At 45.9% G+C, this 71,292-nt stretch overlaps 2 protein-coding genes and 1 long non-coding RNA gene across 7 annotated transcripts; all 3 read left to right on the top strand.

Annotated features, from left to right (window-relative positions):
* Positions 1 to 2,318: 2,318 nt before the first annotated feature.
* On the top strand, positions 2,319 to 5,360 carry LOC127314119 (uncharacterized). 2 transcript variants are annotated; one of them, XR_007859399.1, is made up of 5 exons: positions 2,319 to 3,726; positions 3,809 to 4,141; positions 4,371 to 4,472; positions 4,956 to 4,984; positions 5,160 to 5,360. It is a non-coding gene; the product is annotated as an uncharacterized lncRNA (long non-coding RNA). The 2 variants fall into 2 exon arrangements; XR_007859400.2 differs by lacking the exon at positions 4,956 to 4,984 and having other exon boundaries at positions 2,322 to 3,726.
* A 38,760-nt stretch (positions 5,361 to 44,120) lies between these two features.
* Positions 44,121 to 58,991, top strand: LOC127314116 (protein argonaute 1D). Of its 4 annotated transcripts, XM_051344582.2 has the most exons (23): positions 44,124 to 44,569; positions 44,749 to 45,313; positions 45,401 to 45,609; positions 45,705 to 45,854; positions 45,951 to 46,084; positions 46,589 to 46,698; positions 54,784 to 54,890; positions 55,025 to 55,163; positions 55,305 to 55,421; positions 55,529 to 55,636; positions 55,823 to 55,894; positions 56,018 to 56,140; positions 56,245 to 56,410; positions 56,490 to 56,611; positions 56,697 to 56,834; positions 56,945 to 57,087; positions 57,183 to 57,245; positions 57,592 to 57,655; positions 57,727 to 57,862; positions 57,979 to 58,052; positions 58,136 to 58,230; positions 58,340 to 58,371; positions 58,478 to 58,991. In XM_051344582.2, the coding sequence occupies exons 2-23, from the start codon at positions 44,759 to 44,761 to the stop codon at positions 58,687 to 58,689; spliced, it is 3,069 nt and encodes a 1,022-aa protein (XP_051200542.1). In that variant the 5' UTR covers positions 44,124 to 44,569; positions 44,749 to 44,758; the 3' UTR covers positions 58,690 to 58,991. The 4 variants fall into 4 exon arrangements, with proteins under 4 accessions (XP_051200541.1, XP_051200540.1, XP_051200539.1 ...); XM_051344581.2 differs by having other exon boundaries at positions 44,121 to 44,543; positions 44,749 to 45,609; XM_051344580.2 differs by having other exon boundaries at positions 44,121 to 44,543; positions 44,622 to 45,609.
* An 851-nt stretch (positions 58,992 to 59,842) lies between these two features.
* On the top strand, positions 59,843 to 66,159 carry LOC127312853 (uncharacterized). The gene is made up of 3 exons (XM_051343403.2): positions 59,843 to 61,698; positions 61,780 to 61,966; positions 65,872 to 66,159. Exons 1-3 carry the CDS (start codon positions 60,136 to 60,138, stop codon positions 66,015 to 66,017), a joined length of 1,896 nt encoding a protein of 631 aa, XP_051199363.2. The 5' UTR covers positions 59,843 to 60,135; the 3' UTR covers positions 66,018 to 66,159.
* Positions 66,160 to 71,292: the final 5,133 nt, after the last annotated feature.

Genomic DNA, 71,292 nt, shown 5'->3' with positions numbered 1-71,292 from the left:
TAAAAATAGCAGATAAGATCAAATGGGGAGGTTTATATTCGATGTATGAGATGATCCTTATTGTAATATGGCAACCGGCAGGAGCCTAATGGTTGTCTTTATTATTTCATGACCTACGTGTCAATCACCATGTAATAGCTTTATTTCATTACTATGAGTTAGTAGTTGTAATAGTTGCTATGGATGGTGGACAACGATGAAGCGGCGCCATGGACCTTGACGCCATGCTGGTGATGATGGAGATCATGCTCGTGTGCTTTGGAGATGGAGATCAAAGGCACAAGAAGAAAAGGCCATATCATATCACATTATCCATGCATGTGATGTTTATCCTTTTATGCATCTTATTTTGCTTAGATCGCGATGGTAGCATTATAAGATGATCCCTCACACTAATATCAAGATAATAAAGTGTTCTCCCCTCGTATGCACCGTTGCAAAAGTTCGTCGTTTCAAAGCATCTCGCGATGATCGGATGTGATAGACTCTATGTTTGCATACAACGGGTGTAAGCCATGTTGCACACGCGAAAATACTTGGGTTTGCTTGACGAGCCTAGCATGTACAGACATGGCCTCAAAACACACGAAACCGAAAGGTTGAACACGAGTCATATGGATGATATGATCAACATGTTGATGTTCACCATTGAAACTGCATCATCTCACGTGATGATCGGACTTGGTGTAGTGAATTTGGACCATGTGCCACTAAACGACTATGAGGGATGTTGAATTCAGTGAGAGTTCATTAGTAATTTGATTAAACTTTAACTAATTATCCTAAACATAGTCTAATTTGCATTAATCTTTGTAGAATTGGCATCCGTTATCTACCTTGTGCTAGGCTTATAATTGAGATAGAAAAATTGTTAAATCTGACAAGTAACTTTACGGACTAGTACCATATTTTTAAAGAATCAAGAAATGATTAAGTCCTATTGCAAACTTTCGGCAGCCCTCAAAATGCTTCACGCGATTTAAAATCTAAAAGAGCAATGGTTTCAATTAGTATCTAAAATCATCTTGTCTCCATAAAACTTGATTTTCAAATCCGTTTGAGAAGTTAGGTGATCTAAGGAGCTGAAAAGTTTGTTTTCAGAAATAAGCGAGGTGTGAGATATATGTGATATCTAAGACCTTCTTTTTTGTTTGCTTCTTGGTGGAGGTTACCTCTGATTATCACCATGGTTACTTTTTGCTGGGGGTTACCTCTGATTATCACCCTGGTTACTTCTTGGTCGTCGTTACCTCTGATTCTGACCCTGGTTGCTTCTTGCTTGTGGTAACCTCTGGTTCTCACCCTGGTTGCTTCTTGATGGAGGTTACCTCTGATTATCAACCTGGTTACTTCTTGCTCATGGTAACCTCTGATTATCACCCTGGTTACTTCTTGCTCGTGGTTACCTCTACTTCTGACCCTGGTTGCTTGTTGGTGCCGGTTACCTCTGGTTCTGACCCTGGTTGCTTCTTGGTGCCGGTTACCTCTGGTTGCTTCTTTGTGGATGTTACCTCTGATTATCAACCAGGTTACGTCTTGCTCGTGGTAACCTCTGATTATCATCCTGATTACTTCTTGTTCGTGGTTACCTCTGATTCTGACCCTTTTTGCTTGTTGGCTCCGGTTACCTCTGATTCTGACCCTGGTTGCTTCTTGGTCTTGTTTACCTCTGATTATCACCCTGGTTGCTTCTTGCTCGTGGTTACCTCTGATTCTGACCCTGGTTGCTTGTTGCTCGTGGTAACCTCTGATTCTGACCCTGGTTGCTTGTTGCTGTAGGTTACCTCTGATTCTCACCGTGGTTGCTTCTTGGTGGAGGTTACCTCTAATTCTGACCCTGGTTGCTTCTTGGTGGAGGTTACCTATGATTCTGACCCTGGTTGCTTCTTGGTGGAGGTTGCCTCTAATTATCACCCTGGTTGCGTCTTGCTCGTGGTTACCTCTGATTCTGACCATGGTTGCTTGTTGGTGCCGGTTACCTCTGGTTCATCAGAGGTAACCACGACCAAAAAGCAACCAGGTCAGAATTAGAGGTAACCACGACCAAGAAGCAACCAGGCTCAGAATCAGAGGTAACCACCAGCAAGAAGTAATCAGGGTGATAATCAGAGGTTACCACGAGCAAGACGTAACCCGGTTGATAATCAGAGGTAACATCCACCAAGAAGCAACCAGGGTGAGAACCAGAGGTAACCGGCACCAAGAAGCAACCAGAGTCGGAATCAGAGGTAACCGGCACCAACAAGCAACCTGGGTCAGAATCAGAGGTAACAACGAGCAAGAAGTAACCAGGGTGATAATCAGAGGTTACCACAAGCAATGGCCATTTCGTCTACTTCGTCTCTGTATGTCGCCATGGTGGAATTCCTAGCGTTCCAGGTTCCGGCAACTTGCTGGGTGACCAAGTCGGAATCGCCACAACATATGATGTGCTTGATGCCAATCTCCTTAGCGATGCGAAGTCCATGAAGTAATGCTTCGTATTCTGCCATGTTATTGGTAGCATTGAAGTGAATCTACAAGACGTAGTTGAGTTCTTCTCCTGTTGGTGACTTGAGGATAACACCAGCCCCCAATCGAGCCATTAACTTGTTCGGATCTGTCAAAGTGCATGACCCACACTACCAGTTCTGGGACCAGTGTGTTAGGCGGAGCTTTAGTCCAATCTGCGATGAAATCTGCCAAGAATTGTGAGATGGCGTTGCGCGCTTTGTAGTTGATTTCGAAGGTGGCAAATTCCATGCCTCACTTCGCTACTCTGCCTATGTCATCGTAGTTGTTGATGATGGCGGACAGTGGAGCTTTGCTGACAACTGTGATGGAGTGTTCCTGGAAGTAATGCCTTAGCTTCCGGGAAGCGAGGAAAACTCCATAAGCTAACTTCTGGTAGTGAGGGTAGCGCTGCTTGGATTCCGTCAAGACCTCGCTGATGTAGTAGACTGGTCTTTGGATTCCATACTCGTGCGCTTCTTCCTTGTGTTCTGCCATGATGACGACGCTGATGACCCTGTTTTTTGCCGCCAAGTATAGGAGCATGGGCTCTCGAGCCTCTAGTGTTGCGAGGATGGGGGCGGAAGAGAGAATTCTCTTCAACTCCTGTAAGGCAGAATCAACTTCTTCGTCCCAGACAAATTTGTCTGCTTTCTTTAGGAGCTTGTAGAGAGGCATTGCCTTCTCACCAAGGTGGCTGACAAACCGGCTAACAGCTGCAACGTAGCCCGTGAGCCGTTGTATGTCCTTCAGGCAAGTTGATCTTGAAATGTTGAGGATGACCTTGATTTTTTCTGGGTTGACTACAATTCCATGCTGCGAAACTATGAAGCCAAGGAGTTTTCTGGCTGGCACCCCGAAGACACATTTTGTGGGATTCAGCATCATCTTGTATGTCCGGAGGTTGTCGAAGGTCTCCTATATGTCACTGATGAGGTCATTTCCTTTCCGGCTCACTACAACATGAACACCCATATAACAACGGATCCCTTTCCAACGGTAGCTAAGATACGTTGGATACGAAAAAAACATTCCTCACATATCCCTCCACCCAGATCCAGGACGTCTCTCCTCCTGTCGATGTGGCCATGCCGCCGCCGCTGGGTTAGCACGATTCCGCGATACTGCTGCTGCTGACTCCCCGTTGATGTAGAAAGGAACCGGATTCGTCTGCCATGGTTGGTTTCATCCATGAAAAACTATCAACAGGATTTCGTGATTTCCCTACAGGCTCAGGTATTCTCTCCGGCTATCAAGATCTGTAAAAAAATTCTCAATAATTTTAGCCTCGGTTCACCTGTTCCTCATTTTTCTGCAGATCAGGTGCGATTCTTCCTAGTTTGTTTTGGATTCTGGTGATGCTGGTCGCTCCTAACCTGCCGCCACTATCTCCGGCAGCCCCTCAATCATCTACAAGCCACGCCACCGCGGAATACTCCCTGCCTTTCAAATATTGCTATATGCATATTTTCCCCTCTGTTGAAATTTCTTGGAGTGTGTGGTTCAGCGGTGCGGATTGTCACTTCTGTATTTTTTTGCAGCTTGGTACTGATGTGATTTGGGGCGTACTACGTTTGAAGTTCTGACTGTAATCATAGGCAGCTGCCTGAATCACAGGTGTTCATTGGTCGTATCTCTTAGATGGATCGATGTATGTAATTTCGGTAACCTCTGGTACTAGCTTATGGTCTGACATGATTCCATGATTTGTTGAACCTTAATTAATGATGCTTTTTCTTGTGATTTTCTATCAATATTTATAGTAGCGAAATTCCATATGTAACAGTTCGCATGTGCATCTAAAAGAAATTTACTGAAGTACTTTGCTTGGCTAATTGTGCGGGAGCATAATTTATTCTTGTGGCTTTGTATGTTTTCAGTTTCGGGAAAGATCAAGGCACATGTAGCTACTAGATAGTGCAGAACTGCAGAAATATGGATGAATGTGCAATACCAACACGTGCCAACATGTTTGTACTTATGTAAGTGATACTGACTTCTGCATTTTTTCCCTCATTTATAACTTGCACTATTCATGTACTCCGTTCCATGAAAGATGTCTTAACTTTGTGTAAATTTAGACGTATCTATATAATATTTAGTGTCTAGATACATAGACAAATCTAAGACATATTTCATGAGAGGGAGGGAGTAGTTAGGATAATTTGAAGTGCGGGCTAGCGCACAAGCCTAATTTTGCTGACAGAAATAAAAATAGCTTGTAAATAAAATGTATTCCATACAATACTAGGAGTGGGCTAGCCTGGACATGTACACGTGCTAGGAATAGTTCTGAATCCTAATCAGTTGATGTATTATCAACTTCCGACAGAAAATATTGAACAACACGTGAAAAATCAAAGATGCTAAAATGCTAGAACTAAATTACAAGACAGAAAGACGGGTAAATTGAAAGAACTATTCCATTATTCGATAAATGTACTAATATTTATTTGGTATAATAGGATTCGCTGGGTCAAATATCTAAATCAAGGTATGCATCTGTACAAAGGTTTAATAAAAAAATCTCTTTATTATATTCAGCGCATGTTTGTAATTTATAGAAAAAATACTCACTTCTTTCATTTCAAAGCAGAATAAGGAAAACTTTATAACTTGCTTTCTCTCTTTAAGTGTACACTATTGAGATATCTTTTTTCTGGTTGTAGATTGCCAAGATAAATGGATGAGGCCTTGATGAGATGATGATAGCAAGGATGATGATGTTTCTACTACTGTACTAGATAGTTTTACACTATGTCTTAGAATGTTATTTTCATGGTCAATGTTTACAATGAAACATATATTCTCTGGAACTTGTTCCGTGTAAAACATCAGAGTTGATATAATATATTATGTCTTTCTATTCACTATATAGCAGCTCATCTCCACTATCAAGAATGACCGAATAATCATTTATGGCAATATGTAAAATGTCATTATTTTTCCTTGTAAGGATCTAATGAGACATATGTCCATTTAAACACCATTCATCCAGGGTAGCCACCAACGTATGTGATGTGTTGTTAGGATCTAAATATGTGCGTTGCTATCTTACAACTCTTCTACGCATAGATTACCAACGCATATATATGCATTGTTGTTGACCCTTGCAACGCCACCAACAGAAATGCATTGTAGATCCGTTGGTAAATGCCTTAGCAACGCTTATATAGACATTCGGCAATGCATCGATGCGTTGCTAAAGGGGGTTCATGTTGTAGTGGCTCATCACCGCAATAAGCAATATCGTCCACATATGCATGAACCTTCTGGCCAATCTGGTCATGAAGACAACGCTGCATCGTGCGGTGGTAGGTGGCACCTGCATTTTTCAAACCAAAAGGCATGGTGATGTAGCAGTATGTGCCGTAGGGTGTGATGAACGAGGTCGTCAGTTGGTCAGACTCTCGTATCCTAATCTGATGATACCCAGAATATGCATCTAGAAAACACAGAAGTTCCGACCCAGCCGTCGAGTCAATGACTTGGTCAATGCGAGGTAAAGCGAACGGATCCTTCAGACAAAGCTTGTTCAAGCTGGTGTAATCAATGCACATTCTTAATATTTTGGTGTTCTTTTTGGGTACAAGTACTGGGTTAGCCACCCAGGCAGTATGGATCACATCTTTTACGAATTCGGCTTCTAGGAGCTTAGCTAGTTCCTTTCCTATGGCGTGGCTCTTCTCATCTCCAAACCATCGCAGAGGTTGTTTCACCGGCTTCGCACTAGGGTTTATGTTGAGTGAGTGCTCGGTAAGTTCTCTAGGTACTCCAGTCATGTTAGAAGGCTACCATGCGAAGATAGCTCTATTTTTGCGTAGGAACTCGACGAGTGTGCTTTCCTATTTGGAATCCATGTTAGCTCCAATGGTGGTGGTCTTGGAGGAATCACCTACCACAAGTTCCACTGCCTTGGTAGCGTCTGCAGCTTTGAAGGCGAGCACCGAGGCAGACACCTGCTCTTTGGTTGCTGGCATGCCTGATGGATCCGTCTTGCTCCTTATCTTTTTCAGCTCTTCTCCGTAGAGGACTGACTCAGCGAAGGCGGCTTTGCCCTCTTCACACTCATTAGCCTTCTTGAAGCTACCGCGGATGGTGATGGTACCATTGGGTCCCAGCATCTTCAACTTGTTGTAGATGTAGCATGGCCTTGCATGGAATTTGTGGTAGGCGGGTCTACAAAAGATAACATGATACGAGCTCTTGAAGGGGACAACCTCAAACATGATATTCTCTTCGCGGTAATTGTTTACATCGCCGAAGGCCACGAGAAGTTTGATGCTGCCCAACGAATTGGCTTGCCTGCTGGGTACCACACCATAAAATACAGTGTTGCTGTGTTTGAGCTAAGTTTCCGAAAAGTTCATCTTTTTCAATGTCTCGATATACATGATGTTGAGGCTGCTTCCACCATCCATGAGGCACTTTGTGAATTCGAAGCCATCAATCAAAGGATTCACGACCATAGCATAGCATCCAGGCGGAATCAACTCCAGATGGTCAGATCGGTCCCATCTGATTGGCTTTTCTGATAACTGAACATATTGAGGGACTTTGGGGACGGTGACATTGAGCGCCCGCAATGCGGATCTCTTTGCTTTTGCCATGGGAGTTCCAAGGAAGGTGTGGAATACACCACTTTTCTTGACGTATGGATTTTTGAGTTTTCCCTCAGCGTCAGCTTTCGCTTCCAGCTTGGGTTTATCCTCTTCCATATCACTGGATTCCTTGGACTCCTTTTCTGCCTTGCCTCCCTTTCCGCGTGGTCTATTATTTCTGGCGCGCTTGTATCCAACCTTAGGATCCGCCTTGAGGTCATTGACGAACTTGTAGTTGCGGTTGGTGTGTGTGGACTTTCCATTGGCATCTAAGTGTGCCAGGCAAGGCATGTCCTGGTATTCTTCATACATAGTCGGAGTGGTGCTACGTGCGTGATCTCATCACTGCACTGCTGCCCCCTGCCGGCTCCGTGCTGTACGCCTTGCCCTCTTCCTTGGAAGGTCATGGCGACCATGTCAGAATTTTTCTTCTCCTTAGGCAGATTCTTCCGCTTGTGGTTTTTCATGGACTGGTTGGGGAGCGCGGTGCCCATTAAGGAGCCACGCGCATCATCGTCTGCTGCTGTGAAACTGTTGGCGGTTTGAATCATCCCGTTCAGTGTGAGGGTTCTTGCATCGCGCTCGTGAGTTAAAGTATGTCGGAGTAGCGTTCCCTTGTTGAGTCCGGCGATGAAGGCGAGCATGGTGGTTTCATCATTGATTCCCTCAAAGGAGTTCTTCATGTCCAACCAACAGCCCAAGAAGTCCCTGGAGGTTTCATCCTGCTTCTGTACGTCGCTGCAGGTCACCGGCCGTGTATGGGCGCTTGTATGTTCCCTCAAAGTTCTTGGTGAAGGCGGCTTCCAGGTCAAACTAGCTATGTATGGACTTTTCTGGCAAGTCATGTAGCCATTGTCGTGCTGGTCGCGTAAGGAACAATGGGAGATACCTGACTGCGTTGTTCGGAGTTCCTCCCGCGAACTCCAGAGCGCCGAAGAAATCCTGCAGCCAAGTATGTGGTTTCTCCATACCATTATATGCCTTGATGTTTTCGGGTAGCTTGAGGCCTTTGGGAACGTCTTCCTTGCGAATACGTGGACCAAAACAATTCGGGCCAACATAGAAAGGTCGGCGAGCTGCTTGGACAGTATCAAGGCGGTCACGATGTGTAGGGGGGCTGTGGTGCAATTTGTTGGATCTAGGCAGACCATTGCCCCCGCCTCCACCTTTGCTAGAGGGCGGTGATGGCAGTCCAGGCAGAGGTGGCTTATTCTTGCTGTCTCCGCCTTGGGGCCCGCTGTGGTGGTCATACTTGCTTCCGCCTCGGTTTTGGCTGCCAACTCCATGGCTACGTCTTCCACCTTTATCATGGTGATCTTCATTGCGGCTCCTTCTTCCGCCTTGGTCGTGGCGACCATTGTCCCAGCTACGGCGCGGCTCCACTAGGTCACGGATGTTAATTTCACCTGGATGTCCAGTGTGACCTTTGTGCTTAGGCGGCGGCATCGTGTTGCGGTGACGAGGTGGCACTTCTTCCCGGCGGTAGTTGTCGCGATGCTTGTCGTGAGGGGGTGACTGGGGGCATTTTCCTCTATCCCTATCCTTGGAGTCGGAAGAGATTGGAATGATGCCCTTCCAGTGATGAGCCTCCTCCCTTTGGCGCTCTATTGTGCTAGCTTGGGATTGGTGATCTCGCGGTTCTTGGCGGATTTTTGGGGTGGGTGACTTTTCATTCCTTGCGCTTGACCTGCAGGCTTTCGCATCGGAGGCTAACCTCTGAGAGGTAGTAGCTCTTTCCTGCTGCTCTAGGGCCTTGCCCACGAGGTCATAGACCTGGTCAATTGCTTCAGGAGTTCGGTTCGTCTGGAGTATCTTCTTAGCCACCGCGATGTTGTCCTTGGGCGTTTCCATGACCTCCTTGCCGGATTTATCAATGTACGAGGCGTGGCACACCGGAATTTTAGCCGGAGTCATGGCATCCGGAGTAGCATTGAAGTTTATGTTCCGGGTTACCCTGGGGTCATTGGCAAGCTGGCCTTCTTCTCATTGGAGATCATCCGTTTATACTCGGTTTCGAGTTGTTTGACTCGGTTGAGTGTAGCATCAGCTTCCACCTCCCACTAGTTGAGCTTGGCGCTTGCTTCTGCAATGCATTTGGCCTCCTGAAGGAGCTCCTTCCACATCCCATCAAACTTGGTGACCTCCTTGACGTGGTCTAGCGTAATCGGTGTTGCGAGTAGGGTGCCAAACATTTTATCCTCAGGAGTTTGGAATGGATTTGGAGCTGTTGAAGTTCCCGGCGGAAACTCCTGCTGCAGCTGTGGAGGTGGAATCAGGGGCGGGGGTGGCATGACCCTAGCCGCATCCGCTGGATTCTCGACCTCCTGGCCTGCTCCTGCTTCCGCGTGCGTGCCATCCTTGTTGGCTTCGTGGAGGCCCCCTCCAAGCTCTGTCATAGTCGCAAAGACTTGTTGGGTGGTGGGTGACTGGTCCATGGTTTGCTCCAAAGCGAGTTCAGGATCATATTCTTTTATTGCAGCAGCATATTCTTCCTTGGTCATCGGATCCACCTGACACTTGGTCAAGAGCTTCAAGGATAGATTCATTATTGCCTCCGGCTTCACTGGAGCCGAAAGCTGAACTGTAACCGATGTGACCGACGAAGTGGTACCTCTGCGTCTCAAACGCCTGGTTAACCAAGGCGGATCTGCATCGGTCTTCCACCACTAACTCTTCCTCGAGGGCGATTTGGGTGGGCCTTGATTTTTTCAAATCTAAGGCGGAAAACTCCTGAGAGGATTCCTGCCCAGATCGATCTTCCATGAGCGTATCCAGCTTGCCGATGAAGATGTGAATACCACTGATCAAAAAGATGGTGCAGCGGTTAGGGCGAAGCCTAGCCGGAATCCAGAGCTCGTCGTCAAGGACGATAGGGAGGTTGCCGGCATAGAGGATGCGGCCGACGATGACGGTGTCGCTGATGCCTGCGAAGGAAAATCCCGCCCGGATCCACGCTCCAGGCACCTTTGGCCCCACGGTGGGTGCCAACTGTTGTTGCGTGTTCGACAAGTACGCCATGAGGGGTACCTCAAGGTAGGGAGAAAGAGAGTAGGGCGTAAGGCGTGGAGCCACCGGGACGGGGAGACACAAGTTACCTAGCTTCGGATCTCACAACGGTGGCGAGACCCTACTGCTGCTATAATTCACTATAAGGGCAACAAGTGCATGGTTACAATGATGGGATTGTCTGTTGTAGCGTGCCTTAAGGGCTCCCAGAAACCAGCTTATAAAGGCGCCACGATCTAGGGTTTACATGGAAGAGTTATAGCCGGACACTACTAGTCCTATCTTAACACGGAATACATCTTGTCGTGGACATCAAGTATTCCGCCTGGCATATGTCGGTATGGATCCGCCTAGCGTATCCTGGCTTGACTTTCCACCTTGGTCAATCAACAGCTGGGCCGCCCGATCAGGCCATAGCCTGACCACCATCTGTGGGCCACCCGGGATTGCTGGAATAAGACTACGTCGTGGGTATACCCATTTAGCATATCCCTAACAGTCGGCACGATGCCTCTACATCTACCATCAGGATTTATATTAGAACTTAGTAATTTTTACTTTGTGCCGGCTTTATGTAAGAATATTATATTGTATCTTACACGATGGTTATTCGTTTAAGTCTAAGAACAATGGTTGCTATATTTATATGAATACCATCTTTTATGGCCATGCACCTATTGAGAATGGGTTATTTGTTATGAATCTTGATTGTGATACACACATCCATTATACTGACGCTAAACGTCGAAAGACAAATGATTTGAATACCACATATGTGTATCACTGTCGGCTATGTCATATTGGAAACACATGATGAAGAAACTCCATAATGATTGATTTTTGTTGTCTCTAGATTTTGAATCTTTTGACACTTGCGAAGCATGCCTAATGGGTAAAATGACTAAAACTCCGTTCACGGGATATGTTGAATGAGCGAATGACTTATTGGAAATAATACATATGGATGTATGCGAGCTAATGAGTATACCCGTGTGCGGTGGATTCCTCTACATTATAATCTTCACCGATGATTTGAGTCGATATGGTTATATTTATCTTATGAAGCATAAATCTGAAACATTAGAAAAGTTCAAAGAATTTCAGAATGAAGTAGAGATTCAACGTAACAAGAAAATAAATTCTGATGATCTAATCGTGGAGGAGAATATTTGAGTCACGATTTTAGCGAACATCTGAAGAGTTGCGGAATTGTTCCACAACTTACGCCACTCCGGACACCCCAACATAATGGTGTGTTCGAGTGGCGTAATCGAACCTTGTTTGACATGGTGAGATCGATGATGTCATTAACTAATTTTCCATTATTATTTTGGGGATACGCTTTAGAGACCGCGGCTTTTACACTGAATAGAGCGTCATCTAAATCTGTTTAAATGACATCATATGAGTTATGGAATGGGAAGAAACCCAATTTGTCATTTCTTAAAATTTGGGGATGCGAGGTTTATGTAAAAAAATTACAACCAAACAAGCTCTAACCCAAGTCAGAGAAGTGCGTCTTTGCAGGTTATCCTAGGAAAACCGCTTGGTATTCCTTCTACCATAAAGCCGAAGGTAATGTGTTTGTTGCCAAAACTGGTGTATTTCTCGAGAACGAGTTTCTCGCGAAAGGTTTAAGTGGGCGGATAGTACAACTCGATGAGGTTAGTGAACCTGAGCAAGAAGAGCAAAGTAGCGCAGCACCAGAAAAATGTTCTGGTGGTGGCCATGGCTCCTAAAGCTCCTGCGCCTGTACGTGCTGCAGAAACAGCAATCAAAGTTACTACTGAACCACATCGATCGGGTATAATTCATAATCAAATTGGAAGGTTTGAGGATGAAGTGTTATTGTTAGAGAATGATGAATCGACTACATAAAAAGAAGTTATGATGGGCCCTAACTCCGTTAAATGGCAAGAAGCCATGAAGTTCGAGATAGAATCCATGTACGAGAATCAAGTTTGGAACTTGATAGACCCTCCTGAAGGCATGAAGCCTATCAAATGTAAATGGATTTATAAGAAGAAATAGACGCTGACAGAAATGTTTACGTCTATAAAGGGGTTTCGAAAAATTCAAGGAACTGACTACGATGAGACTTTCTCTCCCGTAGCGATGCTTAAGTTTGTCCGGATTATTCTAGCAATCGCTGCATATTTTAACTATGGGATATGGCAGATGGATGTCAAAATGGCGTTCTTAAACAGAATGCTTACTGATGATGTATACACGATACAACCGGAATGTTTTGTTGATCCAAAGAATGCTGGAAAGGTGAGCAAACTTCAGCGTTCCATTTATGGACTGAAACAAGCATCACAGAGTTGGAATCTTCGCTTTGATTAAGTGGTCAAAGGTTTTGGCTTCATCAAGAACGGCGATTGACGAAGGATTAACTTGTCAATGCCTACAAATTGTAGACTTAGGGTTTCGTAGAAAGTGGAGGGCAAGTAGATCTCGAAGGTTCAGGCGAAAAGGTGCTCAGCTATAAAAACTAGGGTTTGTGTTGACAATAATTTCGATCCCTTCTTCCTCCCTCGGCTCCCATTTATATAGGAGGGAGAGCCGAGAGATTTCGTATCATACAACTTTACAGAGTCCGGGTTTCTCCCGTATTGTTTACATGACCCGTGTTTCCTAATACAACTCTATTTCCTGATCGAGATCTTGGGCTTCTGGGCTTCGAAAGCTTCGGGTCATGGACCTCGCATCCTTGCCATATATCCCGGGTACCTTCTTCGGCATGCCTATTTGGTATGCCTATGTCAGTAGCCCCCCCCCCCCCCCCCCGAGATTTTGCTTGAATCGCAGAGTTGAGTAAAATCTTCATTGTAAAATTAAGTCACATCTTTTCATACCGTAGAGTCGAATATTTTGTCTAACATATATTTTGTACAGGGATATTGGTAGATGGGGCTGGTTCATCTGACGGATCAGGTACCAGTTAACTGCTCTTGTGGCAATCCCACATAAACCTACTTCAAGTTCAAGTCCCTGGACTCGAACTCGGGATACTGGCGTAATCCGACACGCGCCGCTTAAGGACTTATCGTGAATCGAATTCCAGTTATGTTTTATCGAGTAACTAACGCGTCCGCTAGGATTTTTCTTCGTATCTGTTGATACGGATAAAGTGGTAGAGCGCATTCGGGTGCGATGCCACGCCGCGCAGGACAGATCCTAGGGACTTATCTTCATAACATATTACGGCATTTAGAGTTTTTACCGTGGCGGACGCGCTCTGAGAATATATTGTCGAGTGCCTTTATCGGCTGCTGGAATTATGAATTTTTTCGAGTTGTCTGCTGACAATATCTTGATCTCCCGATGGGAGTACATGACGAGTTATGTGTAACTCGAAGATGTACGGTGAAAACTCTTCGTCTGCACTTCTATATTGTCTTGTCATTCTCTTGTTTTTCCTTCACCATATTTCATCGGGTGCGCGACCAGCGCTCCCGATGGGAGTAGCCCCCGAGGCTACAGTCGAGTGTTTGCACTTGGCTGTAGGCTCAACTTTTGCTATCTTTTGACCAACTCTGTATTTTTGTCTTTCGTATTATCCTCTTATCAGAAGTATAAACACCCCGAGCATATGAACAGATGCTTGCATTTGATCATAGGCTCTCGAAACTTCTATCCTTGAGTATCCGATGTTTTATTTGTCGCTATATTTTGTTAAAGCAGTCAAATCTTTATTGTGTGACGTTGCTGCTGACGCTAGCCACGATACCCATCTTGGGAAGCCACGACTTCTGTCACCTCACTGGGTCGTGGGTCCAAAGTTCTGCACCATAAACACGTCGCGCAAGTGGGGGGCACACGTCATCCGTAATTTCTGGCACGCACGCAATAACTCCCGTCCAGTAATTTCAAACTGATAAGACCTTTCTACCCTTTTGGACACGCGTAGGGCTGGAAACACTCCCCCTTTTCATCCAACGGCTTGACGGATCAGCTTCTCGCTATAAATTTACCCCGTCGTCCTCATTCGTTCCCTTCGCCGCGCCGCACATCTGCTCTCTCCCCTTCTCTCTCCGCCATTGCTGTCACTCAAGATCCTTCCGCTCTTGCTTCTTTTCGTCCTGCTCTTCCACCAAATCACCCCCATGGCTGCACACACGAAGCTGCTGAAACACAAGGCTCCGGGCACTGATGCGCCGGCGGAAAAGGCGCAGATCTCTGGCTGGGAACGGTCAAAGATCTCCGTCTAGGACCAGAAGACGCTGAAAAAGCTGGGCCTGCTGAAAAAGCAGGAGTCTTTGAAGTTTCCCGGAGATGAAAGCGTTCCTCATCCTCCTATCAGATTTCGGGTAACATTCATCGATTTCCTTATTCGCGGCCTTTCCACTCCTATCCATGAATTTCTTCGTGGCCTTCTTTTTATCTACGGGATCCAGCTGCATCAGCTGACCCCGAATTCTCTCCTTCATATTTCCATTTTCATTACTCTCTACGAGTGTTTCCTCGGCATCCATCCTCATTGGGGCCTATGGAAACACATTTTTTTATCTCCGGCGCAACAACTCTAGGAACATCATCTACAATGTAGGTGGCGTTTGTATCTACGTCCGTCCCGACGTTGATTACTTCGACGTGAAATTCCCTGACTCTGTCCAAGGGTGGCGCAAGAAATGGCTATACATTCAGGACGAATCTACTCCCTCTCAGGAGTATGGTATCGTGCCATTTGAAGCTGCCGAGGAAATTCAGAGGCGTAGATCCTGGGACACAGAGGCTACTGTCGAAGTATAGGAGGCCACTGAAGCCCTGATGACCCGCATCCATCAGCTCCAAAACACCGACGGAAAAGAACTCTCGGGTGTGCAAATAATCGCTTATTTCATTAGAATTCGGGTGCAGCCACTGCAGGCTCGCAAAAACCCTCTGTGGATGTACTCAGGAGCTAAAGATGTCGACCGTCTTTCCAAGGACCTCTCTGTGAAAGACTTGGAGAGGCTCGTCCGACGTTTTACCTCTTTGAACAAAAACCATCCCGTTCCTTCATCCTGTCGTGTGGAACCATATAGTGCTTCCCACGCTCTTCCCCAAGTAAGTGTTTCTTCGGGTTGAGTTCTCTATTGTTTGTCGACTGCTGCTGATTTTCCTCGTGTGCTCATTTTTTGTCTTCTTTGCTTTGTATTTTGTAGGACCACCAAATTCTCTCTTTTCTTCCCCCACTTCCTGAAGGTGGAGAGGTAGATGGGCGAGTCGTTGTCACTGACGATTCGCAAGAATCTTCTCTTCCTGAGAGTGAAGCTGCAGAATCTCAGAAATCCGCGGGTTCCTCCGAAAAAGAAGCTGGGTCAGAGCAACAATCTGAATCTAGCCACTCCATCTCTCCTCCTCTTGCCACTTCTCCGGGCGCAAGAGGAAGAGAGGCGAAGTTGAAGATTCCGGTGCCTCCAAGCTCACTGAACTAGCTGCCGAAGAATCCTCTCCGGAGGAAGAGGGTGCCTTCAACCCCTTCGATGATGCTGGCTCTGTTAGCTCGTGAGTTGCTTTATTTTTGTTTTTGCCCCTCTTTTTTCTTCGGTATTCTCATATTTTGCCTTACTGTTATATTTACAGGTCTGAAGGAGCGGAGGAAGAAGAACCCGCAGCCCATGGCATGGCTCCTACGAGCACGTCCAATACCATGGTTTTTTCTGAAGAACACCGCACAGCTGCAGAAACTTCGCCTCCCCCACAATAGAACACAGAAGCATCGACTCCTATGCCCAGCCCCCGAGCGCCTCTGCCGAAGAAAGCAAGAGTTGGGGCTGGTAGTACCCAAGAGATTGTCACGGGGAGTACTTCGACTCCTTTGCTGGATGATGTGAGTTCCCTTTTTCCTCGGTTTCCCATTTTGTTTTGCTTGTCTATCTTTCCTTCTTCTGCCGATGTTTTTCACCTTTGTCGGGTTTTCTTCCTCTGACAATGTTGTTTCTATCTTGTTGTTTCTTAACAGCCCTTGATGAAAGAACTCATCAACCTGGGTGACATGGGTATACCCTTCGGGTACCCATTATTAGTATACCTGGCTCGGCTCGGCCCAATATGGAGAAGGCCCAACAAGGCAACCCGAAGAAGTAGTCGACTAGGACTCTTGTAAAACCCTAGGCTGGTTGCATATATAAAGCCAGCCAGGGTACCCAATAGAAGGAGGCGAAGAGAGAGACAGGAGATAGACAACATAGCTCCGCTACGGCGGCACCCTGTAAATATACTCATGATCATATACTAGATTGCTAGCAACACGTAGGGATCCTCCACCGAGGGGACCCGAAGCTGGGTACGTCGTGTGCCTAATCTCGCTCCCGGAATCTCCATCGTCGCCATCTCCCGAAACCCAAGTCTACAATATGTAGGCATTGGCGAGGTGATCCCTTGTCACTGGGCTCCCAATTTATTGGGTTTCGTGATGAAGCCGCCACTTTGAGAGGTAAAACCACACGGTTCCTAACATATTTCCAATTTCTGCCAAGACATTGTTCTCCTTCTATCGAAGATTCTTTGCCTTCTAACCTCTTCCCTTCAGAGGCGCTCCGCCGTGCCGAAGAGCGTGCTGACACGCTGGAAGCCAAGCTTAAATCCAGCGAGACAGCTCATAAAAAAGCCGAAGAAGATGTCGCTGCTGTCGAGGGTCTCCGCCAAAGACTCAAGATTGCCGAAAAAGATGCCTCTGCTATCGAGGGTCTCCGCCAAAGATTCAATATTGCTGAAGATGGTTTAAGCGAGAAAGAGGCCCAGCAAATTGAGCGTGAAAATGCCATAGTAGAGCGCTTCGACACGTAGAACCGGAGATTCACCAGTAAGCTTTTACGTTGCTTGCCTTTTGCTTCTGTATTTGTTTCTCTGATGTTGATGAATTCATGGTTTGCTACAGCACGGCAGATGGGTGAAGAGTATACCTTGCATGAAGAGACCGAGGACCGTCTTCTCGACACTCTTTCGATCCTTGAACTGAACAGCAACTTGGCGCGCACCAACATTTCTGCTGCACGTGGCACGCTGAAACGCATCTTCCCCCATTTCTTTCCCAAGGAAATGCAGCCGGAGATTTTCTCTGAGCTTGTCCAACGCTTCATGGTGAAGGAAGATCTTGCTTTGGCCCATCGTCAGAATAGCCTGAAGATTGGGGTTGAAGGGACCATCGCCTTGGTCGCTGCCAGTGGCCAGGAAGTTGACTGGGTGAAGGCTGGCACTCCCCAAGGACTGAACAAGGAGAAGTGGAGAGCTCTGGTGAGGGACGCCAAGCCTCACTCGAAGAAAATCATCGCCTATCTCGATCCAAAGTCTGCTGCGTCCACCAGCACTGCCAAGACGGAGGTCAAGTAGACCAACCTGTATCTATGTTTTTCTTTTCTTTTGTAGTTGTTGCTTTCTTTTGTGGCTCGTGACAATTCCTATCGGCTCGCTAGGAGTCGCCTTTTGTAAGGATCCTCTTCTATGTAAATGTCTTGGTCATTAATGAAAAAGTGTTCCCTGCCGAATGATTGATGTCGATATTTCTTTCTTCCAGTTGGTTTTTGATAACTATAACGAGGCTGCTGGACCTTCCGACGCTTCAGCCGCCACGTCTCATTCTGCAAAAACTCCTGCCGGCATTTTCTTAGACGATTCGTCATGCGCTGATTCAATCCATCAAGAGTTAGCTGATCTTCCACAGCAACTCCAAGCGATGAAGAAACAGGCCGTGACTTTTATGGATCAATCCCGCAAATCTTTGGATCGCGAACAAGCTGCACTTCAACAGGCACAGGAAGCTCTGAAATTGAAAGAATCTGCTGCTGCCGATGCCTTGCGGGCTATCGCACGCGAAGATTATATGCTTGACCTCATGACTGAGGCAAGTCAGGATATGGCGGGTATGTTACGCTTTTATCCTTTTCCCTAACATTCCTCGTGCTTCTTGTCACACCTTTGTTGTTTCCTTCATTGCATATAGGTTCGTTTCTGGATGCTGTCCCAGAAGAACAATGCGTTAATGCACGAGTCAAAATTCTTCTTCGACTTGCCAAACAGAACAATATTGACTTCTGGGCTAGTGAAGATCGCACTCATCGAATTGTCCGGTTCCATGACCGAGCCGCTCAAGTTCGGCAATTCCGTGATTTCTTCGGTAGTACTCTGGCCATGATATATAACACTTTATTTCCTCGAAACCCTCAGCCTGCGAATCTCACTAAACTGATGAACAAATTCAGAGATGTAGAAAGTATTCACGACTTTGTGAAGGCACAGCTGGTGGCCAGCGCAAAGTTTGCTCTAATTTGGTTGAAGGTCTGTCACTCGAAATTGGACGTCAACAACCTCTTCAACACTTTTGCCCGCAAGACGTCGAAAAGGAGGGTAAACGTTGACAAGCATAATGAAGTTGTATCACCTGTAGCCGAGAAAATGATCAATGAGCTTCTTCGGTACGACGCTGCTTTCTTCACAGATTTTCGGTATGATGACTCGACGCAGATTGTTCGTGCTGCCAGGGAAAACATAACCATAGATAGATTTATGTAGAAACTGTTTTTCTCTTTTCCCGACATATTTGGTTTGAGCCGAATATATCTATAAATCGTATATATTGTAATCGAGACTTGTGTGTAGTCAAGGCGAATTTTTATGTTGTTTGTTTCCTTGAACCCCCGAGTGTTCTCGGTTGGCGTAACTGTATTTGTTATTCGCGAGGTTTATTACGAAACCAAGGCGTGTCTTTTGCGAGTGTTGAATATATTGTAAATTCGTCGGGTGCGAGCTCCCGAGCCTTGTTCTTGTAAAAATCATATGCAATCATGATTTCTATTTCAACCATGCTATATTGCAGCTTCGCAAGCCCGCCTCATTAAAAACCTTCTAGCCCCACTCGGTGCCCTGAAAGGAAAAGAGTGCGCCTGGAAACTTGCGAGCTCTTCAGATACAGTGTGTGTTTACATAGTTGATACTATATTGACTTCTTTCTAAGCGTAGAAGCGTCGTAGCTGCACCACGTTCCACGGGTTTGATTCGTCCTTGCCTGTCTTCTTATTCTTCAATCGATACGCTCCTCCCGGAATAACTTCAGTGACGATATATGGCCCTAGCCATGGAGACTCGAATTTCTCGTGTCCATCTTGGTTCAGTCGTAGAACTAAGTCGCCAACTTCAAAAGATCTGGGTCGCAATCGTCGACTGTGGTAATTTTTCAGATTTAGCTGGTATGCAGTCACCCTTGACAACGCTACGTCTATTGCTTCATCGAGTGCATCGACATCGTCCTCCAGCGCCTTTCTTGCAGTTTCTTCCTCATATTCCACGACTCTGGGAGAGTTGTGTTCTATTTCTATCTGGAGTACTGCCTCAGCTCCATGGACCAAAAAGAACGGTGTTTCTTGCGTCGCTGTGTTTGGCGTTGTTCGTAGACTCCATAACACACTTGGTAACTCATCAACCCAAGTATGTTTTGCTTTTTCGAGAGGTGTCAGCAAGCATTTCTTGATACCGTTGTAGATTAGACCGTTTGCCTTCTCGACTTGTCCGTTGGTTTGCGGGTGCGCTACCGACGCAAACTGTAGCTTGATTCCAACGCCTTCGCAATACTCTTTGAATTCTCGGGATGTAAAGTTGCTGCCGTTGTCCGTAACGATGCTGTGTGGGACGTCGAACCGAAAAATTATCCCCTTAATGAAATTCATCGCCGATGCTGCATCTGCCGAGGTTACTAGTACTGCTTCTATCCATTTGGTGAATTTATCGACAGCTACTAGCAAATATACGTGTCCTCCTGGCCAATACTTGTACAATTTTCCCACCATGTCGAGTCCCCATTGTGCGAAAGGCCAGGACAATGGTATTGGCATTAATTCTGCTGCCGGAGAGTGAGGTTTTGCCGCGAATCTTTGGCAAGCATCGCAAGTGCGCACTATGTCTTTTGCATCTTCTATCGTTGTCAGCCAATAAAATCCTGCTCTGAAAGCTTTGGCTGCTATTGCTCGACTGCTTGAGTGATGGCCACATACTCCTTCGTGTATATGTTTCAGTATAGCTCAGCCTTCTTCGGGTGTAACACACCTTTGCAGCACACCAGATATGCTTCGTTTGTAGAGTTCTCCTTTCACCACGGTGAAGGCTTTGGATCGTTGAATAACTCGCCTTGCCTCAACCGGGTCCTCAGGGATTTCCTTCCTTGTAATGTATGACACATATGCCTGCATCCAAGGGATTTCGACCATCATGACTTCCTCTGGTTCTTCCTCATCATCTGATATGGTCCTCTGAGGCTGCGGAAGCCCCGGAGTCTTTCGTGACCTTCTCTTTTTTCTTCGGTTGCTTTGGTGCTTTCTTCGGCTTGGTTGATCTTTCACTGATTTCCTCCCAAAAGACTCCAGGTGGGATAGGGAGGCACTGCGACCCGATGTTTGCCAAAACGTCGGCTTCGTCATTGCTGAGCCTGCTCACATGATTTACCTCGCAGCCATCAAATTGTTTTTCGAGTTCGTTGTATACCTCCTTATACGCCATCATGCTGTCATTGATTGCGTCGCACTTGTTCATCACCTGTTGAGCCACTAGCTGGGAGTCGCCGAAGATCTTTAAACGTGTGGCGCCGCACGCCTTTGCCATCTTCATCCCATGAATAAGAGCCTCGTACGCTGCCTCATTGTTTGATGCGTTGGAGAAGGTCATCTGAAGTATATATTTCATCTTGTCGCCCTGTGGTGAGACAAGTACCACGCCTGCTCCGGCTCCTTCTAATCTCTTGGACCCGTCGAAATTCATGTGCCAGGTACTGGACAAATCTGGGGGTCCCGTATTTTGAAGTTCCATCCACTCTGCCACGAAGTCTGGTAAAATCTACGATTTGATCACCTTTCTTTTTTCATATGTGATGTCCCGAGGGGAAAGCTCGATTCCCCAAAGGGAGACACGTCCTGTAGCTTCTGGATTGTTCAGTATGTTTGAGAGAGGTGCCTCATTGACTACTATTATCGGGTGTGCCGAAAAGTAGTGCCTTAGCTTGCGTGCTGACATGAAAACTCCGTAGGTCAGCTTCTGATATTGCGGGTAACGCTGTTTAGATGGCGACAAAACTTCGCTGACGAAGTATATTGGCCGCTGAACCCCATGAATCTTCCCTTCTTCTTCTCGCTCGACCACGAGTACTGTGCTGACCACCTGAGGTGTGGCCGCAATGTATAACAACAGAGGCTCATTTTCGCGTGGTGCTACCAACACTGGAGGTGTCGATATTGTGCGCTTCAAATGTTCGAAAGCTCTGTCTGCTTCCTCGTTCCACAAGAACTTTTCCCCTTGCTTGATCAGCGCGTAGAAAGGCAACGCTTTTCCTCCTAATCTTGCGACAAATCTGCTCAAAGCTGCGACTCGCCCGGTCAGCTGCTGTATCTCTTTGAGCTTGGTTGGTTTCCTCATCGTCAAGATAGCCTGTATTTTTTCTGGGTTGGCCTCGATTCCCCTGGCTGACACTAAGTATCCAAGGAGTTCTCCCGCAGGAACACCAAAGGAGCACTTTGTCGGGTTCAACTTGAGGCGATACTTGTCAAGATTATCGAAAGTTTCTCTAAGATCATCAATCAGAGATGACCCTATCTTTGTTGTTATGACGACGTCGTCGATGTATACTTGAACATTTTTTCCAATTTGTGTGGCCAGGCAGTTCGGCATCATCCGCTGATACGTGGCTCCCGCGTTTTTCAACCCGAAGGGCATTGTTCTGTAGCAGAACACGCCATAAGGGGTTATGAAAGCTGTTTTGACTTCATCATCTTCTTTCAAGCGGATCTGATTGTAACCAGAATATGCGTCAAGGAAGGAAAGACGTTCGCAGCCTGCCGTGGAATCGATAATTTGATCGATCCTCGGGAGGGGAAAGTGATCCTTAGGACAATGTTTATTGAGACACGTGAAATCGACGCACATGCGAAGGACTTCAGTGTTTTTCTTCAGGACCAACACTGGGTTAGCGACCCACGTGGCCGCTGTATGCAGCTCCTTGATGAAACCCGTGTCGTGGAGTCGACGGATCTCAGATAACATGGCCTTGCGGTTTGGCTCGGAGAATCACCGCAAAGGTTGTCGGATTGGTCTCGCTCTTGTGTCTATATTGAGGTGGTGCTCGGCAAGTTCCCTGGGTACTCCTGGCATGTCAGCTGGACACCATGCGAAGATTTCCCAGTGCTCACGGAGGAACTCGACGAGCGCGCTTTCCTATGCGCTTTCCATATTGGACGCGATGGATGTAGTCTTTTTTGGATCCATCGGGTGGATCTGTACTTCCTTAGAATTTTTGGAGGTGTCGAAAGCTTGCTCTTGCAAGGATCTGCCTCCGTCAGGTAGCACGTCGTAGTTGGTGGTGAGCTTGGATGCTTCGAACTCAGCCTGTATCCCGAAAGTTTCGGAAAGCTTGTGGAAATCTTTGTCGCACTTATCTGCCAGGGCGAAGCTTCCTTTGACTGTGATTGGGCCATTGGGTCCGGGCATTCTCCATAGCAAGTATGTATAATGCGGCACAGCCATGAATCTGGCATACGTGGGTCGTCCCAAGAGAGCATGATACTGTGATGGAAAATTGATAACCTCAAACTCCAGCTTCTCCTTCCTGAAATTTTCTCGAGTTTTCCTAGAGGAAAATTCAGCTTTTCATGTGTGATACCATGGAAACGCGTATCCGTTGGCGTCAGATTTGGCAAGGATATATTCATTTTCCGCAACATATCCGCGTATATGAGATTCAAGCTGCTTCCTCCATCTATGAATATGCGAGAAACCTCAAACCCTGCAATCACTGCTGGTAAGATCATAGCTGACTGCCCTGGTCGCGGAACTTGAGGTAGATGATCCTCCTGAGTGAATCCTATGGCATGTCCCGACCAATTAAGGTACTCGATGGTTGGTGGAGGCATCTTCTCTGCCATATATACCTATCGCGAAATCAACTTCTGCGCCCTATTCGAGGGTCTTCCCTTCTGTATCATCGATACTGCTCCCGTTGTATCTATGAAACCATCGTTATTGCCTGGAGGTGCCGTAAGTTGCACCTGATGTTGATTTGAACTGGTAATTGTGGGTGGTGGTGGTAGGTGAACTTCACTTCTTGGCCCCTGCACGTTTGTCCTGTTTGCTGCTTGCGTGTTGGTGTTTTTAGTGTATCTTCGCAGAGCCTGGAAAGTTCGACAGTCCTTCTGGAGGTGACCTGACTGTCTCTTTCCTTCGCTGTCGAGATAAAAGTGCATATGGCACGGCCCTTTCAGCAGATCTTCAGGTGATACATTGTATGGCCTTGGGAACCTAGGCCGATTATTTTGTCTGCTGGAACTCGGTGCATCTCTGCGATCATTGCGCTGATCATTGCTCCGCTGGTAATCATCTCGATAATTTCCTCCACTGTTTCCTCGGAAGCCAGCCGCTACTTGGCTAGGATCGTCATAGTCTGTGTTTTGGCGAAAACGTCGCCTATTTTGATAGTTGCTTCTGTTGCGGTCCTCTTCGGGTGACCTCTGTCGTTTGTTGTGAACAGCATCTTCTCCATCAGCCCAGCGATTTGCTATGTCCATGAGGTCTGCTATGGTTCGCGGGTTGGACCTGCCCACTTCGTCGATTAGATCTCTTCTTCGGATTCCAGCTACAAACGCGTCGATTGCTCTCTCATCAGACACGTTCTCAGCCAAATTTTTAATGATGCTCCACCTTTGGATGTACGCCCTCATTGGCTCATCATACTTCTGCTTGCAGGTCCGTAGCTGCTCTATTGACGCAGGTTTCTTGCACGTGGAACGAAAGTTTCTCACGAACAAGTCCTCGAAGGTTTCCCAACTGTCGATGGATCCCTCCGGCAACTTTTTCAACCACGATCTTGCGGCTCCGCTCATGTGGACTTGAATGCTCTGCATGGCTGTTGCCCTGGTTCCGCCCATCAGCTTCACCGTCTCTAAGTAATCAACTAGCCAATCCTCAGGATCTTGCAATCCATCGAATTTCTTGTAATTGTCGGGTAGCTTGAAGCTAGAAGGTACTTTAGTTTTCCGAACTCGTCAGGTGAAACAAGGGAGTCCACACAATTCCTCCTCGCTAACTTCCGGTGAGTGCCGACGTTCTCGCGTTCTGTTCTCTCGTGCTCTATCGATTCGGGCCTGGGTCACCGTATTTCTCGCGTCACCTTCTCGTGGAGGATCTCGCGCTGCCACCGTAGTGTGTCGAGGACTATTTTGCCTTGGAGTACTTTCGGGTTGCGGTGTGCTTGAACCTGCTATCGCTGCCCCCATAACGCCGACTCCTGTCATAGCCATGTTATACAATGCTTCCCTGGGGTCTCCCGCAGGTGGTTTGGATGCCATGATGAAAGCGTGTGTCACCATATATCCTGCTTCCGGAGTTTTTGGGATAATGTGACCTCTTGTGTCTATCGACATAAATGACATGTCAAGATTCTGGATCATGTTCTCACGATCTGCTTCAGGTACGTTTGCTAATCGAGATCTCACTCTTGCGCGGGCGTCCCTGTGACTATCTCCCGAAGTTCTTGATTGTCGACTCAAGTTGGCCCTGCGCGCACTTGACGCAGAAGCTGCTGCTCTTCTTTCGTCGAATATCTTTTGCTGTTTTTGTAGCTCTCGCGCAACATGAGCGAGTTTATATTGATATGCTTACAACGCTTCTGGTGAAGCCGTTGTAGTTATCGGCTCTGCACCGCTCATGGCTATCTGAGCCCGATCCCAAGCTTCATGCGGCAGTCGCACTTTCTCTCGTGGCGTAGTCCCGACGTACTTGTTGCCTAATCCGTGTGTGAGATCTGCGGGATCGATGTATGGATTGCCCACATCATCGAAAGCCTCCGACACTTCGTCTTCTGCACGGCTTGATTCGCCAATTGGACAGACTTGATGATATATTGTAGCTCTGTTTTTCTCATCTTCAGGATCGGTGACACCATCGTATAGATCGGCGAAGACCTCCCTGATAGAAGTAGATTTGTCGATGAAGTCGAAGTTGTCGATGCTGTCAGAGTCGCTGCCCATATCGGAGTCCGTGAACGACCCAAAAGTCATGTCACCGATTGAATCGGCGAGTTCCGCGCTGATGGCGGGCTTGATGAAGCTTGGTGGCGAAATCTCCTCGTCGCCTGACTCGATTGATGTTGACGATCCTGAGAAATCGGAACCGGCCGCTAACGGCCCCGATAGAATCGGTGCCGCGAGACGGTGCGATCCTTCTCTCCCCACGACGAAGTGGAAGCTCCCGAACGTCATCCTCGTCGACTCCTCCAGATCGGCATATGCATGCAAACAGGCAGGAGGGTGAGGAACAAAAGCGTCGAGATCAGAGCGGATCCGTTTACCTCCGTCCATCGTGTTGCTCGCTGTCGATGATGTTGACGATGATGTTGACGATGCCATCGAGATCACCTCCTTGCAGCCTCCTGTTCCCACAGACGGCGCCAATTGACGAAGGATTAACTTGTCAATGCCTACAAATTGTAAACTTAGGGTTTCGTAGAAAGTGGAGGGCAAGTATATCTCGAAGGTTCAGCTGAAAAGGTGCTCGGCTATAAAAACTAGGGTTTGTGTTGACAATAATTTTGATCCCTTCTTCCTCCCTCGGCTCCCCTTTATATAGGAGGGAGAGCTGAGAGATTTCGTATCATACAAGTTTACAGAGTCCGGGTTTCTCCCGTATTGTTTACATGACCCGTGTTTCCTAATACAACTCTATTTCCTTATCGAGATCTTGGGCTTCTGGGCTTCGAAAGCTTCGGGTCATGGACCTAACATCCTTGCCATATATGCCGGGTACCTTCTTCGGCATGCCTATTTGTTATGCGTATGTCAGCGAGGAGGCTTGTGTTTACAAGATAGTAAGTGGGACCGCATTAGCATATCTGATTCTTTATGTGGATGATATATTGTTAATTGGAAATGATATACCTTTTCTTAACACCATAAAAGAATCATTAGAAAATAGTTTTTCGATGAAAGACTTAGGCGAAGCAGCTTATATATTAGGCATCAAGATCTATAGATATGGATCCCGACACCTAATAGGGCTTAGCCAAACTATATATCTAGATAAAGTTTTGAAGCGGTTCAAAATGGAAAATTCCAAGGAAGGGTCTCTACCATATGATTCGGCAATTGGTTCAATCATGTATGCCATGATATGTACAAGACCAGATGTGTCCTATGCTCTAAGTGTTACGAGCAGATACCAGAGTGATCCGGGAAAGGAACATTGGACAGCAGTGAAAATGATCCTTAAGTACTTACGAATAACTAAGAACATGTTTCTCGATTATGGAGGTGATGAACAACTCATTGTAAAGGGTTACAGTGATGAAAGTTTCACCACTAATCTTGACGATTTCAAATCTCAATCGGGCTATGTGTTTACCTTAAATAGAGGTGTCGTGAGCTGGAAGAGTTCTAAGCAAGATACAGTTGCAGATTCTACAATAGACGCAGATCACATAGCGGCAGCAGAAGCCGCGAAGGAGGGTGTTTGGATGAAAAAGTTTGTTACCGAGCTTGGTGTGGTTCCATGTGCGATAGAGCCAAAGGAGATCTATTGTGACAACAATGGTGCCATAGCTCAAGCCAAGGAGCCAAGGTCTTACCAAAAGAACAAACATGTACAACGCCGGTTTTACCTCATACGCCAGTTGGTGAATGATGGTGATATCAAGATGTGTAAAATTCATACGGACCTGAATGTGTCATATCCTTTGCCTTTACCGCTTGCAAAGCAGGAGCAACACCAGACTGCCATATGTGTGTGCTAATTTGTAAACTAGATTATTGATTTTAGTACAAGTGGGAGATTGGAGGAAATATGCTCTAGAGGCAATAATAAAGTTGTATTATTTATATTTCCCTATTCATAATTAAGTTTATAGTTCTATGCTACAACTGTATTAATTCTGAATATTGTAATTTGGAAGAAAACCTAATTACATGTATGAAATTATAAATACCAATAGATATCCCTAGTATCGCCTCTAAGACTACACTAGTAGAAAAAGAGGCTTCCGTCCAGCCCCATTAGTCTTTAGTCTTTAGTCGCGGTTCGGCAGGCGAACCGCGACCAAAGGCCTGGGCCCAGGGCGCTCGGTGGCCAGCTGGTGCACGTGAGGGGCTTTAGTCGCGGTTGGCCAAGCCAACCGCGACTAAAGGTGCCCGAAGGCCTTTAGTCGCGGTTGGCCAGGCCAACCGCGACTAAAGCTACTCCCCTATATATACCAGTTCAGCACACTCACTTAGCCATTTGGTGCCACTTCTCTTCACAAACTTCACAAGGGGGTGTTAGGTTTGCTTTTGGCTCCTCTTATGCACACAAAGTGTTTGATGAAATGCCCCAAGAGCATGAAACAAACATGATATGAAGTGTCGGAGCCACACTTGAGCTTCCTCATTTATTTTTTCCTCCTCGATCGCGGTTAGCAAGTTGAACCTTTCATATGTGTCATTGATAAAATATGCATGTGTGTAGTTTATTGTTTAATTTCTATTGTTTATAGTTAGTTAGTTTAACAAATGCATGATGGTTAATTATATATTTTATACTATTATAATAATGCAGATGAATCGGCAATGGATGTACGGTAACCGACTCTCCGGCGAGTTCACTACGGGTTTGAAAGATTTCCTCGTAGTGGCTAATGCGAACAAGCAGAAGGGTTTTGTTATCTGTCCATGTGTTGACTGTAAGAATCAGAAGGGTTACTCTTCCTCAAGAGAAGTTCACATGCACCTGCTTCGGCACGGTTTCATGCCAAGCTATAATTGTTGGACCAAGCATGGAGAAAGAGGGGTTATAATGGAAGAAGATGAAGAAGGGGATGATTTCATCGATGAAAACTATCTTGATCATTTCGGTGATACTTTCATGGAGGATGCTGAAGGTGAAGGGGAAGGTGAAGGGGAAGGGGAAGGTGAAGAAGAGGCACGTGATGAGCCCGTTGATGATCTTGGTCGGACCATTGCTGATGCACGGAGACGCTGCGAAACTGAAAAGGAGAGGGAGAATTTGGATCGCATGTTAGAGGATCACAGAAAGTCGCTGTACCCCGGATGCGATAATGGTCTGAAAAAGCTGGGCTGCACACTGGATTTGCTGAAATGGAAGGCACAGGAAGGTGTAGCTGACTCGGCATTTGAAAACTTGCTGAAAATGTTGAAGAATATATTTCCAAAGAATAACGAGTTGCCCGCCAGTACGTACGAAGCAAAGAAGGTTGTCAGCCCTCTAGGTTTAGAGGTTCTGAAGATACATGCATGCATCAACGACTGCATCCTCTACCGCGGTGAATACGAGAATTTGAATGAATGTCCGGTATGCACTGCATTGCGTTATAAGATCAGAGGCGATGACCCTGGTGACGATGTTGAGGGCGAGAAACCCAGGAAGAGGGTTCCCGCCAAGGTGATGTGGTATGCTCCTATAATACCACGGTTGAAACGTCTGTTCAGGAACAAAGAGCATGCCAAGTTGTTGCGATGGCACAAAGAGGACCGTAAGTCGGATGGGGAGTTGAGACACCCCGCAGATGGAACGCAATGGAGAAAGATCGACAGAGAGTTCAAAGATTTTGCAGCTGACGCAAGGAACATAAGATTTGGTCTAAGTACAGATGGCATGAATCCTTTTGGCAAGCAGAGCTCCAGCCATAGCACCTGGCCCGTGACTCTATGCATCTACCACCTTCCTCCTTGGTTGTGCATGAAGCGGAAGTTCATTATGATGCCAGTGCTCATCCAAGGTCCGAAGCAACCCGGCAACGACATCGATGTGTACCTAAGGCCATTAGTTGATGAACTTTTACAGTTGTGGGGCAGACCTGGTGTCCGTGTGTGGGATGAGCACAAAGAAGAGGAATTTGACCTACGAGCGTTGCTTTTCGTAACCATCAACGATTGGCCTGCTCTTAGTAACCTTTCGGGACTGTCAAATAAGGGATACAATGCATGCACGCACTGCTTACATGAGACTGAAAGTGTACATTTGCCAAATTGTAAGAAGAACGTCTACCTTGGGCATCGTCGATTTCTGCCGAAAATTCATCCAGTAAGAAAGAAAGGCAAGCATTACAATGGCAAGGCAGATCACCGGCCGAAGCCTGCGGAACGCACTGGTGCTGAGGTATTTGATATGGTCAAGGATTTGAAAGTCATCTTTGGAAAGGGTCCTGGCGGACAATCAATTCCGAAGGGAGCTGACGGGCACGCAGCCATGTGGAAGAAGAAATCTATATTCTGGGAGCTAGAATATTGGAAAGTCCTAGATGTCCGCTCTGCAATCGACGTGATGCATGTTACGAAGAATATTTGCGTGAACCTCCTAAGCTTCTTGGGCGTGTATGGGAAGACAAATGATACAAAGGAAGCACGGCAGGACCAGCAACGTTTGAAAGACCCTGATGACCGGCATCCGGAATGGTTTCAAGGTCGTGCCAGCTACGCTCTGACCAAAGAAGAGAAGGTCATCTTTTTTGAATGCCTGAGCAGTATGAAGGTCCCGTCTGGATTCTCGTCCAATATAAAGGGAATAATAAACATGGCGGAGAAAAAGTTCCAAAACCTGAAGTCTCACGACTGCCACGTGATTATGACGCAATTGCTTCCGATTGCTTTGAGGGGGCTCCTGCCGGAAAATGTTCGAGTAGCCATTGTGAAGCTATGTGCATTCCTCAATGCAATCTCTCAGAAGGTAATCAATCCAGAAGTTCTACCATGGTTACAGAACGATGTGGTCCAATGTCTTGTCAGTTTCGAGTTGGCGTTCCCGCCATCCTTCTTCAATATTATGACGCACCTCCTGGTTCACCTAGTCGAAGAGATTTCCATTCTCGGTCCTGTATTTCTACACAATATGTTCCCCTTCGAGAGGTTCATGGGAGTATTAAAGAAATATGTTCGTAACCGTGCTAGGCCAGAAGGAAGCATCGCCAAGGGCTATGGAAATGAGGAGGTAATTGAGTTTTGTGTTGACTTTGTTCCTGACCTTAAGCCGATTGGTCTTCCTCGATCGCGGCACGAGGGGAGACTAAGTGGAAAAGGCACGATCGGAAGGAAATCAACGATATGTATGGACGGCCATTCTATGACTGAAGCACACCACACGATTCGACCAATTCCAGCTTGGTGGCTCCGTACTTTGAGAAACACAAGAATATTTTACGCTTGGACAACCCGGGGAAGCCTGAATCCTGGATTAGGAAGGCCCACATGGAGACTTTCGGCAGTTGGTTGAGAAAACATTTAATGAATGACAATGATGTTGTAGATCAGCTGTACATGTTGGCCAAGACACCATCTTCGACTATAACGACTTTCCAAGGGTACGAGATAAATGGGAATACATTTTACACGATCGCCCAAGATAAAAAGAGCACCAACCAAAACAGTGGTGTCCGCTTTGATGCAGCAACCGAGAATGGGCAAAAGGTCACATATTATGGTTACATAGAGGAGATATGGGAACTTGACTATGGACCCTCCTTTAAGGTCCCTTTGTTCCGGTGCAAATGGTTCAAGCTAACAGGAGGTGGGGTAAAGGTGGACCAGCAATACGGAATGACAATGGTGGATTTCAACAATCTTGGTTACCTTGACGAACCATTCGTCCTAGCGAAAGATGTCGCTCAGGTTTTCTATGTGAAGGACATGAGTAGCAAACCGAGGAAACGGAAAGATAAGAAAACGATAAGTACATCATGCGATGATCCAAAGCGCCACATTGTTCTTTCAGGGAAAAGAAACATCGTGGGAGTGGAGGACAAGACAGACATGTCAGAAGATTATAATATGTTTGCTGAAATTCCGCCCTTCAAAGTGAACACCGACCCAAGCATTAAGTTAAATGATGAGGATGCTCCATGGATACGGCACAATCGTAAGCAAGCAGGGACACAAGGGAAGAAATGATGTGTAATAATTATTGTACCAAACTTTATTGAATGGATCATGTGAATTATATTACCCGTGATGTGTTTGGTGTCCATTTTCGAATGATTCGATTGATTCGAGAAACCACACTGATGATACATGAAATTTGGAGTGATTTAGTCATACTCCTGCCTAGGCGTATAATATGCATACTCGTAGTCTTCATAGCCGCCGCCGTTGTACTGGTAGTCGTCGCCTTCTAAGTTGCCGCCGTCATCGTCGCTGCTGTTGTCGCTGTCGTCGGGCGGTGCTCGTGGCTCGAACTGAGGGTAGCGCAGGCGGGGGATATCGCCGGCCGTGATGTAGTCCATGACGCTCTGCAGAGTCCGGCCGTACCACCATAGCCGACGGCCGGCCTCGTGGAAGTTCCCAGGAGGCAGACCGTCCTCCTCATACCTGGTGAGCGCCCTCTCACGCCGATTGATGAAGAAGGCGTCCCAAGTATGCTGGTTATCGGGATGCCAGCGGGGATTCATCCGCTGCTCCGGCGTGAGGTCGAGGTAGTAGTGGTTCGTGATGGCCGCCCGGCGCGCAGTACCCTGAGGGACGGGAGGGACCGGCACGCCGCCGGCGCTTAGGCTCCAGCCGACGGGGACGCGGTAGCCCGGTGGGCAAGGGTAGTTCGAGGCGCAAAGCTCCTCCACCTGCTGGTAGGTTAGAGTGGGTGCGGTGGAAGCCATGAGAGAGTGATGAGAGATTGTAGAGATGTGATAATGCTGGCCAAGCCGGGCTACATATATGTAGTGAGAAATGGCGGGAAAAATGGGAGCGGGAAGACAGGAGGCGGGAAGAAAGTGGCGGGAAAAAAGAGGCGGGAAGAAAGAGGCGGGAAGCGGGAGGCGGGAAGACAGGGAAGAAATGGCGGGAAGAAGAGGAATCCAGAGCTGGTCATCTAACCTTTAGTCCCGGCTGGTGGGTGTAACCGGGACTAAAGGTGGTTTTTGTGTCATCTAAGAAAACTGTGTTGTGATAAGGACGTTTGGGTAAGCTTTAGTCCCGGCTGGAGGGTGCAATCGCGACTAAAGCTGTCGGCAGGATAAGGACGCGTGGGTGGACGCACTGCTCGATGAGATAAAGCATGTAGCGCACGACGCCCTGTCGGAGGAACAAGACAAAGCAGAAGATGCGTCGTGCCTATAAAAGGAGCATCAATACGCCTTGACAAGCAGACCAACAACCCAACCTAGCAGGTAGGGAGAGAGTTTCATCTCCATGGATGGAGTAAAGGGTTGGAAAATCTCCCGTGGCGCAGCTTCTCGAAGATGTCGTTGGTGCACACGCCCTACGGCATCTTCGGAAGTTGCGCCTCGGGAAAATTTTCCTGCAAGCCCGTGAAAGACTCCATCTCCTCTAACAATGTTGGGTAAAGGGTTGGAAAATCTCCAGTGGCGCAGCTTCTCGAAGATGTCGTTGGTGCACTCGCCCTACGACATCTTCGGAAGTTGCGCCTCGGAATTTTTTCCTGCAAGCCCGTGAAAGACAGAGGCGGGAAGACAGAGGCGGGAATAAATGGCGGGAAGATAGAGGCGGGAAGAACTGGCGGGAAGAGCGGGGCGGGAAGACAGATGCGGCCGGGAAGAACTGGTGGGAAGCGGGGGGCGCGAAGACAGGAGGCAGAAAGACAGAGGCGGGAAGACAGATGAGGAAAGAAATTTTATTTTTAAGATTTTGAAATGAATTAGTTTTTTTTTCTGAATTTTTTGATATATTATTTGTATTTTTAAGATTTTGAAATGAATTAGCTTTATTTTTCTGAATTTTTTGATATATTATTTGTATTTTTAAGATTTTGAAATGAATTAGTTTTATTTTTCTGAATTTTTTGATATATTATTTGTATTTTTAAGATTTCGAAATGAATTAGTTTTATTTTTCTGAATTTTTTGATATATTATTCGTATTTTTAATATTTTGAAATGAATTAGTTTTATTTTTCTGAATTTTTTGATATATTATTTGTATTTTTAATTTTTGAAATGAAAAGAATTTGGAAAAACACCTTTAGTCGCGGTTGGCCGGGTCTTTCCGCGCGGGAACCAAAATTCCGGCGAAAAACCCTTTAGTCGCGGTTGGTCTGGCCAACCGCGACTAAAAGTACCCCTTTAGTCGCGGTTGGTGACACCAACCGCGACTAAAGGGGGTCCCCTATATATTCACGCGGCGCGAACGGCCGCGCATTCTTCTCCATCGCGCCGAAGACACCGCCGCCCGCCGAAGACATCACGCGAAACCGAGCGCCGTCAGGCTGCCCCCCTTCTCGCCGCCCGCCCTCGTCCCTCGCCGCCCTCGCATCGACGCCGCCGGCGCCCCTCGCGCGCGCAGGTCTCTCTCTCCGCCGGCGCGCTCTTTTCCCGCGGCCACCGCATGCCGTGCGCGCACACACATCGATTGCCGGCCGCCGCGTGCGCATGCGGTCGTCCCTCGCCGCCGCGCATGCGGTCGTCCCGCGCCGCCGCACGCCGTACTATCGCCGCCGGCCCGCGCGGCGCCGTGTGCCCCGCCGGCCCCCTCGCGCTTGCGCAGAAACAGAGAGAGAGAGATCGAGCAGGGGGCCGCGCGCCAGAGGGAGACGAAGAGAGATGAGAGAAGGGAGAGAGGGCCGGGCCGTGTGTGGCCATTTTTTTTTAGTTTTTTGTTTAGTTTTTTTTGTTTAGTTTTTAGTTTAGTTTTTTTTATTAGTTATTTTGTTTAGTTTTTTAGGAGAGTTCAGAGGATCGGAGTAGCGGGCGTGACCCCGCGCGTATACGGCCGGCCGCCGTTCGTCGCCGCGAAGGAGATGCATGGCGGCGCGGCCGACGCCGGCCATCCGGACACGTACAGAGAGAAAAAGAGAGAAGAGAGCCGGCCGGCCCGAGGACAAATTTTCTATTTTTTTAAGTAAAAAATAATTAATTTATAACTTAATATTTGTATAACTAAAATTTGTAACTTAAATTAAATTTCTATAACTAAAATTTGTAACTTAAAAATGAATTAAACATAGTTATATAATTTTTTAATAAAATTTGTATAACTAAAATTTTCTATTTTTATTAATATTTGTATAACTAAAATTTGTAACTTAACATTTCTATAACTCCGGACGCCGCCGGCGCCTCGTTGCCCAACGCCGCCGGACGACGCCGCCGGCGCCTCGTTGCCCAACACCGCCGGACGACGCCGCCCGTGTTCCCGGCCAATACGACGACCACCGCCGCCGCGCGCCCGCGCGTGTCCCAAAACGACCGCCAAGCGCCCGCGCATGTCCGAAAACTAGTTCAAATAATTACAAAGTTTGGAATTTTGAAGTTTGGCATGTTAAGTAAAAAAAATAACGCCACCGCCCTTTCGCCACCGCCGCCCCCCTTTCGCCACCGCCCTTTCGCCACCGCCACCGCCCTTTCGCCGCCCCCTCCATATACGCGCGGGGTATTTTTTTATATGTAGAAGAGATGTGATAATGCTGGCATATACACAATTAATTAGTTTTTACTACATGTTTTCAGGACTGACATATGGCAGACGATAGAGTTGACCCGATTATGGCCAACTATGATTCGGTAGCTGAAGAACGCATCTTCGACATCATAAAAGGCGATGTTATTTATGTGCCGACCGAACAAGATGAAGAAGATGATATCTCTTCTTATCTGAACCTTGACGGTCAAGATGAAGGCCGTCAGCAAGATGATGCCGAAAAACGTCGATAAACGACGATCTTCAATTGGAAGTAGCAACCACCTCCGGCGCCGAGGTATATATATATACATTGAGCCTCTGGTGATACAAACATACTGATTTGAATAAATATGTGTGTACGTACTAACGCGCGCGACTCTCTTTCTTATTTTAGCCCTCGGCCGGATCGTCGAAACAATCGAGTACGTCGTCAAAGCGTGGCGCAACCAAGATGCTGAAACAAGGAGAAACATTTACCATCGAGGTTGTCTGTGCTGCAACCGGCAGGCCGCTGGAGCCCCAGAAGAACTCAACCAAGTTTATCAACCAATGCGGAGCCGTTGTTAGAGACAACGTCCCGATCACCGTCCAGGAGTGGAATCAGCCAAAGAAGGCACGTGTTGGTTTCAGTTTTGTCGAGAAGAGAACAAAAAAAGATTGCTTCAAAAAGCTTATGGAACATTTCGTTCTACCTCCGGAATACAACAAATTCGATGAGGAGGGTAACAAGATTGAGGAAAACAAGGAGAGGAGGAGGCTAGTCAAACACTTCGCTCTCGGTAAGATGGCCGACGCATTCCGGAAATTCAAGCAAAATCTAGCCCGTGACTATGTCAACAAGAACAAGACTCCGGATTTCAAAGGACAATATGAGAAACTGAAAGATGCTTGGACAGAATTTGTGAGGCAAAAGAAATCGGAGCATTTCATTGAAATATCGAAAAAAAATAAGGAAAATGCGGCTAAGAAGGAGTACAATCATATTATGGGGCCAGGAGGGTATAGCTATTGGGAGCCTAGGTGGGAGAAGATGGAGAACGAGCTGAGGGCGCGAGGAATCCATCCAGGTACGGAGGGATGGGACCCAAGGGCCAAAAGCTGGTGGTACGGGCATGGGGGAACGCTACACCCGGAGACAGGGGAGTGTGTTCACGAGAACAAAACGTTTAAACCCACCCAAGCCCTTATTGACGCAATGACCGCTGCTCAAGAGGGGAAGATCAAGTTCAACAGAGAGAACGACGCGCTAACAAAAGCGCTCGGGAATCCTGAACACGGAGGACGTGTACGAGGCAAGGGGCACATTCCGTGGAAAATAGGGTTTTCCCAGGACGATGACCCGTACGGTTACAGAAGCCGTAAGAGAAAGGCGGATCGAGATGCAAATGTTGTGGCGCGGTTGGTATCAGAATTCGATGTGATGAAGAAAACCCTGGATACACTAGTACAAGAAAGATCGGCAGCTGCGACGCATGAAGATCATCCAGCGGATCTCGGAAGCCAGCAACAGAGAAGCAGCGTGGCTTCCACGGAGGTCCCACCGGCTAGTGATGTTGAACCGACGATCAATATTACTGCACCGGAGCCTCCTCACTACCCCGTGGACGATGTAAAGGAGATGAAAGAATGTCATCTGCATTATCCAATTGGGAACATGTCCATGAAGGTGGCCATCGGCAGTGCTTTACCATGTTTACCTGGAGCACTCCACCACAACGACCCCATTCCAGATGGCTATGCTCGTGTCACGGTGGAGGACATAGTCTCAGGGTTTGAGGACCTGGAGATTGACATTGCTACACCCGAAGGGGAGAGAAGACTTGGAGGTGTCAAGCGCCAGTTCATTCTATGGAAAAAGAAGTTAATCAAGTTTCCAGGCGAGTCGCCAAGGCTAACAAGTCCACCCCCCTCCGGTGGTGGTGGCGGCGGCGGCGGTGGTGGTGGTGGTGGTGGTGGTGGTGGTGGTGGTGGTGGTGGTTCACCTACACCTCCGTCACGTCAGCCGACGCCGCCCCCCAGTCCACAACGTCCGGCGGGTGATCAGCCGCCGCCCCCAGTCCTCGTCCGGCGCGTGATCAGACGCCGCCCCCCAATCCACCTCCGGCAAAGAAGCAGAAGCAGTCCTGGACGATCAACCCGGACCCTTATGTACCTAAGCCCACAAAGGTACCGGAGCCATCACTGAAGCCTCTCCCCACAAGGCCTTGGGAACGTAGTGCCGAGGAAACTGCCGCGGCCGCGGCTGCTGATTATGAGGAATGGAAGGCGGACTGCAAGAAGAAAAGAGAGCCCGAGCCCAAGCCAGTATTTTCTGATGAGCAAAAGAAGTGGGCTAAGTCATTTTTGAGCACACCGTCCCAAGCCGCGAAGAATCTGCCTGACGACTATGCACGTGAATTTCGTACTCAGGCACTCATGTTCAAGGAGAAGAAGGAGAAAGAATTAGCAAGTAAAAAAAGCGGGAAACAAGTTGCACAGCTCGGGGAACAAAGTAAACAATCGATTGCCCCGCTCATAGTGGAAGCCGCCGGTCCGGATGCCCCCGATATCATAGCAGCTGCGGAAGCACAGGGATTGACTGTAACGAGTGCCAGAGAACAAGCGGCCAACTTAGGTATGACTCTTCGTGCAGTGTTAGGCCTTGAGGAGGCGCCAATGAGTGAACCAGTAATTACATATGTGCTGAATGGGCCCCTCGTCGAGCCTGCGCAGGAAGAGGATCTACCTCAACAAATGAAAAATCTGCTAAATTGGTACAAGGGTTACATAAAAAATAAAAACGCCAAAGAATATATTTATGCGGAAGTTAGACATGAGCATCACTTCAAACATTACTATGTAACAATTCATATGAGTGAATTGTTCCAGCTTTTCAATCTGCGAGCTCGACAAATCTATTATCGGTTGCTACGTTACGTAAGTGATTTATTTCTACCCCATCTCGTTCATTGCCTGCACTATATATATGTCCTAACTATATTGTTGTGTACGCTATTATGCAGAATGAAGATTGAGGAATGCAGAGTAAAGAACATCCATGATGTTGGGTTCATTGACCCACACATCGTTAATGGATATGTGTTAGAAAAACACCCCGCCGACGTGGAGGAAGACCTGTGGCGGTTTCTTACAAAGCAGGAACTCAAAAGTGATATTCTATTTTCTTACCATTTTGGGTGAGTGTTTCTATCTTGAGCACATTCTCTTTTGTTTACTCCATGCATGGTATGTGGCTAATCGATGAGTTATGCATGACTGTGCATGTATCGTGTCCGCAGGTTCCACTGGATTCTGCTAGTAATTCAATTTCACGACTCCAGAGTTCTCATCCACGACTCTCTGAATATGGATCCAAAGCTTTGGGCCAACATTTGAAAAATGATGCAGAAGTAATTATTTTCATTCATTTGCGCTCTATATCGATCGGCCTATTTCGTTCATTTCCTAATATCAAGTAACTAATAACTCTCTTGTTCATTTAATTTTCTTTGCCTCGTAGGGTTTGGAGACGGTTCGTAAATGAAAAGGTCGGTGAATTCAAAAAAGAGCTACAATTTAAAAGGTCAGTGGCTGGGACTGGGGATATTCAGCCACCGGGGACCAATCTATGTGGATACTATGTTTGTGAGATGATCCGGAGATACACCTCTGAGCGGGTTCCGACTGATAACAATGTCAAGAGGAATAACCTCCGGAAGATGCTTAGTCCAGAAGCTCGCTTTCGACCACTTCAAGAGGAACTAGCTGGATGGTTCAAGAGGGAAGTCGTCGATCCTAAAGGAGAACACTATGTAGAGGACGTAGAACTTCATATGCATTAAATTATGTATAGAAATTTGTTCAAAATTGTATATGGTCATCCGATGATATTGAATATATATTGTATATTCCTCTTGAATTCTTTTCGGTTCTAATTTCAGATTTGATTGAAATTGTGCATTCATATGCATGTATGTAGTAACGTAGAATATGTGAAACTCCTTCAAAATTAAAATAAAACACAAAAGAAATAAAATAATACAGGTTTAGGGGGGGGGGGGGGGCTAAAACCCTAAACCTGCGGCGGCCTTTAGTCGCGGTTGGCCAGGAGAACCGCGACTAAAGGTCCTCCGCCCCGACGGACTGTTGGCGGCCACGTGGATGTGCCTTTAGTCGCGGTTCGTAAGAAACCGCGACTAAAGGGGAGGGCCTTTAGTCGCGCTTATTTGGTCGCGGTTGCGCAACCGCGACTAATGGCAGTTGCGAACCGCGACCAAATGCCCTTTTTCCACCAGTGCTAGTTCGTATATTATTGATGGTCTCGTTTTCCTGATTATGGGCATAAGTAAAGTGTTACGAGGTCGCCAATTGTAACATCCCAATTTTCTCATCTTTGAAAACATTTTTAAAAATAAAACTATTTGAGAAAATTGCTCTGTTACTTCAGTTAAAAGGAAAAAATCTAATTTGAATTTTCCAAATATTTTGGTTTGTTTCGAAATTATTTTAATATTAAAATATTTTTTTTATTATTTTGAAATGTTGTGGTGAAGTCCATATTAAAAACTATCTATTTTATTCTTTCCAACGGAGAAAACGGTCTCCCAAAATCCTTTACCGATTTTTCTAAAAAGAAATATCAATTTTCGGATTTTATTCACGTCATGTCGTCGAATAGTTAATAGCTGCATGTGCGGTAGTTAACTAATTGTTGCCCCTCCTTTTTCTCTGCAAACTGGTGAACGAGCAGCGGATAATAATCCGCTGCCCATTTCCTAAGCGGGCCGCCCAGCTGGCCGAGTCGGTCGGTTCGATCCGGCTGTTACAGGAAACGTGCTGTTTCCTTCCTATCCAAACATATACTCTTCCAAATTGACTTTCGTTTCCTTTGGCTTGTTCCGTACTCGACCTACTCGCCTATAAATACCGGCACGGCCGCAGCTCTACTCCATTCCTTTTCGAAATCCCGAAAGACTAGATTTACTAATCTTAACTTGTTTATTCAAGCCTCTAAACTTCGTTATTTGCATTCGGGCTCTTCAAGAAAATTGTAGATCTCGTCGAGACCTTTCAATCCGGACCAATCTCAACCTTTTTCTCGTTGCTTCAAATCCAAATTCCTTTGGTGAGTCAATAGATCTATCTATTCCACACAACTTTCGTGTTGGAAGTTCTTATTTTGACACTCCGATCTAAAAAGGGCTACTTTGCAGCATCCGCACTACTCATCTCCCGGCGAAACCGCAGATGTTACCGAGATCCGTTTGACGAGATTTATCCAACCATGTCATAAAGTCCAATCAGACGCTTTTCAACTTCTGATCCCTCCGGAGGTCCGACATTAGATCATCTTAGTTTTTCTCTCTATTGTATTTGTGTCAACTGGGAGCCATATACATGTTAGATCTATAATCTAGATTATCTCATCTACACCGGTGCATCTTAGATATTTTTCTTTTCGAATCCTAGTTCATATGTTTCATCTGGCCAAACCCTAGATCATGTAGATTACATCTACTTGATTATCTTCATCGAGATCGGAGTACTTCCGTACACTCGTGCCATAATCTATCTTTAGGTTACACTAAAGTCTAATCGATTCTTAGTACTTTAGTACTATTGACATCATCACTCTTTCTTGGTGTCATGTTGTCACATGGTTGCCAGACTCCAACTCTATAGTCTACATCTAATCTTTGTTCTATACATATCTCAATAACCTTGGTTGGTGATTGTTCATCTTCTAATAGTGTTTATTCAAACCTAGTTTCCTAAACCTTCACATACAATCTATTCCACTTATACTATTTCTATTTATCCAATTCCAATTTATTTTAAAGGTTTGATCCTAATTGAGTTCATTTGGAGTTACTGGATTTTATTTGCATCTTTGTATTGAGTGTATGCTTAACCGCGACGTGTAGATTGCAACTACGGGAGGAGTACCAAGAGAAGGTACAGGGGAATTATCAATAACACTCTAGAACAAGGAAAGTAACTGATGGATCCTATGTCCAACCCATATTTTCAAAGTATTTTGTTTATGAACCTGTTTGCACGTTAGCGATGATAGTTGGGTAGTGGGCCTATTGCCATTGTTTATTATATGCCTCCACATTTATGAGCCAATATCCAAATACTACTCATCATACCTAAACCTAGGTGGAGCCTTGTGTTGAGTTTTGCTTAGCTATGCTTAGATTGTTGAGTTTAGTGAGTCTAATCAACTTGGGTTTAATTAATTTTGCGAGTCTGCTTACCGATGGACTGGTGTTCAGAACTCTTAAGTATTGATCGGTACAATACTCTAGTGATTAGATGTTGTTACTCGTTCACTCCAGTTTAATCCTATGAACCAGACACGAGCAAAGTGGTCAAGTATAGCTCCGGTTAGGGGTTATACTTGGTCTTCATCATCCTATCCCTTCTGTTTGAGAAATCCTCCAAATCGTGGGTAATTCTCTTTATTATTAAGAAACCCTCCAAATCATGGGCAATTCTTTTTATTGTTATTATTGCATCACTCCTCCCTGAGTGGGAGAGTTATTAGCCTTCGTGGTTTTCCTGCTCGTAGTCGCCTACTAGGAACTGTTAGTATTGTAACTTGTTTGAGTCTACTACCATACTATATTGAGCTCTATGTGCATAACTCACAAGTACAACCTCTGCAGAGTGTAAATCTAAAAAATTAGCCGTGTTCACGGTCATGAACAACTCAAGCTTGTAATCTTTGCTTAGAGCCACAAATCATATTCAGTGTTTAAATTGTTGGAATGTTATAGTTATTCTGTTACTTTCTATTCATGACGTTTATGGGTTTACTTTCATATTGGGTTATGGAAGTTGTCACTTGTTACCATGTTTTATAAATTTGTTTACAACTACTTGTTCGCTTTACGCAAAATAGCCAGTTTTGCCTGCTTTATGGATATCTTGAATCATGTTATAGATTTAATTCATTGGTTGCTTGCATACTGAGTACTTTTGCACTCTTTTGGTTCAGAAAAGGGAGCCTACAATGGCCTCTTCCCCGAAGAGGAATACTTTGGAGATCGTTAGGTGTGCGTGCCCATCAGAAGCATTTGCGGCTAATGGAGGCCTATCTATCGAAGTTTATTCAAGTTTTTTTGCTGCCAATCTGAAGAGTTTGTAAACCTTTGTCATAAGGCAATTGCTACTCTATTTTATTAACTTATAGTTCGAGTGATTCTTTGTTATTAGAATTGTGACTTGTGTTGCACTAGTAATTCTGGGGATAGTGCGTTCGAAACACAAGGGGTTCTGGATGGTTGTATCCGGGGTCCTCACACCAATAATATACGAGGGCAACATTGTTGGGGAAACAATGGTGTTTGATAGACCCCATTGATATACCGTGAAACACATCGTAAATATTGTTATCGGTAGTTTCTCAAAGACAAGTATTACCGTTTACTAAGATTCGTTTGACCATGAGAGTAGTGTAGACTTGGATACCGAATGGTTGCTATGAGATCATCAAATGTTATCACATAACTGGGTAAAAATAAAGGTGTTCTTCATACATACCGGAAAGTATGTCGTAGCCCTACATTATGTCGAGATTGGCAATTGCTACTCCAGCGATGGAGAGATACACTCTGGGCCCACTCAGGTATTATGATTTTCATCATCGTCTGGCTGGACACGTGACTAAGTCATTAGTCATAGGAACATCGATAATATGGAACGAGTAAAAGAGTACATGCCGGGGAACGAGGATAACATAACAGTTTCACCTTGGGTTATGTAAAGTATCGAGAAGAAATACGACATATTCACGAAAGTAATACGGAAGGTTCACCCGATAAAGATCTTCGTGTTATAGGCGGGAATCGTTGCGGTTATCAAGCGCTCGACATCGATTATTGTCGCAGAACATGTTCCGGACATGTCTGCATATATCCGAACACATAGGGTCACACACTTAAAGGTTTAGCGACATTTAGAATGTGAGTGCGATAGAAGATATGAATGAAGTGGTTCAGAAAGTGGTTCGGAGAGTCTCAGATTATTCCGGAGGTGTCCAGAATGTAATCGAGAGTGTCCAAAATGGTTTCGGGCATTTATGGAAGGGCCTGGAAGGATCTAGAAACACCACGGAAGACACCGAAAGGTCCAGAATATTCCGCAAAAGGTTTCAGAAGGTTCCGGAGGGCTATGCCCGGAGTGGCACCATGGGCCATGGGCCGCATGGGCCCCTCCTTGGCTGGCCGCACCAAGGGGGAGGAGTCCATGTGGACTACAACTTCCCCTAGGTCAGTTTGGGGAGGAGGAGTCCACATGGACTCCAACTCCACCCCCGTAGTCGATTTGGGAGAGGGGGCCGGCCAGCCCCTATATAAAAAGAGGGGGGCAGAACACCAACCCTAGCCTACGCCCCCACATCCGACTGCCCCCTCTAGCGCTGCCACTCTAGACACTGCCACCAGAAGGTCGCGTCAACAACCCCACTTCTTCATCACAGAGTGCTGACGGATCTCTACGATCGCCTAGATCTAATCTAATCGGTGATAGCGGAAGCGCTGCCGGATCTTCGTCGACATGTTTCCGCTTTGTCCGTGTGCTTGATCACACGTTCGACACGGTGACGCTTCTCCCGTACGTGTGGATACCTCGGAGGCGTTGCACGTGCGACGCTCGGTCGTGAGGATCTTCAAGTGATTGTACATCTTCTTGCGGCTGGGGGGTTACACCTATCTGCGGGAATCGACACACGACTACCTCGACAACGTCATCAACTTCCGCCACGCGATACGGTCGTCGAGGGTACGTTACCATTGCCTCCACTCTCGCATATGATCTTGGTTGTGTGCTAGTAATTTTTTTGTTTTGCTTAGTGCGTTTCCCAACAAGGGAGTGGATTTTAGCCGGTGCAAAACACCTTGCGGAGATTACCGGTTGATATAACCCAATAACCCATGCTCTTTTTTCCTTTTGATGGTTGATATAACCCAATAACGCATGTGTGTGTCTTTTAACACGAGAGGCTGCCATGCATGCATGCAATCTTGTCTCCCACCTGACACTCCATGCACGCATTACAACTTCGCAGCTATTGTCCGGCTGCCCTGCAATTAAGGCCCTAATCTAAGAAATTGACCTGGAGATTAAAGACTGCACCTTGTACTCTCCCTTGAAAAGAATTTTTTAAGATTTTACTTTAACCAATAAAATACGGGTATGAATCCATTTGAAACTTCTTTCGGATATGAATCTAACGTCATCGATTTTGTATAGTACTGACATAAATCATGCATCGTTAGATTAATTCTTAGTCAAGGTTAAACTTGGAAAAGCGTGCACGCCTTGTTTGCAGGTACTGTGTGGCAACCCAAATGCAATAATAATCTTTAAACATCCATGCTTGGTATATATACAGTTACACTTGTTGTTGCGTAGCTTGTTGTGGTCACTAGCTAGGAAGTTCACAAGGGCAGCTACAAGTTCACAGAAGTTGGGACCAGGCTTACTTTTTTTTTTAACAAGGGCCGCCTTACTTACGTGCTAAGAAAAAAGAAGCACGGGGACCGGCCGGCTGGCTGAGGCTTACGCAGCTCACCTTCTATTTGTTTGTTTATTTTGTTTGTTTGTTTTGGAAAGGTGTAGGGGTGTGTGTGTGGGAACAGAACCTCGCGATCGTCCTAGTACTAATAAAAAGCGGTTAGGCACGAGAGGGTGCCATGCCATCCATGTCTCCCACTTTACACTGTCTCCATACTTAGCAGTTATTATTGTCGCCAACTTTTCCTTCCTCCCTAGTACTACCATGGGGAAGGAACCGAATCCATAGCAAGGAACCGTCCTATCTCTCGTGTGAACATCACGAGAGACAGAAGAAAGGAAGCTAGCAGCCGTACTACACATCGCATCTTGCTCTCTGAAACCCAACGAAGAATTACAAAATACCCGTAGTAGCACACGGCAAGCGAGGAGTAGGCTGTGACAGTAGAGTACACAGTGTGTGTGTGGGTGCACTGCCCCCATCTCCATATCCATATCAGACCATCACTCAATCCCTCCTCTGCTTTCTCAACAATACAGCACAGCAGCGAGAGCCTTGTACTAGTTGGTTGCGAGTCGAATCCATCTCCCTCTGCCCAAGGTTTCCTCTCCCGTCTCTGAAATTAGGTAGTTGCATCGATTTGTTTTGTTTTGTTCAATCCCTCCCTTCTTTGAGTAGGTTCTATTTTCCCTGGGAAATCCCTCTTCTTGCAAGCTTCGACAATATGCAGGAGCGCCAGAAATTTGCTATTTTTCCCAGCAGACTTCTTCCGGCCGTAACTTCAAACGCTTGACTCTGTTGGCAGTTGATCGACAATGGGATTCAGGAGACCAAGATTTGCTGGGTTTGGTGAGGATGGTGGTGGGAGAGGGGGTCAGGCCGGCAGAGGTGGCCGGGGTGGCTTCTATTCTCAGCAATACCAGCACGGTGGCCGTGGAGCAGGCTCCTACCACCACCACCCTCAGGGAGCTGCGCATCAACCACGCGGTGCGATGCCTGCGATGCAGCAATGGCGTCCAGCCGGTCCTGCTGCACAGTGTTTGGGCCACAGAGAAGTGCAGCCACGAAACCACAATGGTGGTGGCGGTCGAGGTGGACATGTGGGGGATAGCCCGTCTGCAGCAATAGCTCCCGACATCTCGGCCTCACCAGAGGCATCATCACCACTTCTTGAGGTGGTCACCGAGCAGCTCGAGGTCTTGCCCATGGAGGGTGGTGAATTGAGTGCGGGCCACGAGCCAATTCCATTGACCAGGAACTCGTATAAATTTCCTCGCCGCCCGGGAAGTGGAAGAATCGGTATCAAGTGCTTGGTGAAGGCAAATCACTTCCTTGCTCAACTGCCAGACAAGGATCTTCATCAGTATGATGTGCGTTACCCTCACAGCAGCATTGTTCTCCTTGTAATTAACAGCTACATGTCTTCAGTTCTTGCCGTGACATGGTTTCGTTCGCAGGTTTCCATCACCCCGGAGATCACCTCACGGGTTGTCGGCCGTGCCGTGATGCAAGAGTTGGTGAAGCTGCACAAGGTGTCTTACTTGGGAGGGCGGCTTCCAGCCTATGATGGCAGGAAGAGCATGTACACGGCTGGTCCGCTGCCACTTACTTCCAAAGAGTTTCACATCACTTTGCTCGACAAAGATGATGGTTCCGGTTTGGAGAGGTCTGTCCTTGTGCCTTTTTTGCCGCCATGGTTTTCTGGTAACAGGGCAAATCATGCTTGTGTTGACATTTCTGACTGTTCTTTCCATGATGTAGGCGTGGGAGAACTTTTAAGGTGGTGATTAGGTTTGCCGCTAGAGTTGATCTTCATCGCCTTGAGCAATATATAGCTGGAAAGCAGGCAGAGGCTCCCCAAGAGGCCCTGCAAGTTCTTGATATCGTCCTGCGTGAGCTGCCAACAGCTAGGTAGAATAGATTGATCCCTAGGTACCGTATAATAGGAGATATCAACCAGAAAATAGTACAATCATATCATTTCCATTCCCATTAATTGTTCCACAGATACGAACCATGTGGTCGATCCTTCTTCTCGCCTGACCTGGGAAGGAGGCGATCCCTTGGTGACGGAATAGAAAGCTGGCGCGGGTTTTATCAGACAATTCGTCCTACTCAAATGGGATTGTCACTAAATATCAGTAAAGCTCTCGCCTTTTCTCATGAATATATATTCTACAATGAATCGGTGCTCCATACCCCCCGCAAAAAAAAAGAACCGGTGCTCCATACCGTGGTCCTTGAGTGTGTGTTATCTAATGCATTGTGAAACCACTTATTAGCAACTAAAATTGCTGCGTTTTCGTATTTCCATAACTTCGGAACATTACCCTTCTGTTCAATATGTATATTTTTTCAATGAGTACACTTCTGAAAGTTTATGGATGATCTTTTTTTGTTTACAAAAAGGCAATGGTCTGATCTAATGATTTGTAGATAGAAAAAAAATGATATGTGACCTTCAACCAGCTAACTAGAATAATCAGTGATAAAGGTTTTGGTGCAATTGTTGAGCTGCTTTAATAGATGTTCTTTACATTCCAGATATCTTTGTGGTGCAATGTTACTGTTATTTAAGGTAGGAAGCATATAATTGCATTCAATGTTTTCCTTAATATACTTTCCTTCATTTTCTGCATTTTCAGATATGTCGGCAACATCTTTCTTCGAGCCGCTACCTGTCATTGATTTTGTTGCACAACTTTTAAACACTGCTATCCACTCGAGGTCCCTCTCAGATGCGGAACGTGTCAAGGTATACTTGGCTAACACTTTGCACTCATTTTTTTTTGAGGATGAACAGTGGGTTCGCCACTGTATATTTTTCATTTTATTTATATATATGATTGTAAACAAGTATCTACAAGATAAAACAGTTGCTTGAGAGGAGCAACAAAAACAAAAAGCAAGAGGCTCGAGGCCAAAAGAAAAGAAGAAAGCTATCTAAAATTTTCCACCCAAGAAACTATGCCATGATAAGACTTCTTCTTTGCTTTGTGAACTAGAAGGGCAAGCTCATCTTTAAACTTCTTCCGACATCTATAGACACTAGGAGGAGCAGCCTTGAAGATAAAGTCATTGCGTGTGATCCATATGGACCAGGTGACGAGCATGATAATCTCCATAAAAAACGGCTTGGATATAGATAGTTTAAGGCTAGACCAGAGATATTGCCAGCATAAAACAGCAAAGGGGCATTGGAAGAATAGATGATCCCTTGTCTCCAGATGCTGCAGGTTGCACATGACACAAGAATAGTCATCCGTCACAAAATTCTTCCGTTGTAGAAGAGCTCTAGTGTTAAGTCTATTGTGAATAAGAAGCCAAAAGAAGACTTTGTGTCTTTGCTGACAACATCCTTTCCACATCCATTTCAAAGCAGGTATGGCCCCATCATTCCCCATGAGCGTCTTATAAACTTTTGAGACTTGAACTGAAGAATTGCCCAACATGGTCTGCAACTGGTAATAAATCCTGCAGCAGTGCTTGGAACAAGTTTAGCTGGACCAGTGCTTCCTCAGAGATAGGTAAGTGAAACAGCTCTGGAACATGAGGAGAAGCAAGAACCTCCTTAAGAGAGATGGACTCATTTTTGGCAAAAGAGAATAAATGTGGCCATTTTTCTTGCAATGGAATATCTGTCCATTTGTCTTTCCATAAGAGAATGGAATTACCCTGCACAAAAGTAGAGACAGCAAGATTCTTATAGGTGGGCAAAGTTATCAGACAATCTCGCCACCAGAAGGAAACTTCTCTGAGTCTAGCAGGTGGCAGAGAAGAGGTGTAATACAGCTCCCAAGCAAGTTTAACCCAAGGCAGATCAGCATGATTGTAGAACTTGTGAACATGTTTCATCAGAAGACAGTCATTCTGTACTGCCAAATTGAGGACCCCAAGGCCCCCCTGATCCTTTGGCTTACAAACAAGATCCCAGGCTGCCAGAGGAGGGCTTTTCTTTTGCAGATCCTTATCTCTCCATAGAAATGTCTCCTATATTTGTCCACTTCAGCTAGTACCCACTGATAAACTTTTAATGAGCAAAGATAGAACAATGGCAAAGAAGAGAGAACAGAATTAAGCATTTTGAGTTTGCTACCATAATTGAGATACATAGTACATGCAGGTAACCTTCTTTGAATGCACTGAATCAGTGGCAGAAAACACTCCTTCCTTGGTTTAGTAGTACTTAAAGGTAGACCCAAATAGGTGAAAGGCATGGCACCCAACTGACATTGAAGAGCAGTGGTGAAAAGATGCACTCTGGACTCTTGAATATTAATAGGAATAAGGTTGGATTTTGCATAATTCACCCTTAAAATAGTGGCATCCACAAAAGTCTGCAAAACCTCAGTAAGGTGCTGAAGTTGAATAACATCCGCTTCCATGATAATGAGGGTACCATCTGCATATTGGAGTAAAGGGAAGGAGGGTGAACATTGCAGATTTAAGGGCCTCTTCAATAACTCTTCAGCCAAAGAGCAATTGATCAAAGATTCCAGCACATCAGCAACAAGAACAAACAGCAAAGGATATAACGAATCCCACTGCCTAACCCCTCTTTTGCATTTGAAAAAGTTACCAGGAATTCCATTGAGGAGCACTGCAGAGGAGGCAGAATCAAAAAGCTGCTTAATTCACTGGCACGACAAATTTCCAAAACCCTTTGCTTGCAGGACATTCAGAATAAAAGAATGATCAACTTTGTCAAAGGCCTTTTCAAAATCTAGTTTGAGTGCAATCACTTCCTTTTTAGATCTATGGCAGTGGTGAAAATACTCATAAGGACATGCCAAACAATCTTGAATTGTCCTAGATTTGATAAAACCATATTGGTTTTCATGAATCAACTTCTCAATAACGGTTTGTAATCGATTGGCTAGCAACTTAGTGAGCAATTTCAAAGTGCAATTCAGCAGAGAGATGGGCCTATAGTCATTGATAGCATAAGCATCATCTTTTTTTGGCACCAAAGTGATAAAGCAACTATTGATACTTTCCAGACACAAAGTGCCATTATGAAACTGCTCACATAGGTCATAGAAATCTTTTTTTAATGATGTGCCAACATTTCTTGAGAAATTCTGCATTGAAGCCATCTGGCCCAGGGGATTTATTACTTGGAAAATCCTTAACAACAGCATCAATCTCATCAGGGGTGAAAGGAGCCTCCAGGAAGGACAAATCTACATCAGAATGCAGTAACTGAGGCATATTGTGAAGAGGAACAGTAGGATCCACCTGTCCTAACCTGTCCTTAAAGGCTTGGAGCAGCAGAGAAGCCTTTTCTAAGTGATCACTGATAGTGTCACCTGAAGCATTAACCAGTGAGGCAATATGATTCTTTCTTTTCTGAGTAGATGCCATAGAATGGAAAAACCTAGAGTTCTCATCTCCAAGAGTGACCCATTTAATTTTTCCCCTCTGCTTCCAATAAGCCAACTGTTGAGCCAACTTAGTTGCCAAATGCTTTTTCATTGCTTTTCTGAAATTATTCTCCAGCACAGATAGATCATGAAAATTCTCAATGGCATCTAGAAGAGAAATAAGGGCATTAAGGTCTGCAATAGTTTCTTAAGAGGGGACAATTGCTTGGACCAACTTTTGAGGCTCTTCCTAAGAATTTTGAATTTGGCAGTTATTCATTTGGCAGCATCAGCATAATGTATAGAGTGAGTCCAATTCAGCTCTACCAATGGCAGAAATCCTTCCATGTCCATCCAACTATTTTCCACTCTGAAGATCTCTGATTTTGGAATAGAAGTTTCAGTAAAGATGACACATGGGGCATGGTCAGATGTAGTCATGGCAAGAGGAAGTGCCAAAGTGTTTGGAAAATTAACTGTCCAGGCTAAGGAGGAAAAGAACCAATCAAGTCTTTGCAGGAGTGGATCATCCTGCATATTACTCCAAGTGAACCTCCTGCCTTTAAGAGGGATTTCTACCAAACCAATATTACTAATTGCCTCATTGAATAACAGCATCTCATTTATATTTCCACCAGGCCTATTTCTGTCTTGGGGAGATCTCAGGAGATTAAAATCCCCAACAAGTAAACAATTCTCATCTGTGGGAATATCAACATTATGTAACCAGTAAAGAAAAACTAGTTGCTCAACATTTTGGCAATGGGCATAAATGTTTGTCAGGGTCCAGTATGAGTCAGATTTGGTAGCATGTAACTCTACTGACAGAGCAAACTGATTACGAAAAACTTCATGACCAACAAAAATAGAACTGTCCCAGATTGTGATGATGCCACCTGACTGACCAACAGAAGGTACAAAAGCAAAGTAATCAAAATTCCTTGGACAAAACTACCTCAGGAACTGCAAATCAACAGACTCTCTCTTGGATTCTTGAAAACAAATCACCTGACATCCACTGTCTCTAATTTTGTTGGAAATCAAAGTCCATTTTGTAGGATCATTGAATCCTCTAATATTCCAATTTGAAACCTTCCAAAATATTTTATGCATTGGATAACAAAATGGATAAGAATGACTCTGACAACCATAAGCTGACAGCATAGCAGAATAGTGCACATAGAAACACACTGGAATAAAGTAGAGCTTGGTAATTCATGATACATGAGACAGGTCCACAAAAGCATCATAGGAGTCTTATTACAGCAAAGATTCTTACAGCAACCACAGTTGCTCAAAATATCTAGAACAACCAAAAGAGAAAAGAGAAGGATCAGCCTATCCTTCTCATTTCTTCCTAGAGGATTTCTTTGTAGATGCATTAGAACCCTTCTTGGCTGGATTCTTGCTCTTGCTTCCAGTTGATACAGCTGGAGCATCTTCCTCTTCATCAGATGACACTTCTGCCTCCTTTCCTTCTACCTCTTCATCAGAAATTTGAAATCTAGAGCAGAGGTTGGTGACAACAGACTTCTTTATTTTAGGGCCAACAGCAGCACAAGCTAGACATTTTTTGTCAAAACAAGTCTTTGCCTTATAACCCTTGTTCAAGGCTTTAATCCTATTGCTTCTTCTCACTTCAGTGCACACAAGAGGTGTCTTCTTCCCTCTCTTCTTGACATGGAGAGCTGAAGTGGATAAGGTAGATGCAGCAGAAAAAGGGATTCTGGGAGCTTGCGGTGTCATAAAACCTTGAGTGATCTCTTCACGGGCAACAGTGAGTGTGCAGACAGGAGGTTCTGCAGAGGGGCAAACTCTTGGAAGAACAAATGCACGTGCAGACCCCTCTCCATTGACCTCAAACTCACTAAGGATTTGCCAGATCTTGGATTGAAGCAAACCTTTGGTCCATTCAAAGTCCTCAGGTGTCAGGAGCTTAGCAGTAAAAAAATCAGCCCATTGAGCAGGAATGTTGACAGTGTTGATAATTGAACCATCTGGTTTAAAGTGTGTAGTCCAAGCAGAGGTACCCTCCTTAGAGAGAAAGATGTCATTTTGTGCAACATGCAGTGAATCAAAATGCACAGTCTCAGGCCTATAAGAAGCTGAAAGGACAGCAACAGGATCCACATGTACCTCTGGACCTAAAGCCATACCAATATGCAAGTTCTGATTATGTCCATTTACTGAGCCTCCAGATTCATCAGAAGAAGTGTGAGCTGAGCTTATGGTGACTGTCAGATCACTATGATTATCTTCATTAGGGAGCATATCAACATCTGTAGGTATGGGGGGAACAGGAGCAGCCAAAGCCATGTCAACAGGAGGAGGCCCATTATTCTGTATCATGGGATTACTGAAGTCATTCAGCTCTATGAAATCATCATCTTGCAGCTGGTGTGGCCCACTGAGATGAAAGGCAAACTGCTGAGGAGCCATGTTTAAGTCAAAGCCATGATTGTCGTGATTGCCCAAAATAACATGCATGTTCTATCCTACAAGATTAACTGGAGGATTAACTAGTTGATTATCCAAAGGGGCCTAGGGACCATGCTGCACATGCTGCCAAAGAGGCCAAGCAGCACCAATATTCTGAACAGGAGCTTGTGCATCATTAGGAGGAGGTGGATTGTTAACAGCAGCAGCAGCATTAGGCATAGGGTGTGGAGTGGATCCATCAGCAGGTGGCAGTTCTTCATCAGCTGGCAAAGCACCTAACACCTTCTGACTGAGAATATATATAGGCATAGACCAAGATTCAGCAGACCATTCATTACCAGTGGAAATAACACAAGAATGAGGGATATGCTGGAGATCAACAACTCTGACTTTTGCAATAAGCGCACCATAATTACTGACCTCCTTATCCCATGAGATTAGTGCCCCAAAATCCTTGACTGCACCTCTAATGTGTTCATCATCCCAATAATCCGAAGGAAAAGCAAGCAGCACCAACCAACACTCACGATTATAAGTAAAAGCCCTGTGATTAATTCCTCGATTATGCTCCACAAAAGAGATATTTCTGCCTAGTAACTCATGCAGACTGTTACTAACAAGCCAATCTCGATTAGAGGGTGAGCTAACCCTGAGGTAAGCCGAGCCAATAGGGAAGCGCTGAGACATGGCAAGCATAAACCCTAGCTCTTCCTCAATAAACGACCGAAGAAACATCCTAGTAAGCGCAAACGGCTGGTCACCTTGGAAGGGAGGGTTGATGGTGGCGATGGCGACATCCTCATTCTTGGCGGAGACTTGCCGGCTGACATGGTAGCGGCTCTGCTGCAGTCGATTGGCGACCTCGACGATCTCGAACTGGCCGGGGATGAAGGGAGAGGGGTCCACCGGGAAGTTTGCCATCTCCGATTGAGGCAATGCAGTGGGCACTGCCGGCGGAGACGGCGGTGATGAACAGTGCTTCGAAGCAGAGGAGCAGGGAGATGAAGCGGCAACGTGTAAAATGAGTAAGGGTAGGGTAAGATTCTCCAGATTCACTGCAGTAAATGTACGGGAAGGTGCTGGTAAGTGCGACTCCACCGTGAGTCATAATACCGTGTCAACTTCGGACGGCCCAGATCTGCCCTGATTAATGGATAGAGTAGTATCATTAAGAGCTTGATTTTCTTTACCCAAAACATCAGGAGGAGACAAATTAATTTCCTTGTGAACCCAAGTTTCCTTTAAAGCACGACAATCTTTCTTAATATGACCTGGTTTATCGCAGCCGTGACAACGAATTTTATTCCAGCAGTTAATCCTAGGATGTCCCGGTCTGAGACAACGCGGACATGTTGGGCCTTGCCTAGGCTGACGTCGGCCCATTTGCTGGGCGGGCTGTTGACGAGAATTCGGTGGCGGAGCAGGGTAGACAAGCCGGTCAAAAGCTGAGACTCGTTGTTGGGCTTGGGCCGGTTCCAAACGCTGAAACACTGAAGTCCGTGGATCAGAATTTTGAATGAAAGGCTCCGCGCCAGCACCCGTAACTGCCGGAGTGACTGCCGACGTAACTTGCTGAAAGTCAGAGGCAGCTGGAAAGACAGTCTCGACAAGATTTGGAGAGAATTGCGCAGCTGATTTCTCACCATAGAAAGTCCGTGCAAGAGTTTCCATCGAAGTCTTAGTAGCAATGAAAGAGCGTAATTCTTGGATCTGCAGGGTACTCAATGAATCCAGGAAAGAGTTTACATGCGAGCCGTCATCACCAAAACGAAAAGCCTGGAGGATTTGCTCAAGTCCATGACCAACAGAGATAGCAGATTCCAGGAACCCAATCTCCTTAGCAGAGAGACGATTAAGGAATGTTAACCGTGGTGGAGGTGCAGGAACTTTCCGCTGCGGAGTCTGACGACCAAGCGGAATTCTATTGGCACCACTGAGAGGCTGTTGAATAGCGTCAACATAGGTTTTTCGGCCAACAGTTTGCCAAGTCTTCTCTTCCTCAACCTCCCAGAGACGAAATTCTCGAACATAATTCGGCCCTCCATTGCCCCAAAGTAAGAAATGAACCACAAACTCAACACACTTAAAAGATCTGAGGTTGTTAATGAAGAAACCAACTTGATGATTGCAAACCGATAACCTAAAAGACCTGCCCCTCAAGAAGCTGACATGGAAATCATGGGCGATCCCTCCCAAGCAAGCCTGGAGCATGTGCGAGACTGAAGAGGGATCTAACCTTAACTTTGAATGGCCAAAAGAAGCCACCATGAAGAACTCCCGATGGGAGGAGGAGGAGGCCACAGGGCAATGAAAAAGAGGCCAGATCTTCCGTTGCAGCGAGAGACCAGATCGAAGATCGAGCGAAGGCATGGGAGGTACCTGAGGCGCCTGAACAGCGGGAAGATCTTGAATGCCCACCTTGACCGTATGGCATGGCAGCTCAACCTCGGAGCCACTGGAGATCTTCTCCCCAAGCAGCAGAAATCTTGCATCAACCATGATCCCTTCGGAGTCAAGGAGGACCAGACGCAATGCCTGGGGTCGGAGGTAGAGGAAGCCATGTTCATGGAACGTCGGGAGGCGAGAGGCCACAGAGTGGTACGTGACCTGCCACCAGCTCGGGGAGCGATCAAGATCCGCCATGGCTCAAGCAGCGGAGCGGTGGAGGATGAGAGTCACCGGCGCCCTAGGGGCAGCCACCGGCAGAGGCGGGGGCTCTCTCAGATCTCATCTCGCTTCCTCTCTGTTTCTCTTTTTACTTCCCTTTGCACTCATTATTGTATCCTTCTACTTTGTTTAGGAAGAGCCAGTTTCAAATGAAAGTACCTTTGTTGTAAGATAGAAGTGTTGGGTTTGGTAAATGAGTTTACAATCCATTGATCGCTTACTGATGAATCCATTTCCATTGACTCATCTAAGTTTGAATGGCTTTAATTTGTCTTAGTTATCTGAGCTATGATTTCTTGCATGTTTCAGATGTTTGTTCATAGTTTTTACTAACTAACCAAGCAATTTTGGTGTTATTGTCAACACCCTAGATCAAGAAGGCCTTAAGAGGAGTGAAGGTGGAAGTTACTCACCGTGGCAACATACGGCGGACGTATCGGATATCTGGTTTAACATCTCAGGCAACTCGGGAGCTAAGGTATGTAGCTTCCTCTTTTCATCATGCATTACTGTAGTTTCCCTTTTATTTTCGTCTGAAGTCATTCATGTAGATTGAAAAGCATATGGTACTATTCTTGTTTTCCTATAAAGATTGATGTTCTTTTGCAATAGTTTTCCTGTCGATCAAGGGGGCACAGTGAAGTCTATTGTCCAATACTTTAATGAGACATATGGCTTTTCCATCAAGCACACCTACCTTCCCTGTCTGCAAGTCGGCAATCAGCGGCGTCCAAATTACCTCCCCATGGAGGTATGCTACCACTAAAATATGCTCCATTTTCTTCTATGTAATGAAGATGTACAATATGTTTCATTTTCTGGTCAACTTTTGGCACTATAATCTGCAAATCTATTGTTTTAGTCATGTGCTTAAAAATCTGACTTTATTCAGGTCTGCAAAATAGTGGAGGGACAGAGATACTCCAAGAGACTGAACCAGGGTCAGATAAGAGCTCTTTTAGAGGAGACATGTCAGCGCCCACATGATCGGGAGCGTGACATAATTCAGGTATAGCATTTCTTCTTGTTACAGTATTGTTGGGGCTCTACCATCCTATGTGCAAGTAAGCAAGTTCACATGCTTATGCAAAACACAATTTATTTGTGTGTCTACAGATGGTGAATCGAAACTCTTACCATGACGATCCTTATGCAAAAGAGTTTGGCATTAAGATCAGTGAACGACTGGCATTGGTTGAAGCACGGGTTTTACCTGCTCCTCGGGTAAGTGGAACCTCAATCATGTTGAGACAATGTCTTTTGAAGCTCTTTATCTTGTGGCCTTGGCCCTTGTCTGCTAGTGCTCCTTTGGTGGTTACATGAAGAGAGTGGCTGAAAATTTGATGCTTAGATATACCACAGAAGTCGCTGTAACACCTTTAGTGACTTCTTTTGCTTCTATTTGTGCAGCTAAAGTACAGCGAGACTGGTAGAGAGAAGGATTGCTTGCCTAGAGTTGGCCAGTGGAATATGATGAACAAGGTAATACATCAAACAGTTGTATCAATGCCACAGTCTTGGCCAAGTTATTATCTACATCAAGTATGTGCCCATTGTTTACTTTATCTCAAGCCTTACTGTAGAGCTTCATTTTTCCTTATCTAGAAAATGGTCAACGGTGGTAGAGTCAGGAGCTGGCTGTGTGTCAATTTCGCTAGAAACGTGCAAGACAGTGTTGCTACTGGATTCTGTCGCGAACTTGCTCGCATGTGCCAAGCCTCAGGAATGGCAAGTATCCCTGAAATACTTCAAGATATACTTGCACAATTTACATGTTATTTTATCCATGTACTTGTTGTTTACTGCAGTAACGGTATTACTATCAATTATAGGACTTTGCTTTGGAGCCTGTTCTTCCAGCTATATATGTGCGTCCGGATCAAGTGCAGCGAGCTTTGAAAGCTAGGTTCCATGATGCAATGACCATACTTGGACCAGAGCGCAAGGAACTCGAATTGCTTATTGGAATTCTTCCTGAAAACAATGGCTCACTTTATGGTATCTAAACTTTCAATTATATTGATTTCAATTCAAAAAAAAAGGTTCAAGCCAAATGCTCATACGGGGTCGGTATCAGGTGACTTGAAGCGTGTCTGTGAAACTGACCTTGGGCTGATTTCCCAGTGCTGTTTAGCGAAGCAAGTGTTTAAAATGAACAAACAAATTCTGGCAAATCTTTCTCTGAAGATAAATGTCAAGGTTGGTGTTCAAACGATACCGCTTCTTGTTGTGTTTTGTGCGCTTCTTCGATTGTTGAGTCTAACACAACCTTTTGTTTTCAAAGGTTGGGGGAAGGAACACTGTACTGGCTGATGCGGTGTCAAGATGCATTCCTTTGGTTACTGACAGGCCTACGATTATATTCGGCGCTGATGTCACCCATCCTCATCCTGGTGAAGACAGCAGCCCTTCCATTGCTGCAGTAAGTTGAACAATATCATACTCAATGTTTAGTGACTGTTCTTGTCTAGATCAGTCGACATATTTGCTAAAAAGCATTAATCTGCAACTATTTACCACCCTGCCTTGCAGGTCGTGGCCTCTCAAGATTGGCCTGAGGTGACTAAGTATGCTGGTTTAGTTTCTGCTCAAGTTCACAGGCAAGAAATAATAGAGGATCTATATAATGTCACTCATGATCCTCAGAAAGGAACCATCCATGGTGGCATGATCAGGTATCCCTTAGTTCCTCACCATCTCCAGCCTCCCTCCTCTTTCCTTCCTTCTACTTCTCAACACAAGTCATAAATTTTGTGGCATGCATTTGCAGGGAGCTTCTTATATCCTTTAAAAGATCAACTAGAGAAAAGCCTCAGCGGATATTATTCTATAGGTATGCTCCCTTCCAGAAACTTTCACTCATGCTTTGAGGCAAATGTTCTTTTTTAAGTACCAGTGGTAGGTGGTCAATCACTTGAAATCCTCGACAGTTCGGTGTTAATGGAATTAACTAGATTTGTTACCATGTCAAGCCGATTCTGGACAATTTTTGTGTTTACTTTGCTGACAACAGAATATCTCATAGCATTCATGAAAAAAAGTAACCCCATGCAGTGACCTTGTTGGTTATGTTATATTGCTTGCTGATATTTGATATGATGTTTAGACAAGAGTTTGAGTTAAAAATATCTTGTGATATATACCTGAGAGTTGGGACTAAAGGTCGCCGCCTTTCACAGGGATGGTGTCAGTGAAGGCCAGTTTTACCAAGTTCTACAGCATGAGCTTGATGCCATCCGAAAGGCAACAAACAATTTTCCCCTATTTTTCAGAATTTTACCAATCCCTTCTGATCTTATTTATCTGTCTATCAGGCATGTGCATCACTGGAACCAAATTACCAGCCACAGATTACTTTCATCGTGGTTCAGAAACGCCACCACACCAGACTATTTGCAAACAACCACAATGACCAGAACTCCATCGACAGGAGCGGCAATATCCTTCCTGGTGAGTCACATTGTTATGCCATTCCGTAGGTTGCTTATACCTTCCTCTTGGCAGTATCTGTTAATGTGTTCTCTAATCTGGCCGACTCTACCAACATTTTCTTTCTTCATTTTTAGGTACCGTTGTTGACTCCAAGATCTGCCACCCTACAGAGTTTGATTTCTTTCTGTGTAGCCATGCCGGCATCAAGGTAAATGATGATACCACCTACTTGCATGACATCCTCCTGTCATTTTATCAGATGATAACTAAAATGATCTGCATTATCCTTAGGGCACGAGCCGTCCTGCGCATTACCATGTCCTATGGGATGAGAACAACTTCACTGCTGATGCACTGCAGACCCTTACCAACAACCTCTGCTACACGTAAGTTTCAGCTTTGTTCACCCTGTTCTTGTCAGCTTCTTGAACAATAAACATTTCCTCCCTAACTTTCGATCAATATTTCCTCCCTAACTTTTGATCTCTTCTGCAGTTACGCAAGGTGCACACGGTCGGTATCTATCGGTAAGTCGACACTCTTAAATCCTTATTATCATCAGGAATCTGCCAAGCTGAAAGTCTTGAACTCTTAACATTTCTGAGATAAAACATTTGCTTCCCTGCATTGCAGTTCCTCCGGCATACTATGCTCACCTGGCCGCTTTCCGTGCCCGTTTCTACATGGAGCCGGATAGCTCCGACAACGGCTCGATCGCGAGCGCGTGCGGTGGAGGCCAGTCCGGCTCGTCGACGTCCCGCAGCACCCGGGCCGCCGGCGGTGGGGTCGTCAGGCCCCTCCCCGCACTTAAGGACAGCGTGAAGAGGGTCATGTTCTACTGCTGATGTTGCTGTAGAATCATCTACTGCAGTCCTAATAAGGATGCTTCAATGGCTCATTGGCACCTTGAGTGATTGTTAATCACCGGAAGAATACAGTAATGATGTTGTACTAATCTAATTAAGTATGTGTCCTGTTGTGCCTCTATGCTAAACCAGGTTTCATTAGGTACAATATTCTATTTTTGTGTGTGTTTATTCAGACTGTATAATAGGCTGTGCCATGGAGGCTACACTGAACTTGCCTCCCTGTTTGTACTCTTTTCATATGGATCTTTTCCAGAATTATTATTATTTCCATCTTGATCCGTTGTCATGTTTGCATTTGGATCTGCTGAATGTGCTTGGCTTGGATAATATTTTGATTTACAACTACCCTCCTTTAGGATTTGACTATATGGAGTTTTGTTTTGGCTGTTCTCTTCAGCAACACGAAGAATTATAAAATGTCTCAGTGATCGTCAGAGTTTCCACTTGCTTTGAAATGTTTCACAAGCAATTATCTTCATTTTTTTAAGTTTAAAGATGAACCTCAGAGTAGAACAATCTCCAATCCTTGTATCACTATTTTATATATAAAAGGCATTAAAATACCCAGCTTTAAATTAATAAAGCCTTGATGAGTTTGTAGGGAGATCGCTAAATATGCTGGGCCGACCAGCTTATGATTACAAACCGGTACAAGGCCACAAGTTCAGAGCCAAGCACAGTGGCTACCAACATAAACTAAGATTCTAAGAAGCAAAACGACTATGATGCTAATGGGATTGAGACGGAGAGGCGGCCACCTTGTTACTAGTTCTATAGAGCTGCCGCAACGCCGCCAGCAACACGTCAATGATAGCATGGTCCTTAAGTCTTGACAGGAGCCTCCAGTGCTGTAAAAACAATCCAGTTTTGAAAACACAATCAGCTGGTTGATGGGGGAAAACAGCCTCTATCACGAATTTGTTTCGAATATTCAAAATTGCCCCGCTTTGAGAAGCAAATAAAAGCCACATAAATTTCTTAGATTTTTTGGACAGAGCAAGAAGGATGGTCCAGAATTGAGAAAATGATGAGGGATTCCACTGAACTCCCAACATCTGTCGGACCCCTCTCTACGTAAACAACGCCAAGTCACAAGTGAAGAACATATGGCATCAGCAAGGTGGCCGGTTTGATGGTGTGTTCCGGGCTGGTCGTAATACGAATGATGGTGGCCGTGGTCGATTCAACAGTGGATATGGGTTTGATCGAGGAAGTAACCGGCGTAATTTCAATGGTCAAGGTAACTTTAATAATCGCCGTTTTAGCAATGGTTATAGTGGCCGTGATGGTAATGGCAGAGGCATATATGTGCCTCGTGAGAGCTCAAATGTAAGCAATTCAGAAGGCTTAACGGCGGCACAGGCTTTGTTGGTTAAAGAGGCAGCGGCTGCGTTTGCCAAGCAGATTGCAGGGTTGCAACAGATGGGTGCACAGCCGGGTTCCACACAGATGCAGTCTGGGATTCCGACCACGGGTATGCCAGTGGTGAATTCAACAAGTAGTAGCATGAGACCTGAGGCAACGTTGCTAGCGGTGGCTGGGCTGTCGGCGCCGCCAGTGCCTGCTGTAGCTTCACCAAGGGAGGCTAGTGGAGATGTTCCATTAGCCAAGAAGAAGAAGGCTTCTACTTGTTTCCGTTGTGATCAACCGGGGCATTGTCTCAATGACTGTAATGCCGTCATTTGTGATTGTTGTCAAGATCCTCAACATGCAACTAGGGACTGTCCACTTCTCTTGGCACCTAAGCCGACAATGGTTATGTATGGTTTAGCTCATGAGGAGCTGATGTTCTGGGACACACCTTTGTCTCAATCTGTTAGGCCTAGGTTGGAGAACACTAGGATGGGAAGGGTGACTATTTCAGGGGGTCAGATGACGGTTGAAGAAATCATTACTCAGCTGAGGTGGATTGTGCCTGAGGAAAATTATCACTGGGAGGTAGTTCAGATGGAGGAAAATGTTTATAGGGTCAATTTTCCTAGCAAGATTGATCTGGTGCGTGTGCAACACTTTGGCAGATTCAATGTACCAAGTTCTGAAATTTTTATGACGTTTGATTTCTGGACAAGGAATGTGCAACCAGCATGGAGAGCTGAGGATGTCTGGGTTCGAGTATATGATTTACCATCTCCAGCACTTGATGATTTTCTTGCTCTATGGGCCATTGGGACACTGTTTGGCAAAACAAGAGATATTGATATGACTTTTACTCGGGCCAATGATGTGCTTCGAATTTGCATTACCTGTCTTGATCCGACCCTTATTCCTGCTCAGATGGATGTTAGAGTTCAGGATGATTTTTTCAGACTTCGCTTTGAGGTGGAAGGATTACAACCATATGTACCGCAGGACACTACAATGGCTGATGCTCCTAATGGTGATGGTGACATGGAACATGATGGACATACTGATGATTCAGTTCCTGATGTTACCAAGGACACTGCCCCAGATGAACAGGCTAATAACACAAACAACTCAAATGGGCAGAAGGATACTTTTATGCCGCCTGGGCAAAGAAACTTGAATCTGACTCCTATTCAATTTGGCTCGTATGGTTCTGGTATTATCAACAAAAGTACACAATCTGGGAGAATGATTGAGCAAGTGGATGTGCTGGATGGGGCAAAGGAGCTACAGTATGTGTTGTCGGAGGTGGCAGATGATCGCATGTCCGATAAGGCTTTAGACTGCGCCGATCCTGCTGACAATCATGGCGCTGTGAAGGCCCAGCCTATTATGCATGGCGTGGCCATGGCCCACCCCATTATGCATGGAGCGACGTCGATCGGCGGGGCGAATGCGCCGATACAACACAAGATACATGGCACGCCGACGACTAATGGAGCTCGGGCGATGCCATACTCCTCTATCAGTACGTCGACCGGAGGCACGCATGACGCAGTGCCAGGTGCGGCTGTCCGAAGCGCAGGTGTGGCGCATGTGATAACACCATCTATTCTTACTTCGACAAATGATATGTCTAAGGTAGCTTTACCATCCATTTCTTGTGAAACCTTTTTTTCTGTGCCCAATAAAACTGAAATTGACAATTTGAGAATTTCCAAGGTGATGGGAGTTTCTCCAACAAATAAACCCTCCATGGAGGAGGTGATTTCTTTTGGAGGTATTTCACGAGGCTCGGACATGGGGCTGAGGTCAAGTGATCGTATTAGAAGACAACCAAACGCTGATGCTACTCAAATGGAGAGGGCAATGGACCTTGCTCAGCGTCGAGATGATACTTCTGGACAAGGTAAAAATTTAAACTGTAAATTATCTTTTGCGTCTTTTTCCGATGACGAGATCATTGCAAAAGCATCTATGCTGGGTGTTTCTATGGGTGCGTCTCATGTAGATTGCATAGGTGCGGCCAAAATGATTAAAGATTTAGAATATCAAAGGGCACTCACTTTCTTGAATGTTAATGAAATACCTGAGGATAATTGCTTAGCTGTGACAAGAGCGTCTATTTTATGCGACGATCTAGATGATGAGGATGTAATAAGTGTACAGGAGCAACCGATTCAGGAGGTTCCAAAATTAAAAATTAAACAATCCCGCAAAAAAAAGTCTTATGATAAGACGAAGGTTCGCAGAAGTGATAGGATTAAAATTAAAAGTCATAAGTGTCTGTAATGGAAGGATTAAGAGGATTGACGTGGAATAGTGAAGGATTTAAGGATCCGGGTAAACACCTTTTTGTTAAAGAAGCTATCCGTGATTTCAAATTAGATTTCATTGCTTTATTAGAGACGGGGCGAGCGAATTTTACTGTTCCTTTCTTGGCGAATCTTGCATCTGGGCTTGAATTCTCTTGGTTTTGTCTGCCTCCTCATGGGAGGTCAGGGGGAATTCTGGTTGGCATCAATACACGAACCCTCTCTGTTAAAAAAGTAGACAATGGAGATTTTTGTGTAAAACTTCATATTAGATCCAAATTAGATGGTTTTGAGTGGGTGCTTGTTCCCGTTTATGGTGCGGCGCAAGAAGCTCATAAAGCTGAATTTTTATCTGAGTTGGTAAGGATGTGTGAGGCAGAGCACTTGCCGATGTTTTTGGCAGGAGATTTTAATATTCTACGCCGTAAAGAAGATAAAAGTAATAATAACTATAATCCGCACTGGCCTTTTGTGTTTAATGCGATTATTGAAAATTTAAATTTGAGGGAGATTGCACTCTCTGGTCGACAATACACTTGGGCTAGTAGACGAGAAAATCCAACTTTTGAGAAGCTTGACCGGGTACTGGTGAGCGTCGAGTGGGAACAAAAATTTCCGCTTGTCTCTGTGAGAGCACTCACTAGGACCGGGTCAGATCACACTCCCCTTTTAATTGATTCTGGGAACCATGCCCATTTGGGGAATAAACCTCGCTTCTCCTTTGAAATAGCATGGTTACAACAAGAGGGTTTCCATGATATGGTAGCGGCTGAATGGGCAAAGGTATCTAAAGGGAATTCACCTATTCAAATTTGGCAGAACAAAATTAGACATTTGAGGCGTTTTTTAAAAGGATGGGCAAAAAACCTGAGTGGAAAATATAAGAAAGAAAAAGAGCGTTTGTTAAACATTATTGATATGTTAGACATTAAGGCTGAATCCAACTCTTTGAATCATGCTGAGAGGGAGGTTCTAAAAAATGCTCATGATTCCTTGAGTAAACTTAGAAGGGATGAGGAAATAAAATGGTCTCAAAGAGCTAAAGTTAAGCATATTCAGGAAGGAGGTAATAACACTAAATATTTTCACTTAATTGCAAATGGCAAGCATAGGAAGAAGAAGATTTTCCAATTAGAACAAGAGGAGGGAACGATTGTCGGTGATGACAACCTAAAAAATTATATCTCAGAGTATTATAAAAAGTTATTTGGGGCACCTGAACAGAACACTTTTTCTATGATGGAAGAGCGTGTGGCTGATGTTCCACAATTGTCGCCGGAAGAAAATTCCATACTAACCAAAAAATTCACTCAAGAAGAAATTTTCGAAGCTATATCACAAATGGAACATAATAAGGCACCGGGACCGGATGGTTTCCCGGCAGAATTTTATCAACATTTTTGGGATGTGCTCAAAGATGACTTGATGGCAATGTTTACACATTTTCAAAATGGTGACTTTCCTCTGTATAAGCTAAATTTTGGTGTTATTATTTTGCTTCCCAAAAAAGATAATGCAGTTCAAATTCAACAATATCGACCAATTTGTTTACTTAATGTGAGCTTCAAGATCTTTACAAAAGTAGCTACTATTCGAGTTTCACAAATCGCACATAAAATTGTTAGACCCACGCAAACGGCTTTTATGCCAGGACGTCACATCCTTGAAGGAGTGGTTGTTCTTCATGAAACGATACATGAGTTGCATAGGAAAAAAATGGATGGGATACTTTTCAAAATTGATTTCGAGAAGGCATATGATAAAGTGAAGTGGCCTTTTTTGCAACAAGTCATGCGCATGAAGGGGTTTGATCCCAAATGGTGTGATATGATAAAGAGTTTTGTGCAAGGCGGTAGTGTTGGAGTGAGGGTTAATGACGATATCGGACATAATTTTCAAACAAGAAAGGGATTGAGACAAGGGGATCCTTTGTCTCCTATACTTTTCAACATTGTGGCGGATGTTTTAGCTATTTTAATTGCTCGTGCAAAAAATGAAGGTCAGATCGGTAGTCTCATACCTCATTTGGTAGATGGCGGTGTGTCAATCCTCCAATATGCAGATGATACAATAATTTTTATGGAACATGATACTGAGAAAGCAGTGAACATGAAACTAATCTTGTGTATTTTTGAGCAACTATCCGGTTTGAAAATCAACTTCCACAAAAGTGAGTTATTTTGTTTTGGGCAAGCCAATGAGATGGAGACTCAATATAGGCAAATTTTTGGCTGCGAAGTAGGTTCTTTACCAATTCGATATCTTGGTATTCCGGTACATTACAGGAAATTAAAGAATTCAGAATGGAACCCTGTAGAGAGTCGTTTTGGTGCTAAGCTAGGTTGCTGGCGTAGCAAGTTGCTCTCTTATGGAGATCGTTTAATATTAATCAATTCAGTGTTGACAAGCTTACCCATGTTTATGCTCTCTTTTCTGGAAATACCGGTTGGAGTTAGAAAACGTCTGGATTTTTTCAGGTCTAGTTTCTTCTGGCAAACAGATGATAACAAGAAAAAGTATAGATTAACTAAATGGAATATGGTTTGTAGACCAAAAGATCAAGGGGGGCTCGGTATTGAAGTATTAGAGCTCAAAAAATAAATGTTTGCTGAGTAAGTGGTTGTTCAAACTTCTAACTGAAGAAGGTATGTGGCAACAAATTTTACACAATAAATACCTGAAGCATAAGACGTTAGCACTAGTTGAAGCTAAACCCACGGATTCTCCTTTTTGGAAAGGCTTAATGCGTGTTAAAAAAGATTTTTTCAGTAGGGGTTTTTTCAAATTAGGCAATGGCTCTTCTGTCCGTTTTTGGGAAGATGTTTGGCTTGGAAAAACTTCTTTGGCGCAACAATACCCGTCCCTGTACAATATTGTTCAACGGAAAAATGTGTTGGTTGAAAATGTGCTATCACAAACACCGTTGAATATAGGTTTTAGACGTGTTTTGAATGATCATAAGTGGAATCAATGGATCCACTTATGTCAGCGATTGATGTCAATTCATTTAAATAACGACCAGGATAAATTTATGTGGAAACTTACTGAAACCGGAACTTTTACAGTCAAATCCATGTACCTTGACCTCATGAACGGGCATACTAGGTTCTTACATCGGTATTTGTGGAAGTTGAAAATTCCTCTAAAGATCAAAGTTTTTATGTGGTTCTTAAACAGCAAAGTGTTGCTAACTAAAGATAATCTTGCTAAGAGGAATTGGAAGGGATGTACAAAATGTTGCTTTTGTGATTCTATAGAAACTGTACAACACTTGTTTCTTTCTTGCCCTTTTGCCCAAATAATCTGGCGTATGATTTATTTTACATATAATATACCACCTCCTGCAAATATTACTAATATGTTTGGTAATTGGCTAAATGGTGTTGAAAAGAAAGATAAAGTCAGAATACGGATTGGTGTCTCGGCTTTGTGTTGGTCTATTTGGACCACCAGAAATGATCTGATTTTTAACAAACAGAAGGGTACAAACTTTTTGCAGGTTATTCGCAGAGCTACACACTGGATTCAACAATGGGCGTACCTGCTCCCGGAAGACCAGCGGGAGGTTATGGATACTGGATGCAACCGTTTGCTAACGGTTACTCAGGACTTCTTTTTCCGGGCTACTGGGTGGCGTCATACTAGTAGGCTACATGATGGGTAGCTATATGTTGCTTTTGCTTTCGGAGGTTGACACATGTCTCAACCTTCTTTGATTCACAATGTAAACTTTTGAATTCTAGAATTTTAATAAATGAAAAGGCCGTGTGCATCGATTGATGCAGAGGCTGGGGTATGCCCCCATTTCGAAAAAAAAAAAAAATATGGCCAGTGTCTTCCGGACGGCAACAAAGGACGGAAAGATGGCCTTAGACGGATTTTTTTTTTTGCAGGCGTTCAACGCAGAATTGATAGAACCAAGTGATGTGGCACTAATCTGCTGCTCAACGGTAGTCCCATATCCATGTGAAAGCGACACTGTGATGACCGTTGTGTCAGGCGGCGTGGAGGGCGACACCAAGGGGGATGCGGCGAAGACGTCCATCGGCGGTAGGTTTTGGTGCCTATCTGCCGGGGAAGATGAAGATGAGGGCTCGGAGGTGTCTCCATCTGCATCCTCGCCGGAAGTTTACGGCAGTTCTACGCCGGAGGTCTCACTAGTAGAAAGTAGTAGAAAGGAGGGCTTCCATACCACCCCATTAGTCTCCAAAAATTTAGAACCGCGACTAATGGGGTCTTTAGTCGCGGTTCTGCAGGGGAACCGCGACTGAAGCTCCGGGCCCAGCGGTCTCGGTGGACAGCTGGTGTACGGGCGGACCTTTAGTCCTGGTTGGTCTGGCCAACCACGACTAAAGGTGCCCGAGAACCTTTAGTCGCGGTTAGCCAGGCTAACTGTTGGGGAATGACCCCCGGTATGCCAAAGGCATGCCAAACCGGATGGTTTGAGCCATCAAGGTACCGGTTTAAAAGTTATTCCGGCTAACAAGAGTTGATTCTATGCGAAGTGAATCATACCGGTATCCCAGAAGGGGTATACCGGAACCGGCTAAGAAGGTACCGGCGTACCGGTACAAGCTACACTGTAGCACGTCGGCAAGGCTGGTCAAAGATTCTCTCAAGAGCTAGAGGACAAGGATGAGCGAAGCACTTCAGCTTTAAACGAAGCCCTGACGCCTAAAGCAGAAGATGACGTAAAAGGTACCGGATGATGTCGGCGCCCCTGATTAAAGAGATACCGGCGTCACCGGTATCCAAAGTGGCTTTGTAAAGTAGTTTGTCTAGTCAAAGATGCCATTAGGGCTTCCTAGGGTTTCTTCCCCTGTAAGCCACCCTCTCCCCTATATAAGGAGAGGGGCCACACCCTTGCACGGGTACGTTCAACTAGCAGCTGATATCCAGAAACCTGTAATCTCTTGTGATCAAGGAATAGAAAGATCTGAGGGAGGAATAGATAGTGTGTTCTTCTTCTTCTACCTCTGGCCTAGGCTAAGTTCTTCAGGAAAGCAACCGGCTATCCTTCCGGAAACCCTCCCCCGAATCCTCTAGCGCACATTCGGCCCCAACTCAAGCCATCCCATGGCATCTGTCTGTTCACCACGACGACAGTTGGCGCCCACCGTGGGGCCAGCAGCTGCGCTTGCTGGAGTTCATAATCGGACGGGCCTCCTCACCATCTCCGGCGAGCGTGTGGTGTCTGGCCTCGTCCAGCGCCTCGGCTCGTTGGACTTCATCAATGACAACGCGGGTTGATTCGCCAACGGAGGTAAGTTCCCCAAGAACGGCAGCATCATCGAGTTCGGCAGCCTCCGCGTCTACTACGGCACCGTCCCTGAGCGCCAGTGCCTCCCGCCGGTGCTGGTGGCTCCGAACCCGCCAAGATCTGCAGTTCGCAGCGGCCACGCCGCCGGCAGCGTGGAGGTGCTGGTGGTTGGCACGGCTGGCGCCGGCAAGGAAACTGCGGCGGAAGGCGCTGGACAGACAAGGTCTACGCGCACGGCCAAGCCACCGACCGAGCGCGACCAGGAGGTTGCGGGCACATCTGCAGCGCCACCGGAGACTCCTCTCCAAGCGGCCATGAACGTGCTGGCGACGCCCATCGCGCAGAACATCGATCCGGCAGCGGCTCAGGCGGAGCTGGAGGCACAACGACAAAAGCTGCTCTCCGGCGGCGCGGACATCATCCGGGCGCAGCGCGAGCTGAACCTAACCCTACGTGAGTATAACGCTGCCCATGACTTTGCTTCTGTTAGCGCTCAGCCAGCTAGAGTGCCGGAAAACCGGCTTAGAGCTCGCAATCTAGACCAGGATCTGCGTAAGGAGATTCTTACCGGTAAAAGTGCCTCTGCATCTTTGAGCATTGTAGAGAAACCTAAGTACAGTAGCCCGGATAAAACTATAAAAGCTGCTAGGGCTGCTGTAGAGATGTGTGATTCGCTTACCGGAGATGCGCTAGTGAAACAACAAGATCGTGTTAGGGAGCTGCTTGACATAATACAAGAGCAACATGCTGAGTAGCTTGCCAAAATGAACAAAGCTGCGGCATCGAAATCTGTGCGTTCGGCAAAGAATGCCGGAAGCAAGTCCCATGGGCAGGCATCGTCCCCCCATCCGGATAGAAGAAGAGAAAAATATGTGAATGCACAGCAAATGACTGTGTATGATCCGGTGCTTGCCGGAAAACAACAAGCCGGGCAACACGAGGCCGGTAGAAAAAGCCAAGGGGCAGTGCGTGGTTATGCCGGAAATGGCTATGCCGGGAACAATTATGCCGGCAAAGGTGAAGCCGGGCAAAATTATCGTGTGGCAAGAGCAGCGTATGATGAAGAGGAAATGCCTCCGCCAAGGTACCGGCAGGCAAGAGCCGCGGTACCGGAACGTTACGATGAGGCTGATTCAGGAGCAGAAAGAGTCGGAGCCTACCGGAACCCTTTGGGGGTACGGTTAGGAGAAAGGTGCCTGCCAGACCGGGATGCGAGGCACAGGCTGGACAGAGTATACTTATCCGAGATGATCGAGGCAGAGGGTCCTCCTGGTCAAAAATGCTTTGGCCCGCGAATCATGAAAGAGGAACCACCGGTTCGCAACTTCCAGTTGCCCCGCGACACAAAAACATACGATGGCAGCACTAAGCCGGAAGATTGGCTTGCGGATTATGTAACCGCGGTATACGTCGCTGGCGGCGGAGGAACCGTCGCAGGTGGAGGAAACCGGCGGTTGGCCGTGAAAATCGTGCCATCCTTCCTGGTAGGACCGGCACGCATTTGGCTTAACAACCTGCCGGCAGGAAGCATAAATGGCTGGATAGACTTTGAGGAAGCTTTCATAAGCAACTTCAGCAGTACCTACCGGAGGCCAAACAGACCGCAGCAGCTCGCCCTGTGCGTGCAGCGCTCGAATGAAACAGACCGGGATTACCTGACCCGGTGGAACTCCACAAGGAACTCCTGTGAAGGGGTAATCGAGGCACAGGCCATTGCTTGGTTTTGCAATGGGTGCAGAAGAGGTTCACCGCTGTGGCAAAAGCTGCAGAGGAACATGCCGGTAACTTTGGCAGAAATGATACGTGTGGCAGATAGCTACGCATTGGGAGACCCAATGCAACCGGCGGTTCAAGCTGAACCGGCGCAAGCGAGCCAACCGCGCCATGACCAATACCGGGACAACCGGCATAACAAAAGAAGGGAAGATTTTCCGGATCGAAGGTATGGTCCGCAGCAAGTTGCCGCGGTGCAGGATAATCCCGGTGCCGGCGGAAGCCAGAGACAAAAAACCGGATCGCAGCCGTGGGCGGGTCCTAAAAAGCAATGGGTTGAAAAGAAGCCGTGGCAGAACGATGAAAAGTACACCATGGAATCCGCAATGGATCAGCCATGCCGGTGGCATACACCAAATCCCGCGAGACCCGCGAACCACTTGACAAAAGATTGCACTTGGACAAAAAGGTTGATGGAAAGAGGCATGATAAAAGATGCCAGGGATCATGGTGCCGGAAGACTTCCACCACCACCCCCGCTTACCGGAGCAAACGCTTTACCGGTACAGCCTCAGCCAAACCGGCAACAACAACAAGTTCATCAGGTGGCACAAGGTATTAACCAAGCCCCACAACCGGCACCTTTAGGCCGGAATGTTTATCAGGACCCGGACATGTGCTGTGTTGTGTTCGTAACTGAGCCAACAGACAAGCAAAGCATGCGTCGCCGTTCCATGGAAGTGAACGCAGTGATGCCGGCAGTTCCAAAGTAAATGCAGTGGTCAGATCAGGAAATTACCTGGTCATCCAAGGATCACCCTAAGATCATGCCGAATCCGGGTGGCTATGCTCTCGTTGTGGACCCAATCATGCATGGGCCAACGGCTCGTGTCAAATTCAGCAAAGTGCTGATAGATAATGGGAGCAGCATAAATATTATGTACCGGCACACCATGCATACGCTTGGCATAACAGAAAACATGCTTCAGCCCACTCACACAACATTCCACGGAATCGTTCCGGGGTTGTCCTGTTCGCCCATGGGAAAAGTCTGGGTGGATGTATCGTTTGGGGGGCGTGATAATTGCCGGGTGGAAAATCTTCTGTTTGAGGTGGTGGACCTGGACAGTCCTTACCATGCACTGCTGGGGAGACCGGCATTGGCTGCATTCATGGCCTCAACTCATACGGCGTATCTTAAGATGAAGATGCCGGCACCTAACGGACCCTTAACCGTGGTGGGAAACTACAAAGTGTCGCTGGAAACTGCTTCTGCCGGATCAAATCTGGCCGAGTCGCTGGTGATAGCGGAAGAAAAAAGGAGAATGCAAACCGCGGTTGCGCTGGCTCAATCCTCCCAGCTGAACTTAGCGGCAATGAGCGGCCATCTTGGCTCACCGGCTTTCAAGCCGACAAAAGAAGCGAAAGACATTGTGCTGGACCCGGCTCACCCAGAGCGTACCGTTCGTATCGGGGCCGGCCTGAATGAGGCATAGGAAAGCGCGCTCGTCAACTTCCTCCGTGAGAATCGGAACATCTTTGCCTGGTCTACTGATGACTTGGTGGGTGTGCCGAGGGAGTTGGCTGAGCACTCTCTGAATGTCCGGAAGGACGCGAAGCCGGTGCGGCAACCTTTACGCCGGTTTGCTGAAGATAGGAGGAAGATCATTGGAGAGGAAGTAACAAAGTTACTGGTTTCCGGCTTTATCGTGGAAGTACTGCACACTGAGTGGCTGGCCAATCCGGTGCTGGTCGAAAAGAAAAAGGAGGAAGACCCCAAAGCTCCCAAGGTGTGGCGCATGTGCATCGACTACACCAACCTGAACAAGGCTTGCCCAAAAGATCCTTTCCCTTTACCCCGGATTGATCAAGTGATCGACTCTACTGCTGGTTGTGAACTGTTGTCTTTCCTAGATGCTTATTCCGGTTTCCACCAGATTCCCTTGA

The sequence above is a fragment of the Lolium perenne genome, chromosome 7 (genome assembly GCF_019359855.2).
Source record: "Lolium perenne isolate Kyuss_39 chromosome 7, Kyuss_2.0, whole genome shotgun sequence".
In the NCBI taxonomy this organism is placed as follows: domain Eukaryota; kingdom Viridiplantae; phylum Streptophyta; class Magnoliopsida; order Poales; family Poaceae; genus Lolium; species Lolium perenne.
This window is presented reverse-complemented; position numbering and strand designations above follow the sequence as displayed.

Coding starts and splice junctions, on each gene's coding strand:
- LOC127312853 (XM_051343403.2), top strand. CDS start 60,136: ATGGGTGCACAGCCGGGTTCCACACAGATGCAGTCTGGGATTCCGACC. Junction 61,699..61,779: donor CGACAAATGATATGTCTAAG/GTAGCTTTACCA, acceptor AGAATTTCCAAG/GTGATGGGAGTTTCTCCAAC. Junction 61,967..65,871: donor AGATGATACTTCTGGACAAG/GTAAAAATTTAA, acceptor AACTTTTTGCAG/GTTATTCGCAGAGCTACACA.
- LOC127314116 (XM_051344581.2), top strand. CDS start 44,759: ATGGGATTCAGGAGACCAAGATTTGCTGGGTTTGGTGAGGATGGTGGT. Junction 55,164..55,304: donor CAAATTACCTCCCCATGGAG/GTATGCTACCAC, acceptor GACTTTATTCAG/GTCTGCAAAATAGTGGAGGG. Junction 55,637..55,822: donor GGGTTTTACCTGCTCCTCGG/GTAAGTGGAACC, acceptor CTATTTGTGCAG/CTAAAGTACAGCGAGACTGG.